Raw genomic sequence first — 71,768 nt, forward strand, 5'->3', positions numbered from 1 at the left:
GTCTGTAGTATTCTGTTCTAGAAGCCCAAATGGACTAAGGCTGACAGTGACCAAAATTGTGATGATAATAAAAGGGAGTTGTGTAGCCCCAACTCTAACTCCAGCCCTGGCCGGACCTTCTGTGGTGTAGTCAGGGAGGCCTCTTGGGAATGGGGACAAATGAGCTGAGATCTGCACACCCCGAAGAAGCCAGTGAAGGGCCCATCTTGGGGAAGATCACTGTATGCAGAGGGAATGAGACCAGAGGTTTCTGAGGTGGCAGCAAGCTTGTTGTGTTTGAGGAAAAGCAAGGAGCACAGGATGACTAGGGGGTAATGAGTGAGCTGGAGTAGCAGGTGAGGAGCTCAGACACACAGGAACACAGGAAGGATCTACCTCCTACACTCGTTGTAGTGTGGAGAATGGATGACCTGGGAAGAAGCATGGAAGCAGGGAGCTCAGAGGGGCCTCATGTAGTATGGGCAAGAGGTGACGGTCTCTCCGACTGGGATGGTGTCAATGGAAGGAGAGAGTAGTGGGTGAATTAGATACCGATATATTGAAGTGAGACAATATAAAGCATTGATCTACTGGATAGGAAGAGTAAGGCAAATTGACTCAAACATGACACAGGTTTTTGGCTTGAGCACATGAGTAGAAGGTGGTGCCATTGGCTGAGAGAGGATGGTGGGGGTAGACACTGATGTATTCTTTTGTTATCAGAGCAGGAAATCAAAAATTCTGTTTTGGGTTTATTAATTTTGAGATGTCTTTTAGAGATGCCCAGCCAAGTGGAGATGCAAAGTAGGGAGGTGTTAGATCCATGAGTCTGGAAGAGAGCATTTAGAGCCAAAGATACCATTTGGGAGTCACCAGTGTGAAAATGGCATTTAAAACTTTGAAAGAGGGTGATGCCACCAAAGAAGAGAGTGTTGTTGGAGAAAGGGCAGGCACACCCCCACAAGCCCTCAACCTTAAGTCCCAAACTGACCAATGGTCATATACCATAACACGAGAGTTTCACCCCTCCAATTGTATTAACTCAAGCAAACATTTACTGTCTCTCCCATATGAAACGTGTTACCCTGGGGGCCACGAAGATAGGTGACTAAAGCATGATGCTATCTCTCAACCTGGTCACAAGCTGGCAATGAAAGAATAACTATAACATAAAAGGAAGGCTAGTGTATTTCTAAGGGGGCGAAAGGGTCCTCAAATGATAAACTTGGGAAGACAGATGCTGAGCAGATCCTGGAGGGTCAAGAAATTGCATTTGTTTTCTGCTTCATTCCTAGGACACCTTCAAAGATTCCTGAGTTCCGTGATCAGATTAACCCACGTCTTTCGCATCCATGACTTCTTCGCCCTTCTGTGTCTAGCTCAAATCTCCCCCCAACCACACATATTGCCCATCCTCTGCTACCACTGACTTTTCATCTTTAGCTCTTCTGCACTTACTATCTAGTGCTAATCTATTTAGCACTTTCAGGTGGCTTACTGCCGAAACATCTTACCTTTTCCACAGATGCCTGTAGGATGCCCTGCAAATTCCTTCTAAGTGCGATCCATGACTTAAATCCATAGTTCCTTGCTCAGGGATAGGAACATAATACGCCCTCAAGCTGTGCCTATTGCTTCAAGTGTTCCTTCTTCAGGGAATTCTTCCCTGGCCTCTGATGAGATTAGGCTTCTTTGTTCTTGGCTCTCACTGAATCGTTTTCTAGCGCACGTCTCAGTTTTTAATTACATACGTTCTATGTAACTATCTGAATAGGCTCTGTCTCCCCATAGGCTGTGAGTTCCCAAGAGCAGAGATCACCTCTGATTTCGCTTGTGGTAGCATCCCTAGTTTGCGGGCAAGAAACATTGGCTGAAAAATTGAAAAGGCATGGCCTGTGGTGCTCAAGGGGTCAAGGGGGCTGAGTGGAGTAGCCTCAGGCATGGTCCAACTGTCTGCCGGTGGTTTCTGAAAGAGCAATGAAATTCACATGGCAAAACTACCGCACAGAGAGAGTTTTTACTGATGAACTTCCCTTCTGCTTGGGGACAAACTATTTCCCAGGGGGTGGCTCTTCCATCAGAAGGAGGCCCCTCGAAGGCTGATTTATCACCACTCAGGGCACTCGAGTCCTCCCTTTCGCACAGCTGAGCAGGAGGCAAAGCAGAGTTCCCAACTGTTGGGAAGAACAAGCACGCTGGCGTAGCCACAGATCTTCCAGGCAGATGGAGGGACATATGTATATTTACATATATATTTCCTAATCAATAGGTTCCAGCAAAAACATGAAAACTCAAGAACATGATTGGAATTTAAGGAACTCTGAAGGAGTTTAATTCCTTAAAGGAAATTAGCACAATTGTTTCTTTAGCTGCAGACAACTTCAGGACAAAATAGTGCTATTGAATGATCAAACTTTCCTCCCTAAGTATGTAAATCCCCTCTTTCAAATTAGGTACTTTTAGGATTTCTTCATTAAAAAAATGCATTTCTGGGGCCAGCCAAAACAAGCTTTAAAATCCTTTTTTTTTTTTTTAATTTATTTGACACAGAGAGAGAGAGAGAGATCACAAGTAGGCAGAAAGGCAGGCAGAGAGAGAGAGGGAAGCAGACTCCTACTGGGCAGAGAGCCCGATGTAGGGCTCAATCCCAGGACTCCGAGATCATGACCTGAGCTGAAGGCAGAGGCTTAACCCACTGAGCCACCCAGGTGCCCCAGGTTTAAAGTCTTTTAACTGTATTTCTGGTCCCTGCCTGCTTCTCCTTCTCACCTCACCAGCCATGCAGGCCTATTTCTACTCTTTCTCTCTAACAGGCCAAACTTGATCTTTAGGAGCTTTGTCACTGCTCATTCCTTTGCCTGGAATGCCCCTTCCTCTAACCTTTGAATGTCCAGGCCCTCATAAGTTGGGTCTCAGCCTGCTTTGGAGAGGGTTCTCTGACCCTGATTAAAGATACCACCCGCCAGTCACTACCACTGTGGAGTACCTGGCCCATGGGAGCACCTGGCATATAGTAGGTGGTCAGTCCACATCTGTTAATGAACTAGATTAAGATGAGACAATGATGCCCCAGGAGAATCCTATTATCTATTTGAGCCCTGCGTATTGGAGACAACGTGACAACGTAAGTGATGGCTTGAAGATTAAGACTCAAGATTTTGTTTCTGATTCTTGTTTTGCTGATGCATGTGAATATCTTCAAGGAACATGGCTTGCAACTTTATCCCCTACAGAACCCTATTTTGCTCCTGTTAATTCATGTGAGGATGACCTTGTTGCATATTACAAGTTGCCTACAACTTATGTTCTATCCCTACTTCCTTCATAATAGAACCCTTTAAGGAACATGCCCAGTTAAAAAGATACACATTTCCTCTTCCTGGGCTTTCTTACAGTGACAGCAGGTAGCCATGTAATCCAGCTCTGGCAGTGACTGACAGGAGTCAGGTGAGACTTCAGGAAAGCGCTCTTCTTGATAAAAAAAGTAGACTCAGCTGCTATGTGTCTTTGCCCTTTGACCCTCTACCTTTCCTCCTGCCTGGAATGTAGACATGATGCTGAAGGTGCAGTTGTCTCGTGTAGCGGGTGTTGTCAGTGTTCCGCCCATGACCCCGACGCTCATCATTCCTATATTCAACACAGCCTTCCCTCCTGAAAGCTCCTGTAACTCCTAGGGCTTTTGTTGGTTATAGAATGATGCTGGCCTATGTGTGGCAGGTTGAAAGTGTCAGAGTTAGTGAACCTGGGGGCAGCCCTCAATGAGAGATGGGAGTTGGTGCATAAATATCTGAGCTCTTTGGCCTTCAGGTGAGATCTTTTGAGGCATGAGCTACATATACTGAGAGCAGACAGAGCTCCCTGAGGTCCCCAATGGGACTGAATGAACAGCAGTGGCCCAAAACAGTAACCCAGTCATTAACACACCCTGGATTTGGTTTTCTTTTCTGTTTCACTTCCCTACTCTATCTTGGGATCACCTTCCAAATCAACTACTTACAGATGAATCCTTGTCACAGGCACTCCTGGAGGAGCCCAATCTAGGACATTTTGTGACCATGTGGATGAAAGCCACATCCTAAGGGTGGAGAGGAATCTAGAAGCAGCCTGAGTCCTTAATGCTGGACTTGAGCCCTGTACCAGCCTAGGACTGGCTTCCTCTGGACTTCTTGTTATTTGAGAAAAATAAATGTCTTATTTAGGTAAGCCACCACAACTGGCATTCTGTGGCATGCAGCCAAATGTAACTATAACTGAGAGAGATCTGGAGGAAGTTTTAGTTGACTCCAAACACAACCAGTCATGGCTGCTAACAAAGCTGATGCTCCGAATGCACGATTATTGACCCCTTGCCCTCTATTGGCATGACACAGCTAGCACAGTGTTTGCTGATGTGTTACTTTGTTGAACGCCCATGTTAATTTTGTGAGGTAGGTATCATCACCTCCATTCTCAAGTCCAAAGAGGCCAAGTCACATTTATACATGGCTAGCGGTGGAATCGTGACTCCAAAGTCCAGTGATCTTTCGCCATAGGGACAAAGAAACTAGGTTTTCATTCTAAGAATGAAAGATCCGTGGTTTTTAGGTGATGAGTTGTAGCATTACCTGTTCCCTTTGCCTGTCTCCTGAGTGCCTAGGCTTTTCCATCATCGCCCTTCACTCCCATGGCACTGCCAGCCACTCCCATGGCACTGCCGGCCTTTGCTCATACCTCAGGTACCGCTCCTACATGCCAAATCTCATCAGACTTTATATACTAATTGTTTTTTCCAAAACATGTGCTAAATCCTCTTTAGGCCTTTGCCAGGAATGCTCTACCTCAGAAGTGAAAACCTGATGCACTTGGGCCTGCTTACTGCCTCCTCATGGTAACTGTGGGCAAGACATCCATCTCAGTACGGCCCATAGCACCAAAAACATACGGATGCTCGCTAATTATCTACAAAATAAAAATGCGCAGCCATGGAAGAATCCAAGTTGAATTCAAATTTACTCCTGTTTGAAATCGTTAACATAAAATTCCATCACACATAAAAATGAATATATACTCAGTAGATTTCAGACAAATGAAATAATAGTCCACTGAACATTCGATAAATATATTCAAGCATGACTTTTTTTTAAAAGAAAGGACAAAATCATAATGAAAGTGTTCATTAGAATGGTGACCATTTAAATGTCACCTGAACCATACCAAATAACACTCACTTTTATGAAATGTGTTGGGAACCTATGAGTCTATGTATAAAGCTGAGCATTTTCAAAATTCCTGGGCTAGATAAGACAAGGTTGTGTTCTCTTACCGGTGACTCAGGAGATACATACTTGTGTTGTAAGTGCTGGTGTGTGGAGACAGGGCTAGCACCCATGACTGGCTGTGCTCTGGAAAACAAGCATGCCATGCTCCCATGCTATTCTGGGACCCGGGAGACAGAGTCTGATCTGGGGTAAAACTACATGCAGGATGTGGAGAGGAATGCACCAAGGGGTTCATGAGGCTGGAGGACCAAACAGAAAGCAGCGTGCTTTGACTTCAAAATGCATGTCAAGTGAGGCGAAGAAGCCAGGAACCTTCTCACAACTATTTCAGATCAGCAACTCCTAAGGTATTTATACCAGGGTAGTTAGGAGAAACACAAATGCTCACTGGTCCTGAATCAAGAATTTAACTATCAGAACAGATGCGACTTTGAGGATAGGCTTATTAAACTACCTAAAACTCAAGTCAGGTATCAGCTCAAAAGATGCCTGTCCTGGTATCAGCTGGCAAGGAATCTATAAAAATGTTTACATATGTATTTTTGGTAAATTTATTTCACAAAGCCACCATTTCATTTCATAAGGACAATAAGGCTCATTAAGTTACAATACAAAATTTATAAATGCGATGACAGGACTATTGAAACACATTTGCTGAGTAAAGGCATTTTTACTAACTATAAAACCCAGTGAAACAGAAGATTAATTACACCACAGTTATTGTCAAAAGACTTTTAGACTGTAGGTTAAGTTCAAAAGGTTAAGGATTTTATAAAAATGATAACATGAAACTATTAATTATATATGAAAAGTATTTGATTAGATACAGAAAATAATAATGTGTGGTTTTCTTCCTCTTGGAAACTAGTTTCAGAAAGTAACACCATCTCCAATTAAATTTTGACTACTGTAATTCTTTATCAGTGGCACCTTAAACTGGAAAATTAAAAATAATCCAGTTATTTTGGCCTCCAAATTAAGTCACCATTATGTTTCTGAAGTAATTCAACCAGGACACACTGGAGTAGCCTATAGTTACACAGTATCATGCAAGCTTAGATTTTTTTCATTAGTTCTTCTATTTTTCTGAAATCCCATTTCCAAGGACTCTGACCTTTCAATATGTTTACCTAAGGTTCCAAACACTCATGTCCATTGTGAGAATGTGGGATAAATCCATTTTCTTTAATGTGAGAAGCTACATTCCAAGAAATGACCCCGAACTCACTACACTGGGACAGGGTTGGAACTACTATCTAAAGATCTGAGGGATCGTCAGGGAACAGACCTCAGACAAGAGATTTTTAGCATTTTTAATTTTTTAAGAGAAACAGCCTGGGAAGAGAAAAAGTGTTCTGTAATCTAGGGTATGGTGAAGAGCCCTTGCTCTCATAGCTAACCGTATGAAAACATTATTCCTTGAAGACACACAGGTCTACGAGCCAAGGCAAGCTTTGGTTAAATGATTGGTAGCTTTTGTTTGGCTCTGGAGGTTTCCATGGAAACAGCCTGAGAGACAGAAAAGGCAGCATTATCATCTTTATCCATAATGCCATCTGATAAAACTGCACACTGATTCATGCATGCTCTCCAGAAGAGATGTATTACTTGCGATAAGCCTGGACAAAGGGAGGTGTGAGCTCTACCTGGTTACGTTCTCTATTTCCTTGCCTTCCTCTATTTGAAACCTTAAATTATAATCCTCATAAAACCACTTCTGAGCATTTCCCTCAGGAACCTCTAGTTCAAGTAAGGCTTCAATAATCAGAAGCCAAATGAAGAAACATCAAGCACCAAATGGAGCTCCACTGCCAACTTCTTAAAAATCATATGACACCAAGCTTCCTGTAGCTGAAGAAATTATTCTGAAGAATATTTACAATTCTATTATATATCAGGCCTCAGCCAGGCAAGAAATACTGTCTTAAGTGTTCATTATTCATAGTTGACTCAGGTGGCATCATCCATAATTTTTCTCCCTCTCTATATCTAGAACATTTGTGTGTGAATATAAACCTATGTACTGGTACCTATCTCTATGCCTATATATTTAATATATTCATATATACCACACACCATTACCTAATCTCAGTTCAGGTTAGTGCGTTTAAGAGAGACCACAAAAGCAGCCCTAGCTCAGAATTCTATATCTGAAGTACACAGAAATAAAAACCTTAACAACAAAATATAAACAAAATAAACCAGTTAATGAGGCATGCAGCCTTTAGCACCATATTAACGATCAAGGAGGCCAAGAGTATTGACAGAAGTCTAAAGATGAACCCAGCTCTGAGTTTTCCCCCTGGAATAGGATCCCAAACACAGAAACCTCTTATGAAGTCCAGTACTTTCAAAAATGGAAAGCCTGAGAAATTCTATTAACAGAAATGTCAAAAATCCATGATTTTCCAGAGATAGATGATTTGACATTGTTTCTTATTCTAGAAGCACTGAAGACATTATTCCTTAAGAACAAACTGCTCACTTTTGGAGATCAGTTGGGAAATCAATGCCAGTTCAATGAACTAAATGGTACTTCAGTAAGTTAAAAAGACATGATATATCCCCCCAAAGGACCAATTTATTCATGGAAAATAGTTTATTAATGAGCAGTTAGCTCCCTGATTAACTGTGTAACAACATAGACACTGGCTACACTAAAGAGACCCACCCTAGCACATATAATTGCACACTCCACATGGCAAAATATCTGAAAACCACGCATACCTCTATGCACTATGGCACTGGTGTGGGAACCTAAATCACAAAATAAAGTCTCAGCTTGATCCTTTCCATAAGAAGGGACTTAAAGCCCAAGAAAGGGTTTACTTCAAGATGTGCTGATGATTCTGGCGTTTAACGGGGACAGGTAAGAAGTTACAGGGCTAGAAATGACTTATCATCTAATGCAAATCCCTTCTCTTACTGGTGGGAAAACTGAGGCCTCCAGGTAAGTGGCAGCCCTAAGCACTGGAAGAACCATGACCAGAAGAGAAGCCATGGAACTGTTAGTGTGGTACTTTGTTCATTATGTTTCTCTCTCAAGCTTCTTTAAATCTTAATGTATGTCATTTAATCAAGCTCGAGGAAAATGACTGAGAAATATCAGATATGAAAAACACTGAATTTTTACAAAGATTTTGGCAATAATTCACATTCTGATGTGCTTAATATTAATGAGGGGGAAACCCCAGTTATCTTTTGGTAAAGATGTTATTTCCTGCATGAAACAGGTTCCTTTTGTGAGAGCTGTTTTTGTAGGTACTGGCAGAGCTCACAACTGATGGCTTTCATATGTCCCATCTTTGGAGTAAGAGTTTGATTCAGCAGATCCTATGTCATCAGGTGGGCTGAAATGATTGCTGTCTTGAGAATCTGTATCAATACTTTTGGTTTCCGACTGAAGGTGGACAGAAACCTGAACTGCTATCTCCTGGCCTTGTTCATTCAGAGAACCATCATCCGAATCTCCTCCTGGTGAATTACTCCGGCCCATCCCCGGGTTAATGACATAGATGCCACCTTGAGCATTCAAGGCAGGTCTCTCTTTAATTCTTTCTCCCATGTCATCAGGGTCATCCATTCGCACAGCCTCAAACATCTCCTCAACGAAGGCCCGACAGTTTAGAATAAGGGGTGGAAGAGGGACGCTTCTTGCCAGTTCTTCAATGTAACGGGCAAACTCCATGGTCTTAAACTGTGTGACTTTGGCGAGCTCCAGAGTCTTGGCTGAGGTGATGATGGGGATGCGCTTTGCGATCTCAAAAGCCTTCTGAAGCTTCTCAGCTCCTTCAGTCCTGAAGAATTCATTGATAGCCTTCTCGGTCTTACGAAGATGGCTGCTCATCATGCAGAGCCGTGTGACATTCAAGATGAGGGTGATTGTAAAGGCAATCAGGCACACAATCATGTAGTAGACACTCATGTCTCCCGAGGTGAAGATAACACGCAGGGTGACAGAGTAGGAGGCACGAATTGGAGACGTGATGAAACATGTATAGAGCCCTCGGTCATCAAAGACCACACTGGTGATATTCAGGAAGTTATCAGAAACCAACCATTTTCCACCTGATAACCCAACAGAAATAAAAAAATTACAGCATAAAGAATACTATTACTGAATAAGCCAACTGCCTTACCGTAAATATGCCACCTCTTCGTGAGAGTACTTTAACTCATCTCTTAGCTTCTTCTACTTGTTTGCATCATGGAAGAAAGGGCAGACTTTTATGTCCAGAGTAGGAATTTAAACAGTCTGGACATTAAAAGGAAATATTCTTCTCTGACATGAACCATAGCTACATTTCATGGCTAGACATAACAAGCTTTTCAGGGAGATAGGTATGTCTATATGATGCTAAGTGGCCAATCTTTAAAAAAAAAAAAAAAGTGTGTGTATTTGTGTGTGTGTACACACTACAACTCTGACCTATAAATTTTCATATCTTAGAAGGAAATGCCTTAGAAATACCAAATAAGGGTTTTTTCTGGGGTAATGGGTTGAGTGATTTATGTTTTCTTATTTAACTGTATTTGTTTACTTTTGATAACAAGAGACAAAAATGAACAGAACAAAACAAACAACCCTACCAATTTAGTTGAATTTAGTTCAACTACTAACTGGTTCATCTGGCATGGGTTGCACATTTAATTTGTTTTCTTAGAAAAGGTCTGTTGATGTTATATTGATTTTCTGGCAAGAGTAACAAAAGCACAAGCCAAAAGGTATGTGTCACAAGTCAGGGCAAACAAGCTGCCCGGCAAAGAGAATAAAGTTGCCCTTAAGATGCCTAAAGGATCTCTGGATTCTGTTTTAAAACTAAGACATGCTGCCTGTCTTCCTTATACAAAGGTACCTGCACTCAGGGAACATGTACACAAGAGTATGAAAAGCAAAGCCTATGCACCACCCACCTTGATTCAACACCCTTTAGTAACTTGGGTCTGCCCACGCAATTCTGTTTGTGGTCAATTCTCAGTATATCCTGTACTTTAACTACAAAAGTCATTCAGAGATGGGATGGACAGGCTAACCTGGGATACAGGCAGAGTCCCAATGACTAGAGGTGTTGTCCTGGAGGAAGCTGGGGGACTGCTTGTTAAGCACCACCTGAGCGCCTAATCTTAAGAAGCTGAAGTTAAGAAATCTTCAAGATCTCTTTCATCCCTGAGATTCTATGGTTCTGGATAATTTTAATGGTACACCCATGAGTAAAGCATTCTGGATTGTGTCCATTTTTACTGTCATCAAAATTTATCTGAATTCTATAGTTACATTTAAGAGCCATCTCTTCACTAATATAAAAACAAAGAGGAAAATATATAGTTATGGAATATATTCATTATTCCACAAGCTTCTGTTCTATGAATTTGGAGCTACGGAAAGGCTATCCTATGAATCCAAGGTATGATGAAGTACATACACTCCATTCATCAACCACTGTACTACCACCGCAATGTAAACTCTCTAGCTTACTTGCTGCTAATAGCTCAAGATTTATGAACCTTATACTAGACTGAAAGGCTCTTTAAACTCCTCTCACTGGAGACTCATAAAATTTAATGCACTTTTCTAGAGCTGCTACTGAAAGCATCATTGATAGATGTTAGTGGTTTTCAAATTAAAAGGCAAAAAGGAAGATGAAACTGCCATTCCACTCGGTTGGTCTCATCCTAACCAAGGCTTTGTTGATGTGGTCTGTAATGATCACACCGACTAAATAATTCAAATCTCAGATATGTTTGGTCAGGATCCTAGAGCCCAAACGAAGTAAGAATTGAGATCATTGAGTCCAAATGTGAAACCCCAAGTCACATTCAAAATAAATATTCTGGGCACTACTCTAGAGATTCTGACTCAAAAGATCCATATTCTTAAGAAGCTGATTAAAAATATTCTGTTCTAACAACTTAAACTCTTAAAACCCCTGGTGGCCAGTTAACTCAGTTTATACAAAGTTAAAACGTTTAGCATATACTTTAGAAGAAAACACCATCTGTCTCCTTTTCTGTTTTCCATTCTAATATGAATAACCAAATATGCTTTGTATTCTAAGAGGTTAGACTATCTTTCTAGCAAAAAGGGCAAGAAGGGCCTTTCCTGAAAGTGTAGCTTAGGAGTATACCAGAATTGAATCTTTATCCCATTGATTTTTCACGGTGATTTCTTTTTGAGGTACTTTAATACAAGTAGTCTTTAAAATTTTCTAGCAGAATATTAGTTATGGAAATAATGTTCTGATTAGGATGTGTTCACAGGTTCACAAACAGCAAAATCAAATAAAGGCCTGTCAAAAAGGAGACCTTGGTGCATTATTATGTTTGGGTGATTTTTAAGACTGAGAGGCAAAGGTATAAGAGAAGCTCTCCTGTTTTCAAGTTAATTAAGGTATAGCATAGAAAAAAAAAAAAATTGTGCTGGAAGCGTTTAAAGAGCTCCTTCTCAGTGCCCTTCTAATTCTCAGATGGACTTAAAGTTTTATGCACAGAGATAAAATCTTTTAAAAACCATCCTGGGGAAAAACAAAACAAAACACATCCTGGATTTCCTCTAAAATTTTTAGTGACTCATTTCCAAACAAAATTTTAAAATTTATGAGAAATTTACTTAAGTCTAGCCACAACCCTTCCTCCTGTGTTCACAAAGGGCCATCACACTGTATTATTCACATTATAGCCTAGGTGAATGGGGTTGTGCAGTACACAGCCTGCACAGCTGTCTGCAGCAGTCCTGACGGAGTCTACCTTCAATGAAGAAGGAAACCAGCTCACTAGCAGGAGAGACAATAGCTTTCTGTCATCATGTGAACACCTTTTAAATTTATAACTATTCTATTTCTTTCTTCTTCTGGTTAAGTAATTACAATTATTTTGCTTTTTCTCATAGTTATAACATTCCAGGCTTTTCAAAATTTTTAACCATCCTCTGGCACATCATCATTGAGATTCCTTGTTGCATATGCCATCAAACCAAGGAGACAGAAGTAATAGGAAACGAGTAACCTTGATTAATTATACCCTGGCATAGTTACCTCTGCCTCTGCCATCCAGCTGCTGTCCTTTTGAGTTGTACCAATGGACATCTTCATAGTGGTTGACTGTGAGAAGACACTCGAGTGAAACACTAGTTCCCTCTTTGGCTATGATGACATCATCCCCTGAGTGGGAACCTGCTGAGAGCTCAAAGCTTGGAGGAAATGATGAATTGAAGGAACTACGATTTGTTCCCCGGGGGTCTATTTGGTTGAAGCTTACATCTTCCAAAACAAAAGCTGCTGGGAAAGTAACACTCAACACTAAAGTGAACAGATAACAATGTGGCTTCATGGAAAAATGGGAGGAAATTTTGTTTAGGTTTGGAGAACTCAAAAGCTTGTATTCTATAACAGGAGCACGGTGGGTAATTTATTGCTTGATACTGGGAGTTTTCCAAAAAAGTGAGAGATTCAGGCGTATTCTGAAATCTTCAAGATTAAAAGATGTGAGTGGAGACCAACCTAAAAGAAAGCCAGATATAAAGTTTAACCAACAAAGACTCATAATGGGGTGAAACTTTTATGTTCTAGAAATGAACAGATGTGAAATTGATTAGAATAATTGGTGCTGACATCAGGGAGCAAAAGAAAAAGAACGCCACCTAAAAATCTCACAAAGAGAAAGTAGAAAGAGCACTGAATTAGGAAACGGCAGACAGACCTAGATTCTCCCAGCTGTGCTACTATCAAGTTTTAAGACCTTGGCAAGTAGCATTCTCCCTTGGCCGTTTTCTCATCTGTCAAATGAGAGACTAGATGAGACCTCTCTAAAGACTCTTCTAGTTCTGAAAGACTATGATTCTATTTTATTCTGACAAATCTTATGCAACAGGGATTCAATGAAGGTTAAAATATTTAGCTTAACGATCTTTTATTTCAACCTGCACCATTACCATCTGTTATTATATCAATAATGTAAATCAACTTATACATCATGATCATAACCACGGAGCTCAAAATTTGAGCAATCCAAGTACATAATGTATTAGCTTTAAATAATGCAGGGATACTTGAGGTAGTTTTCTGTTTGTCTTATTATCAGAAAGAAAACTGCACTACTATATACACATGAACAGTTATTGACTTCTGAGGCTTTAGAACCCCCCTCTTGAAGAAGGCTGTTGGACAAAAGCATTTTCCGTTAACACTTTCTTCAGTATCAAGAGACAAAATACAGTATTTTTAAGTTTGTGAGAACACCAAATTTTAGCTCAAAGTCTGCCCAGGGAGGAACTGACATCTTCTATGTCTAGTTGGTAGAAATGCAAATATAAACCACAGGGAAAGAGTGCCAGACAGATAAAATACCACGAAAAAAGAACAAAATATCCCAGCATAAGAGTTTATGTGATTATGATCATCTTCCTGGTAATTTGATTCCTCTTTTAAATCACTGACTCTCAAAGAAAAATTTCAAGTTCTATTTCTGTAAAAGATAGGATGAAATGCCTAGCTTTATTTCCTATAATGGCCCCAAATAATTAGTTTTGGAAATGACTCGCCTTTGTACTTACATGAAGGCTGCTTGATCACAGAACATAAAAAGCAGTGGATCATTGTATTTAGCCATTAAATCCCTCAAAGTCTGAATCACAGTAAGCTGTAAATGTCATTTAATTTTCATTAGCCCTTGAAAGGATGGTTGAATGATAATAATAATCTTCTTTATCTTGCTATATCTTTAAAATAAAAGAGTGGACTATTTAGAGTAAACAAAAGACTTCAGACTTTGTTATACATAGTTGATTGAATACATGTGTTTATTTCTGTTTCCTCCCCAAACCCAACTAAAATGACACTAAAGGAAACAAAGAACTTGGGCATTGGCGGGGATTTCAGAAATGATCTAACTCATTCACTTTACAGTGACTTGCTCCTTTTAATTATACTGTATGTTAGTAGGGAATCCTGGCCTCTATTGGGCCAGAGTGGCGAGTGGAAACAACGGAAAGAAAACTTAGTAAATAAATGACTGTCATAAGCCAGGCACCATGCTTGGAGCTTGACACATATAAGCTCCTAAGTTCTTTTTCAGTACAATATATATAGTTTGTGGACAAAACTTTTGTCCTTTATTCTAGACTGCTGCTTCCCAAGTGTGAGAGGACATGACCGTGCTGAAAAGTGCTCTAGGTCTTCCCTAGAATTTCGATAATAAGTTCCTGTAGCTGTATCCAAGTCAGTATTTTCCCAGTTTCATTCATTTCTTCTATTGGCATGATTTTTTTTTTTGTTGCTTTTTATTAAGTCAACTCATTATTTTACTTTAATACATTTATTTCAAAAGGGAAGTCTATATTACATCTGTAAATATAAGTAACTGTACACAGAAATACGATGAAAACAAAGCAATGTCATTAACTGCTGTCTGCTAAAGGCTCTGAGCTGGGGGCCTCCTCTCTGTCAGGAAAACAAAAATAAAACAAATAAACCACCCACAACTCTACTTTATTCTAATACTACCTCATTTCTTTTTCTTTTTTTTTAAGATTTTATTTATTTATTTGACAGACAGAGATCACAAGTAGGCAGAGAGGCAGGCAGAGAGAGAGAGAAGGAAGCAGGCTCCCTGCTGAGCAGAGAGCCCGATGCGGGGCTCGATTCCAGGACTCTGGGATCATGACCTGAGCCGAAGGCAGAGGCTTTAACCCACTGAGCCACCCAGGCGCCCCATACTACCTCATTTCTTAACCTACCCCATCACCCTCTTCTTCCCTACCTATTCCACCACTGGAATACTACAGTATAGTATTCCAGTGGTGGAATAGGTAGGAAAGTGCAACTATACTGTTGCTCTACTTCAAAACTGTGGTTTTGACCACAGTTTTATTATTTCAATTCATTTCATTTCATTTCATTTCAGAGAGGGAGTGTGCACGTGAGCAGGGAAGGCGCAGAGGGAGAGGGAGAGAGAATCTCAAGCAGGCTCCACACTCAGCTGGAAGCCCTAAGCAGGGCTCAATCTTATGACCCTGAGATCATGACCGGAGCCGAAATCAAGACCTGGACGCTTGGGGCGCCTGGGTGGCTCAGTGGGTTAAAGCCTCTGCCTTGGGCTCAGGTCGTGATCCCAGGGTCCTGGGATCGAGCGCCACATCGGGCTCTCTGCTCAGCGGGGAGCCTGCTTCCCTTCCTCTCTCTGCCTGCCTCTCTGCCTACTTGTGATCTCTGTCAAATAAATTTAAAAAAATCTAAAAAAAAAAACAAAACAAAACTTGGACGCTTAACTTACTGAGCCACCCAGGAGCCCCAGAACAACAATTTTAGACTAGCAGTTATACATTTTCATTTATACTATACTGAGCACTTTCTATCTGCCAACCTATTGTATGAGGACACTGTCTCTGCCTTCATGGAGCTAAGTCTGGCAGAGGACACAGACACTAACTAAAAACACATGCAAAATATGGTAACTGCTGCCTGAAGTAAAGTACAGGACACTACGGTAGTGCTAAATATCGGGAGCAGCCTGTGTCACAGATAGCCGCCTTGAGAAAGTGAAGTTGCAACAGTACTTGAGGGATAAATAGGAATCGAGAATGGAAGAGAAGTGTCCTAGTAAGGGGACAGAGGAAAAAGCAGAGGGATCACTGGTTAGGAGGTGTTCAGGAAAAAAAAGCTACAAGTCTGGTAATGAGAAGGGGTGGCCAGAGCACTGGGAATGATTCCGCATCTGGAGGGGAGCAGTCTGGGCCAACAGCACATCTGGAGGTGGACTTTGGAAGTGGAGTGGGAGGCAGAAGTGAGTGAAGGAGATAGCTGTGCAACAAGAAGAGGTCAAAGAATGTGGAGGCTCAAGAGTCGGAATGGGAATGCCCACCAAGATCAAGGCAGCTAGAGAAGACATCAGAAATAGAAAAAATGGACTTTCTCTCCCTGCTGAGATGCAGGAGCTTTGGAAGAATAAACAGCCTCCATATGAGAGGGCTGTGGGGCAAGTGGGGTCCTGGCAATGTTGCTGCTGTGTGGAATTCCCTCGTGCAGCTTCCCAGAGTCTCCTCTCAAGTCCTGGCTCTGCCTCCCACGCGGTCCAGAGGATACCTGGACGCTGGCTGCCTTTTCCCCACACTTCCGGTAGCTGTCACCATTACACTACTCACCAGCTCTGGGATGTGCTGCTCCGTACTGCTCGGAGGTCCACCCCATCTCACCTAGGAGTTCCTAAAGCATAGGGGCTATATTTTTCGTTGCTATACTTCAAAACTAGCACATGTTCAATAAATATTTACTCATGGAAATTAGTTTAAATCTGATAAAGCATGTGATATACCTTTGTAAAGTGAAGAATGTTATGCAGTAGGGATTATAATTATTCAAACTGACATGCATTTACTAGTGCTTATTATATTGGGACAGGCAGTGCTAACGATCTCCGGAGAACTTTAGAGGCATAATGCCTAAAGGCAGTCCTTGAGTCAACCCCAACTCCCAAAATCTTCATTCACCATCTTGTCCTAGAAAATAATAGTGGGGATAAATGATTACCAAGCCCAGGTTGACTACTAATACCCAGGGAGCTTGTTAAAAATATACATTCCTGTGATCCACACTAGCCCTAGTGAATAAGAATCTCTGGACTTGGACTTCAGAATTTATGGTGTTAATTAGCTCCTTGGATGATTCTGAGGCCGAGGGTCCATGGATTGGCACCCAGAGACTCTGACTATCTATACTTCCTTATTTCCTCTCCAATAGCACTGCAGACTGTCTGAACACTTCCAAGAAGAGAGAACTATCACTCACATTCCATTCTGGACTTAGATTACTCTGGATCAGGGGAATTGTAGGCCTCTGAGAAAGGCAGGGTAGCAGAGAAGTTCAAGGTACAATCCTTAGGGCCAGATTTCCTGGATTTGAATCTGATGGACTTTAATCAGCCTTGCAACTTTTATAAATGACTTAATCTTTCTGTGCCTCAGTCCCCTCATCTTTAAAATAGGGCAAATAATAGTACCTGTTCTATAGGACTGTTGTGAGGTTTGAAGGAAACTGTATAAAACACAGGGTCTGGCAGCAGTAATCACTGAATAACCTTTACTTATTATTGTTGATTGTCCTTTTAGACACTTTAAAAATCTACATCTGACAATAAAACCATTATTTACGATAAACAGAACACCTCTACTGAGAATACTATGCAACCACTTAAAAATCTTTGAGGGGAGAAATTATTAATTTCAATCTGTAATTTTAAATTTTATATTTTTCTTTTGCTCATTGCAAATAAGTAATAATATGGATCAAACAGGCACTGTAAACTGAAGTAGGGAGTCCAACCATGATATATTACATTGTTTGTGTGAATTCTGAGTTCATGGTAAATAATCTTTGTTGTGATGTGCCTAACTTACCTTTCCCTTTTTTGAGATCTACCTCTATGTTCTGGGGCCCAGGTGGAAGTCAACCGTTTGCCAACTGAACTAATCAGAAGCTTTGATATTGTAATTTGGATTTGCGACACAGTGGGTTAGGGCCATTTGAGAAAGAGAAGGAGCTGAGGCGGTCAGGTTCGGGCCACATATAAAGAGAAGCAGAGACATGGGACCACAGGGATGCAGAAGGGAAAGAGAGGGTGAAAAGAAGAGAGGGGAATGGAAAGTAGAAGGAGGGAGTGGGAGGGGAGCAGAGGGGAGGAGAGAGAGACTCACTAAAGTGCTGCTCTGGCTCTTCATAGAATTCTACTTCCTCCCTCCAATACGACTTATCTTTTCTTTTCTTTTTTAAAGAAATAAACATCTTTATACAATTTCATTAAAAATTAAAACCACAAAAATTAAGACAATGTAAAAACAAGAAAGGAAATGGAATAATGGTTAGGTAGGAGAAAAAAGATTAGGTTTGCAAAAGTGACTAAATTGTGGCTGTTACTACCAGGCAATCCTCATCATGGATTTCCACTTCCTCTCCTCCTTACCCACCAGAGTGCGGTGCACAAACTACCCAAGGGGTCAAGATTTGCGGTTCCTATTCTGTAGAGACACAACCATTTGCCTCTACTAGAAGTTTAAAGGAGTCTACAAGACAGGGTTTAGAAAAATACTATGAACACTTTTAAACTGCTCTTAGGTCAAAGGTGGCAGAAGTAGCCTGGTACACTGATTTTATGCCAGAAGGACAACAGGTCTTATATTATCCTCCAGTCAATAAAAGGAAGGCTCAGCCTGGGCACTTTGTACTCATACCGTGGACATCCCAAACACAAAAGACTTCTAGTCTGAGCTCCTGAAACACAATCCACTTGCAAGTAAGAGACTGGTAAGCAACTGGGAGAGAAAACAGTGGTGAAGGTATGGGTCCGAGAAGGTGACAAAGTGACAGAAAACTGAGTGAAGGAACAAATCACCTTTGGAATCAGAATAGGTCTTCCTAGTCTTCCTAAATTTATTCTTCCTAAATTTCCTTGTGTCAGGATCAGTTTGCTACTTTCAACAAAAATTACATTGACTATATCCATTCTGTTCAGGCTGGTGTAATAATTTCCAAACAGCTCAGCTAAATCAGGGGCCCATCATGCTGAAGATGAAGTAATGGGTGCTGCAAGGGATGCCCAAGGTATTAGGATACTGTTTCATACCTCAGGAATTTACACACTAGTTTTGGGGCTTTCCATAATAGTATCATGCCTCTTAATTTTTTTTTTTTTTTTTTTAAAGTAGGCTCCACGTTCAATGTGGAGCTTGAACTCACGACCCTGAGATCAACAGCTGTGAGCTCTACCAACTGAGACAGCTATTTCTTAATGCTGCAGCTGACATCTGAGGCTAAAAGGAAGGAGTTCAAAAAGGAAAATCAAAGTGTGACCTTATAAACAGTTAAAAAGGGCTATGCTAAACTTGTGGGTGAAGTTACTTGGTAGAATGTTTTATTACCTTTCTTCAGCATTAATAAGAATAACAGAAAAGTGATATTCAAATTTAATCCAACTCCTTTTTCATCTTTTAGGTACAATAAAACACAAGCTCTTCTAGGATCATGAATAATCAGAAATGTAGATGATTTTACCCGATAGAACCATTCTAAATATTGGCTATATCATAAGAAAAATAAAGAATGAAACAAAGAACAAAGAAAAGCCCCTAAGCTGTCATCCCTAACAGATTGCCTTGTTGCTGTTCCTGCCAACTTTAGAGAGAAGAAATATTTCCATTCGGCTCCAATTCTCAACAGAAGTAAATAAGGAAGTAATGTAGCTGATTTCCGTGCTCATGGCTCAATGTTAAGTTGGCTGAGGAAACTGCTGTTTGCAGAAATAGTTCTGGGATAATACAAAGTGGGGAAAAACACGGATACCCAGATGGTACTGGTTTCAAGTATACTGGGATATTAATGCTTTATTCCCCATAATTAAATGTGTTCTAGGTTGTATTTACAGCTCATCTACTTTTCTCTGCCTGCACTGTTATACTTGGAAAATGGAGAAGATCCCTCATGGCTGGCACACAAATGTACCAAAGTGGCATTCCAACTTGGCAAGGGGGAGAAAAAGCAAATGAAGAGCAGATTGTTACTACTCCTCCATTCTTTGCAAAGAACAAACATAAAACTCTTCTGGTTATACTCAAGCATTATTATAGAGATCTGAACCATAAAAAGGTTAGTAATACCCCAAAAGACATCACCATTTTGAGGATCATTTTCTGAAAAGTTCCTAATTAAAATAGCCCTTACACTCCCAGTAGTATCTTAGAACCATCACACACTTCATATCTCGCATATGGGTGCTGAGCTCAAACTTCAACGTATTTTCTGAAAAACACCTTTTTCTGTATTTACTGGAGCTTTGTTTTAAACTCAGGATCATTTCCTAGAACTGTGCCTTATACCCTTTTGCCATAAGCATTTACTGCAGCTACTGAATGCAAATGATAAAAATACCTACTTGATATAGGATGTAATGGGTCTAGATTTATGATCTCCTTACCCACTTTTTTTCCCTCTATAGTCTAAAAAATTAAACTCAGTATAACTAAAACAGAACTTCTCATCCTCACCTTCAGATCTATTTGTCTAGTATATACGTATCTTGGATGATAGCAACACATATAGTTCCTTAGTTTTAAGATCAAAGTTACAGGATCATCAAGGCTTCTTGGTCAGAAGCATGGAGTGAAGTGCCTGATCCTATTCCTGGATGAAGCCGTGGGTTTGTGAGGCCTTAGTTTGCACATCTACTGAATAAGGTTATTAGCAGGAATGACCTCATAGGCTAGTTATAAGCATTAGATGAACTAATGTGGGTACATTATAAATACATGCTATTGTTATTATTATTCTACTTCCTAGATGCTTTTCAATTAAATCATACCGTGTCCCCACCCTAGTCACAGTCCTTTTACATTACCTGCGCACCACACTATTCTTCTAATTTCTAAATGGGTCTCACTAACTCCAACTATACCCCAACACCACTCCTCTAATAACTGGTCCTAAACACAAATCCAATAAAGTCATTATGATTTAAAGATCTATTGATTTTCCACTGCCCAAGAGATAAGCTTCAAATTTTGGTCAGGCATCATAATTTCCAGGAAGGTTCAACTGGTAGAACAGAAATAGCCGGAGGAAGCCCAGTGGTGTCTGTGTGCAGAATAATTGCTTGTTGAATTGAAGGAAGGAATGGATCTAGAAGTTTAGTCTTCAGTTACACCTGTCACCAATTAGCTATGATCCATTTCTTCATCTAGAGGCTGATTATCATTATCATTCCCGTCTTTGCTTAAATCTTACAATCTTCCCAGTTTTCTGTCATGGCTCAAAGCCTTAACTACACTTGTTTTACTGTAATCTCTCCAAATGACTTTTTACTTTAAAGTTCTGGTTCTAATTGTCCCTTTTGTTAGAAACTTCCTGCTCCTCGCCACAAATCTTCCTGTGGAAATTCCACCCTCTCTAGAGTATCGAACTCAAATTTCACTTTATTCAAGAGTCTAAAAACTTTTTCAGTCTTTGGCATAGGACTGGATTAAATGATCTGAATTCAGATGCTCATCAACCTGGCCATTAGAAAGGTACTTGCCACAAACTTCTTGCTGACTTTCCAGAGTCTCAGTCTCTGGAAAGTGTTAATGGAAACTTTTGAAGATATGGAAATATAGCTTTTATGTATAAAATTTCAGTGGGGAAAACACTCTAGAGTGAATATGACCTTTAACTGGCTTTCTCAAATCGCAATTTTTGAAAACATACCAAATTAAACTGTGGTGCTTGTTAAAGATGAATATTTCTTGGTCCCATGTAGGCTTACTGATGTGGCATCTCTAAGGGAAAGTCCTGGGCATTGGCTTTTTAATGTGCATATAGTTTTAATGACTTACAAATCAAACCCGTATTTCCTTCGATTGTCCTAACAATATTGAAATCCAGTGATTCTCAAAATGTGGTACAGAGGCCCCTAAGGTCTTTGAGACTTTTTCAAAATGATTTTCATAATAATACCAGAATCTTATTTTCCTTTACACTCTCATTCTCACACAATGTGGTGCAATCTTCCAGATGCTATGGATGAGTGCTATCACAAGAGAATGAACGCAGGAGATATGAGAATCTAGCTATCTTCTATTAAACCAGATATTAAAAAGACTTATAAAAATGTCATTCTTTATCTTTTTTATTTTGGGGGGAGGGAGGGGGGATGGGGAGAGAAAGAGAAAAAGAAAAAGTTGGGGGGGTGGTTGGGGAAGGGCAGAAGGAAATGGAGAGAATCTTAAGTCGACTCCATGCCTAGCACCGAGCCTGAAGTGGGCTGAGATCACGACCTGAGCGGAAATCAAGAGTCAGACTCTTAACTGACTGAGCCACGTATGTGCCCCAAACAATGCCATTCTTAATGATTATTTTTGTTTTGGGAAATATTCTTCATAGAAATGCTACCCATGTTAACACGTAATGAATTTATTATCATATGTAAATTTTTGAAAGTTGTTTTGATACCTAAAATGGTAAACACTGATAGATATAAGTCACACGCACTAACTCCCTGGTGTTCTCAGTACGTTTCAAAAGGGTAATGAGATCCTGAGACCAAAATGTTTGAAAACTGCTGCTATAATTATTATCAACAGCATTTTAAATATAAGATTAAGACACAGTTAAGTGACTTACCAGAGATTCCATATTTAAGCCCCAAATTCTATGCAAGTTCCATTAGCACAGAATACCAGAGGAAACTACCTATTTTATAATTATACAGGGTTTTTAACAAGCTACCAGATGACAGTGATGCCCTTAGGTGTGGAGAAGCGCCATGAAAAGCAAAGAAAACTATCTGAAGGGTTTTAGGAAGTGACAATTATTACATATGAACATTAAGAAGATAATCCTGAAGGCAACAGATGGAGTTGGCATACCTGGGTTCTTAAAATACCAAATCCCTGGGGCACCAGTGTGGCTCAGTCGTTAGGCGTCTGCCTTCTGCTCGGGTGGTGGTCCTGGGGTCCTGTAATCGAGCCACTCTGCTGGGAGGGAAGCCTGCTTCTCTCTCTCCCACACTTCCTGGTTGTATTCCTTCTCCCGCTGTCTCTCTGTCAAATAAATAAATAAAATCTTTAAAAGAAAAAAAAAGACCAAATCCCTTTACTTCTCTGGGACTTAGTTTTTCACAACTGTACAGTGAAGGTATCTCTAATGTCTCTTTCTGGCTTTCAATCCGGGTTTCATGCATTCTCATTGCTCAAAGACAACTTAAGAGATGCATCTTTCTGATGGTCAGTTTTAATCTTAAAATCATAAATAAGAGCACACCACTCTTCCCCATAGAAACCTTCAATGGTTTCCCATTGTTCTCCAAATAGAAGTCCAGCTCCTTGTCCTGCTCATAGACACTGCAAGATTTGGCCCATTGAAGCCTCTGGTCTCATCCTCCTTCCTCTTTTTGCACCAGTAATAGTGGCCTTTTTTCTTTCCCTTGACCTTGCTAAGTTTCTTACCACTGTTAAGGCCCGGTTATTCCTTCTGCCTGGAATGCTCTCCTCAAGATTTTCCTAAGGATTAGTCCCTCACTTCGTTCCATTACTTTATGCTGTTTAATTTTCTTTAAAGTACTCACTAACATCTCCCCGCCCCCCCCCCGCTATTTTGTTTATTGTTTCTTTTTATTTTTTAAAAAAGGTTTTATTTATTTGTCAGAGAGAAAGAGCGCGAGAGAATGAGCGAGCACTAGCAAGGGGGGAAGGGGCAGAGAGAGAGGGAGAAGCAGGCTCCCCGCTGAGCAGGGAGCCCGATGTGGGGCTGCATCCCCACACACTGGGATCATGACCTGAGCCCTGCGCACAGGCTTAACAGACTGAGCCACTCAGGCCTTCCCCGCCCCCTCCTCCCCCAGCTACTATTTCAGATAATAGTGTTTGCTTGTTGACTTGTTTACAGTCTGCCGCGACCCAGAATGTCAAGTACCTGGGAGCAGGGCCAGGGGTGGCTTGTAAGTCGGTGTGTCCCAGGGCCCCCAGGGAAATGTCTAGCAAGTAGCCGATGCTCAGGAAACCGACGATGGGTGAACTGCAGCTCAAGCCTGGCCTTCAAAAACGGCCGGGGGTATCCTAGCTCCCTTCATGTTGGCCCCCGACCCATCGGCTCAAACCCATGTCTTGGCACCCCGAGTACGTTCGCGCACGACCCCAACAGAATCCTCACTTACCAGACTGGCAGCTCAGTTCCTTCTGGCCCGAGGGGGGCTTGACCCGGAAGTGCGCTCGAGTAGGCGGGACCGCCTCGCACGGAAGGAGTACTTCCGGGGCATTAGGAGCGGCTCCTCGGCGACTGTGGCGGCGGTGAGGGTGGCGGTGGGCTAGGTGCGGGGCTTCCTGCGAGGAGGCTGGGGAGGTGCGGGGGCTCGGGACTCGGGGCCGGCGGGTCCAGGAGGCTGGGGAGGAGGAGGAGGCGGTCTAGGGCTGGGCGGCCGACAACTCCCGGCTGGACGTGGAGGCTGGAAAGCGCTTTGGTTATTGAAGTGTTACGTTTGTGTGAGGAATTGTAGTTGTCAGCGTTGGAGAAGTTGGGAGCTCTTCCTGACCTCTGGTGTCCCGTTTGAGACCTGGTCTTGTATGTGGAAAGAAGTGAGAGCGCCTGTTTGTTCGCCTAGAGCCGTACTAATAACGACAGTAATGACACGACCACCTCCTCCGTCCTAAAGCCCCTGTTACCTCTTTGAGGCTGTGTGCCAGCCTCCGTTCCCAGCCCCTCGCGTACCTCAGGTGCTGGAATCCTTGTAGGAACCCTGCCAGGCGGGCGTGCTAGCCCCGTGTTACAGCTGAGGAAGCGGGGAAGCAGCTAGGGGAACCGACTTCCTCGCAGTTACGGCCGTCAGGAAAAGTTGGAAGAAAGTCCGATTCCGGAGCCCGTGTTCTTAGCTGCTACACTAACCCCCCTGCATTTTGGTAACTGTGTGGCTGGAAGTTCCCAAGGAAAATGGGGGAGGGAGTATATGTACATATAAATGTGTGCGTTTTTATTTTTAAGAAACAGGACTCAGCCGTTTAATTTTGTGTCAGTTCCTGGAGTCTTTCCACTCCAACGAAAATAACATACACTCACTACAGGATACTTGGAAAACTTACAAAAACCTTAAATACTGCGATTCCGTATACCTGAAATTTATTCCTTTTTTGTTGTTGCTTTTCCTGTTAGAGAATGAATCCGTTGAGAACAGCCATTATAATAATGAAAGTGACGGTAATGATAATAGGAACAGCCACCACCTTTCCACCTACCCTAATGTCTAGCGCATTCTAGATGCTCATTAAATCTTTGGTGCACAAATGAAGGAATAGACGCAGTGCTTAATATTTTGGAATATGCCCTTCCAGTCTTTTATAAAATCATATTAATTATTTATGGATATGTATGTTATATATATTACACAGTAGTTGCCCCTTATTTATGGGTGATATGTTCCAAGATGTGAGATGATAAAATGCCGATGAGGTGAGATGAGGTGAATGATATAGACACTGTGATGTAGCATTAGGCTGCTATTGACCTTCTGACAACACCTCAGAAAGAGGATCATTTGTTTCCAGACTCTGGATGACCACATGTACCCGAAACCTTAGATAAGGGGGACTGCTGTATATAGTATACTACTTATAAAATATATATTATTATGTTGTAATTTAGGAAGAGCATATAAGGAAAGTGAAATGATAGTGTAAAAAAAGTACATATTTATTTAGCCACACAAAACATTGATTGAACTTTACGCAAGAACTGTGTAGTCTTTTCTCTTAGGTTCTTGGAGTAAATGGGGCAGAAATTGTCATAAATTTATTTTTAATCTCCAAAACTTGGGTACATAGTAGGTATTCAAAAAATGTTTGCAAATGAATGAATGTTTCAAAGTTGGTGTGTATATGTGTGGGTAGTTTCATCTGAATTTTTTTTCTGTGTGTTTTGGTAATGTATAATGTATGTATGTCATATACCCATATGATCTAGGCTCCGTGGTGCTGTGTAAATCTATCTTTCTAGGCTTATGGCTTTTCATTATTCTCCCTGCTATATTAACTACTGTTATTTGTTGATATTCCATGTCTGTCCATTCCATTCACACTTCTTCCCATGTGTCGTTTCCACACTTTTGAATTTTCTCATTGGCACCTTCACCTGCCAAAATCCCAAGTGCCCTTCAAGACAGGTGTTGCAAGCTCACATGTATACTTGGGCTAATCAGGTAACAAATGAGCCAAGTAGGTTTAGGTGGAGATTACAGAGAACTAGAGAACATTTTCCTGTCTAAAAAGGCCCAGCAACTCTTTGGTTTGAGCTGATTATTACCATTTTATTTTATTTTATTTATTTTTTTTTTAAAGATTTTATTTATTTATTTGACAGACAGAGATCACAAGTAGGCAGAGAGGCAGGCAGAGAGAGAGAGAGAGAGGGAAGCAGGCTCCCCGCGGAGCAGAGAGCCCAACGCGGGGCTCGATCCCAGGACCCTGAGATCATGACCCGAGCCGAAGGCAGCTGCTCAATCCACTGAGCCATCCAGGCGCCCCGATTATTACCATTTTAAAAGTGGGCGCAGTGTTACCAGATATTTCAATTTTACTAGAGAAGTTGAAAATCTGTATTTATGTAGGAAGTCTGATTTTTAAAAATATTTTTTTTTCAGGATTTTATCTATTTGAGAGAGAGAGACAGAGAAAGCATGAGTGGAGAGTGGGGTAGAGGGAGAAGGAGAAGCAGACTTCCACGGAGCCGGGAGCCAGATGCGGTGCTTGATCCCAGGACTCTGAGATCATGACCTGAGCTGAAGGCAGTTGCTCAACCGACTGAGCCATCCAGTCTCCCCTGAAGTCTGATTTTTAAATGTTAGCAAATAATATAAAAGTTTGAACACTGCGCAGGCCAAATAACATTTAAAGGCTAGATTAGGCAGTCACATTCTGAGTTTATGGCCATTATTTTTTTGCTATTTCAGATACTTTGTGCGTGAATCCTATTCTCTGATTCCAGCAGACTTCTTTTCTGTTCTTTTAGCATTTTATATATACCTCACTTATAATACTGTTTCCAAGGTGCCTTTTGTTTTTGTTTTGTTTTGTTTTGAGAGGGAGAGAAGGAGGGGGAGAGGCAGAGGTAGGGGTGGGAGAGAGAGAATCTTAAGCAGGTTCCATACCCAGCATGGAATCTGACTCGGGGCTTGGTCTCACAACCCTGAGATCATGACCTGAGTGGACATCAAGAGTCAGATGCTTAATGACTGAGCTACCTCAGTGCACCTGTTGACCTGCCTTAGTTCCTTTTTGTTTTCTTTTTTAGCTGCCTTAGTTATAGGCTGGGATAAAATGTTTGCAAACCATGTATCTGACAAAGGACTTGAATCTAGAATTTATAAAGAGCTCCCAAAACAAAAGAAAAAAAAAAAACCAACAAAGAAAATGAACAAAACATTCAAATAGGTATTTCACTGAAAGGGATATACAGGTGGCAAGCACATGAGAAGATGTTATATATCAAAAGCCATTATAAAAATACAGTTTAAAGCCACAGCGAGATTATTACAGAATCGCTCAAAAAAAGGAAAAAAAAAGAACCACCAGATGGTGGTGAGAATGCTGAGAAACTTGATCACTCATACTTCACTGATGGTGATGTAAAATGGAAAGGGTAGCAGTTCTTAAAAAACTGACTAAGTACTTAACATGATCCAGAAGCTACACTCTTGGTCATTTATTTCAGAGAAATGAAAGCTTATGTTTCAACAAAAACCCATACATTAATGTTCATAGCCATTTTATTTGTAATAGTTCCAAACTGGGAATAGCCGAGATGTCCTTCAGTGTGTAAGTGGTAAAACAAATCCATCCATACCAAGGGCTACCGCTCAGCAAAAAAGGGAAGAAACTGTTGATCAAACAACTTGGATGGATCTTGAGGCACTTATGCTGAGTGAAAACAGTTGATCTCAAAAGGTTACATACTGTATGAATCCATTTATATAACATCTTGCATGGAGATGGAGAGCAGATTAGTGGTTGCTGTGTGGTGGTAGTGGGAGGTGGGTGGGGAGATACGGCTGAAAAAGGACAACACAAGGGATCCTTCTGATTGAACTCTTCTGTCTCCTGAGTGTGGTGATGGTCACACAAATCTATACGTATGATAAAATTTCATAGAGCTAAATACCCACACCTGAGCACCTGTAAAACTAATGAAATCTGAAGAGGCTAATGGGTTGTATCAATTTCCTGGTTGTCATATTACACAGTGGTTACAGTGGTCATTGCCCTTGGAGGAACCTGGGTGGAAGATACACAGATCTGTCTGTATTTCTTACACCTGCATGTGACTCTAGGATAATCTCAAAAAGCATAAACAAATAACCTGCACCAAAAAAGCCTATAAGATTAATTTTTTCTTTGACTTTTATTTTACAGGCAATGATCTAATCATGTCAGAGAAAGATGATACTGAGACTCCAGTGATAACTGAAGCATCCTCCACCCTTGAAGATGGGAACTGTGAGCCAGTCAAGAATTCTGAGTCTGTTGACCAAAGTGCCAAGCCAGAGAATAAATCAGAACCTGTAGCTATCACTCGGAAAAGACCAGAGTCCAAACCTTCCAGTGACCTTGAGACTTCAGAAGTTCTCCCTGTTGAGGCATCACAGGCTGTAGGCAAAGTAGAGTATCTGTTAAAACACTGGGATTAAAAGTTAAGGTTAAAAGGCATTTGGAACCAAAACCAATTTAAGATTGTATCTATTTGTTTCCTTTAAAAGCTGTAAAAATTTTTCTCAGTTTTATAAACGACTTTATGAGTAGTTGCCTTTGCTATATGGTACTTAAATGCAGGTAACATAACATATGTCAGTCAAGCAATACAATTCTTTAGCTTAATGATATGTATTTCTTCACCTGTACTTGGGGCTAATAATTAAGATACCTTGTCTGTACACTCTCTTACTCTCTACTTTTCCTCTTTTCTGTTGCCTTTTGTTTTTCTTCCTACGGGGAATAATAGGAGACTGTTTCCAAAGATGTACCTCAGACTGGATGGGGATATTGGGGCAGCTGGGGCAAGTCCTTACTTTCTTCAGCCTCAGCTACTGTAGCCACAGTAGGTAAGATCATTTGTCATTTTATTAATTTTTGTGTGGATGTTGCAACACATCTGTGTTAAAAATGACTTTGTTAATAATTCTTCTTCCATGTTTACTTAAGGGCTTTATAGTTTGAGAATTCATTAGGAATGATGGACTGATTTATAGTATACCTGGAGTTTGCAGCATTTTCTCATTAGCATTTCTCATTAACGAGAAAATGAGAAATTGTTAATATAAAACTATTGTTTGGTGGTAAAGCAAGTTTATTGTGTTTTTTTTTGTTTGTTTTATTTTTTGGTAAGATTACACTCCCAAACATTAGGTATGTATGGTCAGAATAACATGTCTGTAACCATAGTGATTTTAAAAATCTACAGGATTGTTTTGGTTTGTTTCTTCAGTTTAGGTGGCTAATAGTAATACTCAAATGTAAAAATGTAACCATTTTTCTCATCAGGACAAGGTATTTCAAATGTTATTGAGAAGGCAGAGACTTCTCTTGGAATTCCTAGTCCCAGTGAAATTTCAACCGAAGTCCAGTATGCAGCAGGTCAGTATGTGGAAACATTAAGATCTAGAATTTTGGGTCAAAATGGAACAGTTCAGCTCATTTTTCAGTATATATTTAATGAGTGTCTGATATTCAGGGCATCATGGCACTGGTGAGAAAGGAATTTGGAATCTTTGACTAACAGAGGTCTGTGTCCTTTAGCCACTTTAGTCATCTATGAAGTGGGATGATCTATGTCAAAATACTGTTACAAACATTAAATAAGGCTATGAATGTAGAATATAACAATCTCCTAGCTTTGTGTTTGGTACAAATGAGTAACAACCCAAGAAAAATTAACTAAATTTGACTCCATTGTGACACGAAAAAATATTCTAACATGTTTAGTTTTGGGGGTTTATTTTTTTTGTGTGTTTGGATTTTTATAAGATGGAATTTAATTTAATTTAATTTTTTTTCTTTATTTATTTATTTATTTATTTGACAGAGAGCGAGAGAGATCATAAGTAGGCCAAGAGGTAGGCAGAGAGAGGGGGGAAGCAGGCTCCCCGCTGAGCAGAGAGCCCGACACAGGGCTCGATCTTAGGACTCTGAGATCATGACCTGAGCCAAAAACAGAGGCTTAACCCACTGAGCCACCAGGCATCCCAAAATTTAATTTAGATACCTGCTTTGATTAGTGTGCTCTTACTTAAGCCACAGAAGACAGAATTATAACCAGGAATCAAGGTGGCCTGGGACCAGAAAACAGGAAACTTTTCAGGCCCTGATTTTGCTTTCTCTATCACTCAGGGGCTTTATTGTCTCTCACTCTTGTTTCTCTTTGATCGTCTTATTTTTTTCTCCAATAAGCATAATTTTCTAGGATAAAATTTTAAATAGGCCATATTTTAAAAAGTCAGATTTATTGATTTTATAATTTGTATGTATAATTGAATGTAATATATATGTAAATATATAATTTATATACAGTAATGCTTATTCTTTTTAGGTGTACAGTTCATGTGTTTCAACGAGCATACAGTCTTGTTTACACAGTAGAATCACAGTCCATTGTGATTATACAGTATAGAATATATCCTATATGTGTATTGATAATCAAAATACAACGATATTTTTATCACCCCCCGAAAGACTCCTCATGCCCCTCTGAGGTCACTCCCATCACTTAACTCTCAGTTTTTGGCAACTGTTAATCTATTTTCTGCTTCAATTTGACTTAAATTTGACAGAAGATCACATACATGGAAACATACAGTATAAAATGTATTGTTACAGATATCAGTAGTTTGTTCAAACAACTGGATTTCATTTTTGAAATGAAAATGAAAAAAGCTATGTTTTGGGTAAATAGTTTAAAATAATAAAACAAAAAGGGCTAAGGTTACCCTGTGTATTGGAAGCAGGGTCTAGTTTCTAATATTTCACATAGATGCTGATAAAGCAATACTATTTATGGACCATTCCTTCATGTTTACACATCCCTTTCCTCCTGTAGGAGAGACAAACGCCAAAGAGAATGCAAACTCCTTCCCATTGACTGGGCCATTTGGTGTATTCTCAACCATCTCTACTGCTGTTCAGACCACAGTGAGTAAAATGCACAGTGGACTGTACACCTCTGTGAATATAGTGTTTTTTGTTTCATCTCTTCCTTTTTTTCTTGAAAAGCCATGAGGACTGATTACTATTATGGGAGTCCAAATTGCTGGATAGATCACTTTGACCTTAGTGGAAGAGTGAGAGCTCCTTGAAAACTTTCTTAAAAGAAGTAGAGAGCAGAATATGAAGAGTAACAGAGAGGCAATGTACATAATAATTTATGGAATATGAATTCTGAGTTTGGTGGCCTAGAAAATGTCCCTACTTTACAAAATATTTTCCCCATAATTGCATAACTATAGATGATTAGAAACATTTTTAAAGGATTTTATAGGAAACATAATGTCTGTCTTAATGAGAATAGATAACTAGTACTACTTAATTTTAATATCTTGAAGTAAAACATATATACAGAAAAGTGAAGTTCTAAGTATTCAGTTTGAATTTTTACAGTGTGAACACACTCAGACTAAAATTCAAACATGATGGTACATCATAGGTTTTCCACCTGTGCCCTCTTCCAGCCATCCGCTTCTTCCTTTTGCCCATCAAAATAACCACAATCCTGACTTCTACCATCATAGAGTAATTTTGCCTACTTTTAAACTTGACATAAATGGAATCATACAGTAAGGTACCTTATTGTGTTTGGCTTCTTTTACTCAACATTATGTTTGTATGATTTCTCTTTGTGTAGTGTGTGTGGTATATTCCATTTTCTTTGCCATATTCCATTATATGACTATGTAACATTTATTTATTCCATGGTTGGTGAGTACTGGAGTTGTTTCCACTTTTTAACTTTTACAACTAGGAATGCCATGAACATTTTGTATATCTTTTGATGAGCCTCCGTATGCAACCATGTATAGAGTTGTTGGTTCATAAGGATATTCATATGGTTAGTGGTAGTAGATACTGACATACAGTTCTCCGGAGTGTTTGAACCTGTTTATAGTCCTAAAAGCAGTGGATGATTGTTTTAATTGCTCCACATTCTTGCCATTGCTTGGTGTTGTAAGCCACTATTTTATATAATCAAAACATGAATATGTCTTTTTTCAGTATTACTGTAATGAATTTAATTACTGAATGTAATTATTGCATGTGTTTCCTAGGGAAAGAGCGTGATCAGTGGGGGTTTGGATGCCTTAGAATTCATTGGGAAAAAGACAATGGATGTAATAGCTGAAGGGGATCCTGGATTTAAAAGAACCAAGGGTCTGATGAACCGGAATTCTACATTGTCTCAGGTACTATTTGTCTTTATCCATTTACTTCATGTTTCTGTTTTGATCTGTATTTTTGCCTGTAGTAGACCTTGTTAATAATGCCTTTTGAAAAATTTTCCATGATATTTTTATTAAGGCTTTTTTGGGGTGGGAATGTGACTGATGAGAGCTTTAGTGTTTAGAAAAATGCCCAGTTCTTTTTTTCCTCCTCTTTCTTTTCTGTAAGAGGCTCCTATCAGTACAACAGAAGGCAACAAGCCCTTTCAGAGTTGTTGAGTACATTAATGTTTAAAGCACTCTCCATCCGGTTCCTTGGGTGTTATTTATTCTGTCCAAGATTGAATTATGTGTGACCATTTTTTCCCAGCAGTTCCTTAGCCTATCAGATTTGAATTGCCATGCCAGGAATGAAAGGGCACTGCTCTGTCCTGTTACCATCTCAGCTTTGCTTCCTTCAGCTCTCAGAACTCACCCTTGAGCTCCCATTACTTGCTGCAGGGTAAGCCTCCACCTTTTTTTCAGGTTTTACGAGAGGCAAAGGAGAAAGAAGAGCTATGGACCTCCAATGATGTTGCCTTGGAAACGGACAAGAAAACTCATTATGGGCTCCTCTTTGATGAATTTCAAGGCCTTTCGCATCTGGAAGCTCTGGAGATGCTTTCCCGAGAAAGTGAAATAAAGGTAATTCCAAATCAGCAATTTCAACTGGATGGTCTCCAAACAAAGGAGCGCTGCATAGTTTCTTCTGTTTGTACAGTTGGAAGATGAAATGTATTTCACATGGAGGCTTGAGACTCTTGGAAAATACTACACCACAATAAACAAATGTTTGAACTAATTACTAGAAATAGAATGAGTCAGGTGTTATTTATTTTAATTTAAATAAAAAAGGATAGGGAACCAAGAGATCTTAATAGCACATCTGTGTTTTCCCTTTGCCTTGGTCTTTTTTTTTTTTTTTTTGATAGTCTCTCTGGCTTAAGCTGCTAGTCTGGATACAATTACCTGTTAGTTTTTAATTGATTCAAGACTGTTTAACTTCCCCCTAATTTCTTAGCCATTGTTAAACAGAAATAATTCCTGGATGTTTCTTGTTTTTATTTTTATTTTTATTTTTTTAAAGATTTTATTTATTTATTTGACAGACAGAGATCACAAGTAGGCATAGAGGCAGGCAGAGAGAGAGGAGGAAGCAGGCTTCCTGCCGAGCAGAGAGCCCGATGCAGGGCTCCATTCCAGGACCATGAGATCATGACGTTAGCCGAAGGCAGAGGCTTTAACCCACTGAGCCACCCAGGCGCCCCTGTTTCTGGTTTTTAATTTTTTCTTTTTAAGTATAAATTCTCCCTATCTTCCTATAATGACTGATCTCTTGTATTAAGATATTTAAAGAATAGTTTGTATTGACTGGTGAGCTCATAATTTTATTTTAATTTCGTCTGTAGCCTCTTCTCCATTTGAAAATGTTTTTTTCTTTTGTACTCTCACAACTTTTTATTATTTTATATCCATTCAGGTGAAATCTATTCTTAATTCTCTAAGTGGAGAAGAATTAGAGACTCTAAAACTTGAATTGGAGCAACTCAAGGAAGCATTTTCCCTAGCAGAGTTCTGTGAAGAAGAGGAAGAAGAGAAAAAAGGTAATATGAAAATCCAGTATTTGAGTGGAAGGGATGTTAAATGTTTATATGCAGTGTATTGCCCTGGAAACTAATTATTTTCTCTTTAATTAACTAGTCTGATTTTATTTTTTGCTGTCTTGCCCCTGACTAGGTATTTGTATGAGTAGTTGGTCTTAAGTGCATATCTTTGCCCCACTTCTCCCTTCTGCCCCACAAACTGTGACTTCTCCAGGTCTCATCTTCAACTCACAAAACTGCCTGCTTTTTTTGCTTAGAGAATCGCCCTTGTTAGATTCCTGCCTCAGTCTGGCTTGTCATCCCTGTGAGCTTTTATATCCCTAGATACTGCTCCTCTGCCTCTCTGACTCCTATGATCCCTGTCCTCATCTTGAATTCAGGCATGCAGGGTGGCAGTTATCCAAAATGTAGGTGATGATTTGTTTTTGTATTTTCCAAAGCTTTTTTTTAATGCCATATTCTTAGTATCTGCATACTCCTAAAAATATTAGTAATTATCAGGAAACAAGGTCATTTACATAAGGCATAATTTCTAGTCAACTGAATCTTAAGGTTTCGAGAGTTGTTTTATTTTAAAGTTTAGCTGGAAATATTTCTAATATGCATTATACACTAACTTTTTTTAGTAGAATCTAAGGAGTACAGTTTTTTTGCCTTTTTTTTTTAATGAAATGATCAGTTACAAACATTAAAAGTAAAAATAAAAAACAAAACCAACATTAAAAATGACTAGAAAAATTCTTTCAGGGTCCATCAAGACGTATGAGTCAATCACCCATATGGTAGATTAAGTTAGTGGTTTGAAAAGTGTGGTCTGCAGATTCTTGGGTTCCCAGGATCTTTGCAGGGAATCCATGAGTCAAAACTCTGCATCATAATACCAAAATGTCTTTTTCTTTTTAAAAAATGTGTTTGTTATTTTGACATTCACGCTGATGGTGCAAAAGCAGTGGTGAGTAGAATTACTGGTGTCTTAACACAGATAATACAATGATACCAAATTGTGCTAATACTTTATTTTCACTCCCATGCATTCATAGTAAATACATAAATAAATAAAATATTTTTAAGGTGCCAGTTTCATTTAAGCTTGTCCTCATGAAACAGTAACAGTGATATATCTCACTGAGTCTTGACCCTTGAGTACACTTATTTTTCGTATTTGTGTGATGCATACTGAAGTTGTCTCAAGGAAAAGCACTGTTATTTCAGCTGTAAGTGCAAGTACCTGTTTTTTCATGGGACACTATTTTTATTTAAAAAGATTGCAGTCACACAGACTCTTCAGAGCAGGCTATTTGGTAAACATTTTCTTGAAAATGAATGAAATGAGCCTTCACTTGAAGGAAAAATATTTGTGAATAGTAAAATTTAAATTAACTTAAAGTTAGAATTTTGTAAAACTTACGTTTGTTGCTGTGGTGAGCTTGACAGCTTCCCAGTGCTTACAGATTTTTTTGATGAAATTTGTGGTCGTAGTAACAAATTTGATCTCCTAGGCGTATTTAAATGTGATGGCATTTAGAAGATTTGCATAATTCAGAGAATCAGTATTTTCCAGATGACTAATGAGTGGTGTTGCAAAGTCATATCTGGGCAAAAAATAGACCAGTAGATTTTAATTTAATGTAACTGAATTTAAAATTTCATTGTGCGATTCCAGGCTCTACATTATAACTAGCCTTTAAGACTATTTGTTGAGTTTTGGTGTGGTATTAAAGAATATCCACAATTATCTGCAAAGGCAATTAAAGTTGTTCTCCTCTTTCCAATTATGTGAGCTTGAATACACCATGTACTTAAAACAACATATCACAACAAAGTGAAGGTAAAAGCAGATAAAAGAATCCAGCTGTCTCTAAGCTAGGCATTAAAGAGATTTGCAGAGATATAAAACAGTGGCATTCATCTCACTAAAATTTTTCTTTTCTGGAAAATATAGTTGTTTTTCTTAAAAATTATGCCAAATGTATTTAAGGAATTCAAACATTTCAGTTTTAATTTTTAATATGATAAGTGTTGACAGATATGTAACTTACATTAAAAAAGAACTTTTTGAGAACCTCTTGGGGGTTCTCAAAAAGTTTTACGAATGTAAAGGAGTCCTGAGATCAGAGTGTTTTTGAGAGCTGCTATATTAAATTATCCTAAACTGCTATGCTTTTAGAGATGTTTCTGTTATTTTTCAGAATTGTGCATCTTTATGTCCTGTGCATTTATCTGTCCATCTTTTAATTCTCTTCACTTTCAGTGAGATTGCTTCTAATACCCTCTGAATCTCATTTTCTATCTTTAATCAGCTTTGGGTGGAAAACCAGTTAACCTACTCTTACTCAAGTTGTATATTAAAAGGACCGTCTGACTGAGAGTCTTAAGGCCTTTCTTTGAGAGAAGGAGGTGAAGTAGAATGTATGGATATTATACTGAGAGATACTTCCTCTTTTTTGTTCCCATCTGTGTTTTGTACTGCTTTCTAAGAGGTCGCATTGGCTGGTTATATAACACCTTGCTATATATTCTATGTAAAGATACTGGTCCTGATATAAAAGGCGCTTGAATAAAAGTTTTTAAGCTTACCTGAAGTATTGAATAGATAGTATAGCTTAGTGGATGAAAGGATGGGTTTTGGAGTTAGACCTGAGTTCAAAATCAAGATCTGCTGTTTCCTAAGTCATATGACCTTGGATAATTAACACTGAAATTCTGTTTTCTCATCTTTAAGAAGAAGATGCTAATCCCTCTCAGGTTGGTATAAGGACTAAATAAAATATTTAAGGTCTGATACATGGTAAGCACTTAACAGATGGTGGCTGCTATTTTCATTATCAGGGTAGCATAAGTAAATAAAGATCTGTGCTTAGCAGGAAATCCATAAATTAATTTTTATTTACTTAAGTTGCTCCATTGTTCCTAACTAAACCCAAGTGTGGCAGTCCCCAGTTATTTATAAACTTAATTTATTTGTACATAATACCATTAACAGTATTTGTTCAATTTAGTCAACATCTGGCTTTGCATAGTAATCAGAAATCCTGATCTTTAAGTACCATTCTGAGGACTCTAAGGCGTTTCTGAAAAGAAGGATTTGTGTCTCTGATATTTTTCTCCACTACCTGTTTGCCAGAGATAGAGGGCTCTGAAAAGAGAGCACTACAGTGCTGCACACTACCCTCCCCAACAGTTTTCCCCAGGGATTTTGGGTGAAAATGCAACACTGACCTTGGTATTACATTTCAGTGAAAATGTAAAAAAAAAAAAAAAAAAAAAAGAAAGGCTGTGGTATCAAAGGGGAGAGGAAACCACAGAAGATGGAGACCCCAGCCTTTTCTAAGTCCCACCAAAGCTCTAGCCATGCCTCCTTTCCATCCTCACACTTTTTCCCCCCTCTTTTCAAAAAAGATTTTATTTATTTATTTGTAAGAACGAGGTGGGGAGGGGGGGGCACACAAGCATAAGCAGGGGGTGTGGCAGGCAGAGGGAGAAGCAGACTCCCTGCTGAGCAGGGAGCCCCGATGCTGGACTTAATCCCAGAACCCTGGGATCATGACCTGAGCCAAAGACAGACATTCAACCTACTGAGCCACCCAGGCATCCCTCATCCTCACACTTTTATCTTAACACAGCAACTACTTTTTATACTTAGGCATACATGACAGGCTCTCCAAACATTTTTTGATCAACCTTAGCAGTAAAAGTTTTTTTGAGTACTTAGATTTAGTGTATGTACATTTGATGTTTATAAATTATATATATGTACTGCTATAATAATATATTACATATGTTCTAAAGTATACCCTAAAATAGAAGTTTTTAAAAGGAGAAGACAACTGTCTACAAATAAAATGTTCTGTTTTTCCCCTGATACTTTATTGGATTATTTTGTGAGCCCCTTGAGGTACATGGATCCCAGTATAGATTCAGATACTCCCTTGCTCCCAGATAATTTAGAAGCTTTGCTAGGAAAACAAAATGCCTGTTAGATTTTAGATTTTTAGGCAGTAGAATTTAATTAGGTGTTGCTAAGAGGAGTGATATAGGTTACAGCTATAGTATTTAGAAGACCAACTTTTCCCAACCCTTTTATAATGAGGGTCACCAAACTATTTGAATTCTGTCTTGAACACCAAGAGAGAAGGGAAAAGGGATAGCAAATGGAGAGGGAAGAAAAGATGGAATTTTTTTCCTAAGGGTTTTGGGGAGAAAATAGGTATGAAGAAGTAATCATTTGCCCTGGTAAACCATAAACCGGTGATTAAGAAGTACTTGTATAGATTATAAGTGCTAGAAGATTTCTATATACAAGAGTTCTTGCTACATTGTACAGTTAAGAGAAGCTTTGGTCTGAGGAAATTAAGTAAAATTTAGATGAGTAGAAAGGAAAACAGCATTTCTTGCCATTTGTTTGGATGTGGGTTTTTTTTTTTTTAAAATTGACTCACCTATTTGCCTGTATGTTTCAAATATAAGCATTATATGTTTCCCATCATCTCTTAGGCTTCTTAACCCATAGCTTTATTACCATTCTTCCAACATTGTGGAATCCCTTTTTCTTTTCCGTTCTTCTTATCCATCATTATCTCCTGCCTGGATCCTCAGCCTTCTGCTCCCCTTCTTGTTCCCAATTAAGTTCATCTCCACCCAGGAGCCAGAGTGGATCTTTCTAAAATTTCAATTGGACATACCTGTCTCTCTTTAAAATCATTCAGTGTCTCCTCACTCCCTTAATAAAAAGCTTGGATTCCTCACCATTGGTTTTTAAGGACATCTTTTACCTGGATCCTACTTAATGTTCTAGCTCCGTTCTTACCTCTCTTCTCTCCCTTACATTAAGACACTTCCAAACATATTAAACTTGTTGCCGTGCTTTCTTTCACCTTGGTATCTTTTACTTGTTTTCACTGTCTCTTTTTTTTCTCCTGGCTAAGTTATACTCACTTTTTATATCCTGACTTAAATTCCGCTTTCTTAGAAGAACAGACATAGTACCTGCTTAGTACTCTGCCTTCACCAGTTCTCATTCCTACATCTGGAATATAATATAAAGAGCACAGGATTTGGACTGGAGTGGAAAGGCCAAGGTTTGACTCCTAATCTTTGCTATGCAATTTTGTGGAAATAACCCCTTCAAGCCCTAGTTCATCTCTAAAATGGGATAATGATACTTTTTTGCAAGCGTATTGAAAGAATTCATTGGCATATATAGAAGGATTCTGTAAGCACTAACGCACCATGCTCATTTAAATTGCTGTTACTATTAGTGCTGCTGCTCCTGCCATGCCTCTCTTCTTCTTCTTACTGCCCACCACCCCCATCCCTATCAGTCTTTCTGCAGTGTCTTAAATAGGACTTGGGTTTTGTTTTTGTTTTTGTTTCTGTTTTTTTGTTTAAATATTTTATCTATATATTTTCAAGAGAGAGCACGAACATGCATAAGCTGGGGGAGAGGCAGAGGAAGAGAGAGAAGCAGGCTCCCCAATGAGCAGGGAGCAGATATGGGGCTTGATCCCAGGACCCTGGAACCAAGACCTGCACCCAAGGCAGATGCTAAACTGACTGAGCCACCCAGGTGCCCCTGTTTGTTTTTTTTTTTTTCAGGGGACGAAGACTTTACCAAAGAGATAACAGATCTATTTTCCCAGCTGCATGTCTCCTCCAAACCCGAGAAACTTGCCAGGGTAAGTTATTACTTGGTGATTTTCTTTCTTTCTTTTTTTTTTTTTTTTTTTTTTACTTGTGTTGATTTAGTAGATAAAGAATATAAGATTCTAACTTCGTGGCAAGGGTGTCAACAAACTGGGGGTATATTCTGAGTTCCGTATCTTCTACCTGCCTTCTGCTATGACAGGTTAGCATGCAGATCTCACATCTGCCCTGCCTGCCCCACACTTCTGCCACCCTCACCTGTTTTCATTTGGAATGCTGCTTATCTGAAAGCTCTTATTAGGCCACAGGGTTGGCAGCCTTTATGAGACCAGTGGGCTTGCCTCACTTGAGGTCTTCCTCTTCTCAGGGCTCTGAGTAATTCAAAGATGATGGAATGTGGCCCCAGCCCTTATGGACTGGATGGAGATTATCATTTCCCGCAGCACAGTGACCCTTTAGCTTGTGCAAATGAGAGTCCCTTGGCCTAAGCCTTGGTCTTTGATGGTGGTGTCTGAGCTATCCTTACACATTTGGAACATGGAAGGGCTTTAGTCAAAGTCAGTAGGGAGGGTCTATTTTCAGAGCAATACTCACCTCGCATATATGCCAGTGCCAGCTCATGGGACACTATCCACTGGGTCTTGAGCTGCTTGCTGCCTCTTCGTCATCCTCTCCCAGTCTCTGGAAACATCTCTGGACCAGTTAATGGCAGGCATACATTGCTGCCTGGCCAGGATAGCCATTATAGTCACTTGCATACCACAGGGCAAGGAATGTGATGCTTGATTTGCTAGCCCACTTTGTCATGCCCAGTGAAAATGCTACATTCCCCAGGAAAATTTTCAGGTCATCCCCAGGCAGCTCATCTTCCTTGTCTCACCTGTAGCACTTGACCTCAGCACTTCTAGCTTGTATCATGGTAGTGTTTTTTGAGTTGGAAATAATATCAAATTTAGAGAAAAGTTGCACAAATAAAGCAAATACAATTCAATATCTTTTATGCAGATACACCCTTTGTTAACAGTTAACTCCATACATTTAATCATTTGTGTTTGAGCATTTGTTCTCTCATTACATGTCCTATCCCTTCCCTCGCTTTCCCCTTCTTCCCTTTCTCCCCTGTACAGCACCACACACGTACACATGCACGCATGCATGTTGTTATTATTGGGACTGTAATTGTAAACATGATAGCCCTTTATTCATAAATATTTTAATATGTACCTACTAAGAATACAGATATTTCCTTATGTCACCACAGTAGTTCTCACTTGCTCTAAACTTAACATTGACACCATATATATTTTTTTTAACAGATTTATTAGAGAGAGAGCAAGAGCGTGAGCAGGGGAAGGGCCAGAGGGAAAGCGAGAAGCAGACTCCCCACTGAGTAGGGAGCCTGACTCAGGGCTCGATCCCAGGACCCAGAGATCATGACCTGAACCGTAGACAGAGGCTTAATGGACTGAGCCACCCAGGCATCCCTGATACCATATTTTTATTTAATCTCTTGTCCACTTGTCCACATTCTGATTTTGGCAGTTGGCCCAAAAATGTCCTTTGTATCATATTTTTTCTTCTAACATTGGAGCTAGTACATAATCATGAATTATGTTTAGTTGTCAAGTACTTTTATTCTCTTTTAATATGGAGTAGTTCCTCATCTTTCCTTGTCTTTTATGATGAGAAATAACAAACTCCTTTCCCCCTATATAAATATAGAGTATTCCTCATTTGGGGTTTGTCTTGTGTTTTCTCATGACTAAAGTCAGGTTATGCCTTCCCAAGCAAGACACTTCATAAGTGACATCGTATCCTTCCCAGGCTATCACACCTACAGCACATGATGTCCATCTGCCCCTTATTGTGATGTGTTGCCTGATTTCTCACTGTATTGTTACAATTTTTCCCCTGTGGTACTAATAAACTTTCTGTGGGAGACATTTTAAGACCAACAAATACCCTGATTCTCCTAATTTCCCTCTTAGATTTGGCATCTATGCATGGTTCTTGCTGCATCAGTGTTTACTGTGATGATGTATTCTAACCCCAGCATTTGCTCCACACTTATCAGTTAGCTTTGGCATTCTACTATAGTTATGAGCTCTCCCTTCTCCTGTTTCTTTATTTATTATCTGTTATTTAATATGATCTCACAGGTTTCTGTTTTTTTCCTTTGGTTTGTGATTCATTACTGTTTTAGTTAGTTTGATATTCAGATTGTCCTTCAAATGGACTCCTGTGTGACATGCACTTATCGTTGTTTGGAATATTTCCTTATTTTCTGTCATAACATGATACCCTGGACTCACTTTGTACCTTCCATATGCCTTCCCTGGAATCAGCCATTTCTTCAAGGAGCCATAGTTCCTTTTTAATAGTCCAGGCTAAGATATGGGTAGTGGATGTGCTCTTCTTCACTGCTCTGGTGTCTTTGCTTCTAGGCCTTGTGGGCAGAGCTAGGAAATGTACTCAGGTACACACACCCCTGTATTTGTACATGTACATACATACATATGTTAGAGATCATGAGTTCATCCTGACAACTCCCAATTTCAGTCCATCCCAGCAGGGTTCTTCCTGCCTTGCCTTTCCTCATGACACGTTTGTGTCTCTCTTCTTTCACAGAAAGAACCCCATCTCCCAACTTTAGCACATGTCCTTATTTCCTCAGTTCCATAATGCATCTGAGATAGTTTCATTGCTTTGCCCATTCTACTATAAAAACAACCTATGGAAGGAATATATGATTTATTTGCTATCTCCGTGTTAATTTAATTTTTGAATATATAGAGTATTATCATGTTTCTGAAAGTCAAAACTGTATAATTCCCATCCATTCCATTTGCCCTTCCCCTTTTAGATATTAAACTTTCTTGCTTTTTGGCATGTCCTTCTTGTGTTTCTTTTTTTAGATAAGTAGATGTATTTTAAAGATAAGGAGATATATTTTCTTTTTATACAAAAGTTTAACATGCTTTGTACTTTAGCATTTTGCTTTATTCTCTTAACCTTATGCATATGTATTTTTATAAATGTGTCATAAGTTGTTTTTATTTGTTTTTTTAAATGTGTATACCTTACCTCCCATCCTAAATCCTTTTTTTTTTTTTTTAAAGATTTTATTTATTTATTTGACAGGCAGAGATCACAAGTAGGCAGAGAGGCAGGCAGAGAGAGAGGAGGAAGCAGGCTCCCTGCTGAGCAGAGAGCCCGATGTGGGGCTCGATCCCAGGACCCTGGGATCATGACCTGAGCTGAAGGCAGAGGCTTTAACCCACTGAGCCACCCAGGTGCCTCCTTTTTTTTTTTTAAAGACTTACTGATTTGAGGGATAGAGAGAAAGAACATGACCCGAGCTGAAATCAAGAGTCGAATGCTTAACTGACTGAGCTACCTGGGTACCCCACCTTCCATCCTAAATCTTAAATTTCTTCAAGGTTAGATCTTTGCTTTATTGGTTCTTAAAATCCCAAATGTACTATTTCTTACTTTGTGGTATTGAGTAAGTTGTTTATCCTCTTTATAAGAAAGGGATGATACAGAGTTCTTGTGAAGAATTAATGTGTTAGTTAATACACACAAAACTTTTATGGAGTCCCTGACTCATTGTAAATGCTCACCATTAATTGTCCTATGTATGGAAGCTAGCCTCATGTATTATACATTCAATTATTTGATAAATACACATATGTCAAGTAACTTTATTTTGCTAGGTGCTAGAGAAATACTAATTAAAAAAACATAATTTGTGTACTCAAGGAGATCATAATAAGTTATTTTAAAAAAGCAAGTAACCCCTTAGCTGTTTGGTACTACTAGTCATTCTCTGGAAGCAGTCTTCACATTGTTTACATTTTGGATGTCGAGTCATAAGAGGTAGAATAGTTAAAGATCAGGGCCTGATTTTCCCCAAGGGTTTATATGGGATACTGTGTCATAAAGGGGAAAAGCAATGAAGCAGGAGTCTGAGAACACAGTTCTGATTCTTTTTCTGATACTTGTGATGTGGGCAAATCCCATTTCTTTTCCTTTTTTTTTTTTTTAAATTCTTAAAATTTATTTATTTATTTATTTATTTATTTGACAGAGAGATCACAGTAGATGGAGAGGCAGGCAGAGAGAAGGGAGAAGCAGGCCCCCTGCCGAGCAGAGAGCCCGATGTGGGGCTCGATCCCAGGACCCTGAGATCATGACCTGAGCTTAAGGCAGAGGCTTAACCCACTGAGCCACCCAGGCCCCCCAAATCCCATTTCTTTTCTAAGCCTCATTTTTTTTTTCTAACTGATAAAAAAACAAGTTGGTTGTAGAAGCTAAGCTCCAAGGTGCCTTTTTTTTTTTTTTTTAAGATTTTATTTATTTATTTGACAAACAGAGATCACAAATAGGCAGAGAGGTAGGCAGAGAGAGAGAGAAGGAAACAGGTTCCCTGGCGAGCAGAGAGCCCAATGTGGGGCTCGATCCCAAGACCCTGGGATCATGACCTGAGCTGAAGGCAGAGGCATTAACCCACTGAGTCACCCAGGTGCCCCTCCAAGGTGCCTTTTAATTCTAAGTCTCCAGGCCTCTCCAGTGGGAAGGTCTAGACTGAATTCTGGGTGTGAGGCCTGGGTAGTATTGCTGATTTTCAAAAGGTATGATAAATTACCTTGATTTGGCACCGTAGTTCATAATGACTTCAAGAGCAGTCATTCTGAGTATGTACTGTGCCTACTTAAACATCTCCTTCAAGTGTACTACATTTATGATACCAGTTTTCTTCTTTTGTGTGGCCTTATCTTCATTTTTCTTTCTTCTTTTAATCTGACACAAATCAATCCCTGGTTTTTCTCTCATTTTATCTCTTCAAAGGAATTGCAGAATATTTCACATACTATTTAGACTGTTAGTCATCTGTTAGGATTCTTTCCAGCCTCATCTCTCACTGTTCCTCTTTTCTCAAAATCTCACCACTCCAACCTCATCTTCTACCATGCTTCTCCCATATTGGTCTTCCTTCTGTTCCTTCAGTACACCCACCTGATTTTCCTCTGCTTATAGCTCTCATTGTCTAAATATTTGCATGGCTGACTCCTTTTAGACTTCAGATTTTGGCTCAAATTTCACTCCTCGAGACCCTCCTGACCACCCAAGCCAAGTCTGCCTTCTCTTCCAGTCCATCTTTCCATCTCTCCGTTTTATTTTCTTTGCTAATTTGTTCGTTTGTTAATTGTCTTTCTGCACTAGAGTAGAGAAGAACAGGACCATGGTTTCTATTAGTTGCCACTGTACTCCCAGCACCTAGAACAGTGTGTAGTAAATATTTATAATGGATGAACTAATTAATAAAGGCCCCATCTGCGCTGGTCTTACTAGTTGCTTCACAGTTTTTGAGTTTTCTTGTTTCCAATCTTTTATATAGTTATTATTATTTTTAATTTGAGAGGTTAATGCAAGTTAATGCAAGTTCTGATCTGAACTTATAGATCAGAGCCAGATTGTTCTTGAGGGTTTTTATGGGAGTTCCTGTGTCATAGGAGAAAGAACCTTTCAATGAATATCTGGGTACATGGGTTCTGCTCTAGGTCATTCATGATTTAGCATTGGGTGTAGCCCCATCTGTTGATTTTAAAGGCTCAACCTCAGTGCTGTATGTTTAATAAAACCTGTGATTTTCATTTCTCAGCTGGAATGACTCTTACAGTCTTCTTTGGATTCCTAGTTACAGCTCTGAGTGCATTCTGTCTGTATAAAGTTCCTCAAGTGGATGCCTTCATTTAATGACAATAAACCTTTTCTTAGAATCTAGGACACTCTCAGTTGCAAATGACAGAAACTGTAGTCAGACTGGCTTAAGAAAAAAGGGGCATTCATTGTCTCAAGAAACTAGAAAATCAAGGGGCAAGACTGACTTCAGGCATGGCTCTCTACCCAGGAACTCTACACCAGTCCTCACACCAATCTCTTGACTCTGCTTTCTTCTGTTTTGGCTTTATTCTTAGAGAATCTTTTCCACATGCTGGTAGGATAACCACTGGTAACTTCAGGCTGACTTTTTTCCAACAGAAGGGGGGCTTCTCTTCCCCAGTAATTTTATCAGATGTCTTGAAACTGATGCTCATTGACCTCGGTTAGGGTCACTTTTCCATCCCTGGATGGGTGTATGAACAGGGGGTTAATATTCTTGGTAACTAAACCTGAATTATTTGCCAACCCTTAGAGCTAGAGGGTGGGAGCAACCCTACCCAAATCACATGAGCTGAGAAAAATCTGGAACCTCCTACCAAAAGAAAGGAGATATGAATGCTGGCTAGGTAAAAACAGTAGGTATCCTCAGTAGTGTGCAGGCACTGGGCGTGTAAATTTAATTCACAGTTTGTAACCATCCTATAGCAATGTTGTTTATGTAGGAGATATGCACATTTAATTTCAGTGTCTTTTGGTAAGTACTAAGTTGAAGGGGTGTTCAGGGGACTGTGGACATAGAACAGGGTTGTTTAGGTGCCCAGTCTCCTGGAAGGTTTTTGAAGGTTTCCTGGAAAAGAACAATGTCTGGTTGGAGGACTGAAAGAAAACTAAGAGCTGCCTTTATTTAGAGAAAAGAAAAGGGTGAGGAAGGGCATTCTAACCTAAGGGAATAGCATGAACAAAGAATGGGCACATTATAGGTCATTATTATCAGATCTTAAAAATGGAAAGTGGTCAGAGATGAAGCTGGAGAAGTAGGTAGGGTCTAGGTCATGGGTACTTCTTTAGTCATGCGTAAGAACATGATCTGGTTGATGGGGAGCCATTGAAGGGAAGAGGAATGATCAGCCTATAACATATCCTAATATATATGTCCAGCAGACAGTTGGAATATGTCATTTCATAAGAGGTCAGTGCTGGAAATAAGGATTTAGGAGTTTGCAGCAGGTAGGGCATACTTAAAATTATAGAATCAGGATGGGTTGAGGGAAAAGGAATAGGGTGAGACAAGTAGAGGGCTAGGCTAGAACTCCAGGTGATGCTGTGTTTAAGGGGCTGAAAAAGAAGGATCAGTACATACAAGAGCCTAAGGAGGAATGCTTGTAAGGGTGGGGGCAGAACTGGAAGATGGTGGTATTAGAAAAGTCAAAGAAAACTGGAAACAACTCAAGACCCATCATCAGGAGAATGGCAAATTATGGTATATGTATAAAATGAACTACCACACAACAAGAAGAAAGAATCAGCAACTGATACTTGGAATAACACGGATAAGTCTAACAGACAGTATGTTAGGTATAAGAAGCCAAACACAAATTAGAAAGGATTTAAGATCTCATTTGTATGCATTTTAAAGACAGGTGAAATTAATTTACGGTGAGACAGAAGAACCATTACCTTTGGGCAAGGGGAACAGTGACTTGGTTTGAGCAGTATTTTTTTTTTAAGATTTTATTTATTTATTTGACACAGAGAGAGAGATCACAAGTAGGCAGAGAGGCAGGCAGAGAGAAGGGGAAGCAGACTCCCCGCAAAGCATAGAGCCTGACATGGGGCTCAATCACAGGACCCTGAGATCATGACTTGAGCTGAAGGCAGAGGCTTGACCCACTGAGTCACCCAGGTGCCCCTGGTTTAAGCAGTATTGACTTGGAAGGGGCATGAGGGGACCTTTTAAATGGGTGATGGGAATATTCCAGATCTTGATCTAGGTTGCAGTTACAAAGGCATATACACATGTGAACATTTCTTGAATTGTGCTCTGAAGATTTGTGCACTTTACGTAAGTTATACCTCAGTTTTCAAGAAGGCCAAAGGATTAGAGAATTTCAAGAAGGAATGAGTGGACCGTAGTGTTAGGTGGTGTTAAGAGAAGTACTAAGGTAAATAGATAGGTGTATGATAAATGTATGTTTGGGTGAGAACAATAGTGCTGACTTACATGATGCTAACATATTTCTGGTAGGTGCACAATGTATATAGTTACCTTCTGGTGAGCTGAATTGAATTGTTGATGGGCAGTAATCTTTTTCTTATTTAGGCAAGAAATACTGCCTATGAATGGATCAATACATCTCTGGCCAAGCCATTAGAAGAGAAGGAAGAAGGAGAGAAACAGTTGGAAACAGAAAAAACTGACCAAATCAATAAAAATTCAATAGAGGTACCAAAGCAACTAAACCTTTTTTCTTTTTTAATGGTGTGGAGATGTTGGTATCACGATCAGGGACGTAGGCACCTTCTGTTTTGTTGCATCACTACTCATCATTTCGACCTTGTAATCCAAGATTGTAGCAGTCTTGTTCCAGACTGTAGAATGAAAGAAGGAGTGAAGAAAAAGAGACCAAGGGTTTGTGTGTGTTGTATGTATCATGAGGAAAGTTCCCAGAAGCTGCTATAAGCCCCTTTTTATCTAAATCTTTTGGCCAAAACTTAGTCACGTGGTCACATCTGACTTCAGGGGAGCTTCTGTTTTTGTAGTTATGAGCCCAGCTTGTAAAATTACATCCCTGCCCTGGTAGAAGAGGAGGTTTACTGAAGAGCAGCTATTGGTCTCTGCTGCTTTCAAGATACTGAATCCTCCTGTATGAGAGAAGCAATCTGACAGCATTTCCTCTGGGCTAAAAACAAAACAAAATAAAACCCAATGCCTTGTTTTGTTTTTCTGTTCAGGATATTCATGCATTTGCAATCCGGAGCCTAGCAGAACTGACTGCCTGCTCAATTGAACTGTTTCACAAAACAGCAGCTCTGGTTCTGCATGGCCAGAAGCAGGAAGTGACTGCCATAGAAAGGAGCAGAGCTCTTTCCCAGTAAGTATAAAGGGTATTCCTGTAAGGGGTGCAAATTGATCAGAGTTTTCTCAGCTTCCTTCCAAAGTTCTAAGAAACTTTCCGCTCGACAAGATGCTATTCTCAGGTTAGAGATTTGTTCATTTTGGGTTTTAGTTATTAAGTAGCCGAAGGGGTTATTTCTTTTCATTGACCCATAAGTCTACATTATAAATGTTTTTATTAACTGGTTGTTTTAGTAATTATTTTTTATTGTTGATAATCTGAAACTAGTTCTCAGATATTGGTTTTAATAAACATAAAATTTTACATAAATAAAAACAGTAGTTCTTTTTAAATTTTTTTTTAAGATTTTATTTATTTATTTGATAGAGGGGGAGAGAGCTAGTGCATAAACAGGGGGAGCGTGAGGCAGAGGGAGAGGGAGAAGCAGGCTCCGCACTTAATAGAGAGCCTGATATGGGGCATGATCCCAGGACCCTGGGATCATGACCTGAGCCAAAGGCAGAGGCTTAACAGACCAAGCCACCCAGGTGCCCCAAAACAGAGAATAGTTCTAAGAACCTGAATTCTTAATAATGGTTATATTCACTATTGAGAGCTAATTATGTGCTAGGCACTATGCTAAGGGACTTAGGTGTATCATTTCTAATTTTTACAGTAATTCTAAAGGTAAATGATTAGTCCCGCTTTAAAGAAAATAAGGAAACACTCTCAAGAAAAATGAAATAATCTGCCCAGTTTCTGCAGACAGGAATTTAATCCCAGGCTAGGCTAAGTCCCTAAGCCCCCTTTCCCACCATATTGCTGATTTTGAATAAAAATTTCAAAAATAATAGAAAATAGATAGTCACAAGAGAAAAAAATACATCTGCTGCTTTCTAAATAAATCTAATTAAATAATGAGAATTTTCATTGGAAAAAGAATTTTTGAGAATGTTTAGTGTGTTAGGATTGGGAGGGACCCTTGATGTTTTCCAGACCTATACTTCACTGTTCTCTGACATCCCACAACAGAGGGCTGGTTTTGTCTTCAACATACTTAGGATGAGGGACTCGACTTCATGGTGTCCTGTTCTTTTGAAAAGTGGCTATTTCTACTTGTCCACCTATATATCTGTGTTTATATGTACACACACATATATATGTGTACAGTAGGTGTATTTGTGTATAAACACACACACATATGTATAGTCTCCCCATTAATCATCAAATAAGTTAGAATCCATGGAGGGGCGCCTGGGTGGCTCTGCATTCGGCTCAGGTCATGATCTCGGGATCCTGGGATTGAGCCTCCAGTGGGGCTCTCTGCTCAGCGGGGAGCCTGCTTCCTCCCTCTCTCTCTGCCTGCCTCTCTGCCTACTTGTGATCTCTGACTGTCAAATAAATAAATAAAATCTTAAAAAAAAAAAAAGAAAAGAAAAGAATCCATGGAAACTGGGCCTTTGCTTGTTTACTGATAAATTGCCAAAGCTTAGTTGGTATATAGAAGACTTCCAGTAAATATTTCTTGAATGAATGCATGCATATTTATTTTAACTACATTTGTGAATGGAATGTAAGATCTTTTAAGTACTGTCTTATCTCCTTAAAATGTATGTTCATTATTTCCTTTCACTTAACTTGAAAATCTAGTACTTTCTAGAGGATTATGAAGAAAAAATGATTTTCCAAGGACTGAGACTCCTCTTCCTGTAGCATGAATGCCTGCTCACATGGGTCCCCAGATACACTAGGTAGCTGATGAAGGCATATTTACTGCCTTTTAAAAAAGCTTGCTTCTTTGACATTTACTACCAGGGGTGATTTGTTTTCTTATAGTTGTTAAATATGCTTATTTAAAAAAAAGAGAGAGAAAGAAAAACAAAAAGAGGAGCCTTCCTGACTTTGCTCACTTCTTTCCTAGGATGACAGTTTTGTTGTGTAAAGAGTTGTCTTCTCTGTCCAAAGAGTTTACTACCTGCCTAACAACTGCTGGGGTAAGAATATTATTGCCTTTTATTGGGCTAATGTCTGTTCTGTGGGCTTTTTAAAAACAGCTCTATTAATATAAAATTTTCGTACCATAAAATGTTCCCATTTCAAGTGTACCATTCAGTGGTTATTAGTATATCTACAGAGTTGTGCAACCATGACCATAATCTAATTTTAGACGGTTTTCATCATCCCATAGAAAACCTTATACCATTAGCAGTTGCTCCCATTCCCTTCCCCTCCACACTTTACTGGTGCTAAACATCACTAATCTGCTTTCCATCTATAGACTTGCCTGTTCTGGACATTTTATATATATGGTATCATACAACATGTGGTATTTTGTGGCTGATTTCTTTCAGTTACCCTAACGTTTTTAAGGTTCATCCACATTGTAGCATGTATCAGTACTTACTTTAATAACCAAATAATCTTTTTGAACATATACCACATTTTTCTGTTCATCAATTCATAGACATTTAGATTGTTTCCATTTTTCAGCTATATGAGTAATATTGCTACAGACATGCATGTGTGCTTTCCTTTCTCTTGGATAGGTAGGAGTGGGATTGCTGGGTCATGTGGGTGGTATGGGCCAGTGAATAACTGCCAAACTGTTCTACAAAGCGGCTGTACCATTTTACTTTCTTGCAAGCAATGTATGAAAGTTCCAATTTCTCCACATCTTCGTCAACACTTGCTGTTGTCCATTGTTTTTTATTTTTATTTTGTTTTTAAATTTTAGCTATCCTAGTAGGTATCAAGTGGTATCTCATTGCAGCTTTTATTTGCATTTCCCTAATCGCTAATGATGTTGAACTTCTTTTCATGTACTTGTTGGCCATTTGTATGTCTTCTTTAGAGAATGTCTTTTCTAGTTTTGCCTACTTTCAAATTTGTTTTTTTTAAAGTTATTTTATAAATTGGGTTATTTATTTCATTATTTATCTTTCTGTCATTTATTATTTTAATTATTTGTCTTTTTATTACTTACCATTGTTGAGTTGTAAAAATGCTTTATATATTTTGGGCATAGGTTTGTTTTCAGATACATGATATACATGTATTTTCTCCCAGGCCATGGGTTGTTTCTTTTTTTTTTTTTTTTCTTTCTTGGTAGTGTCTTTGCACAAAAGTTTTTAATATGTCTAGTTTGTCATTGTTCTCTTTTATCACTGTTCAGTACTTTGGGTATATTGTATCTAAAGAATCTTTGCCTAACCAAGATCATGAAGATTTACTCCTGTGTTTTCTTCTAAGAGTTTTATTGTAGCTCTTACTTGTACGTCTATAATCCATTTTGAGTTAATTTTTTATGTAGGGTACGAGGTGGGGGTGCACTTTCATTCTTTTGCGTTTGGATTTTTAGTCATCTCAGCACTATTTGGTGAAAAGCATTTCCATATTGAATTGTCTTGGCCCTTTTGTCAAAAATAATTAATCATAGATATACAGGTTTATTTCTGGACTCTCATTTTTGTTTTACTGGTTTTATGTGTGTGTATCCATATGCCAGTACCATTTTGTCTTGATTACTGTAGCTTTATGGTAAGTTTTGAAATCAAGATTGTAAATCTTCCAACTTTTTCAAGATCTTTTTTCAAGATCTTTTATTTTTGGGGGGCCCATGCATTTTCATGTGAATTTTAGGATCACCTTGTCTTTGTTTAGCTGATCCTTGCGACTTATTTTTGTTTTCTCCTTTTATGAAATTTGCAGTGTATTTTGTGCTACTCTTTGATTCCTGTACTGGAAATGTAGACCTTGATAAAATAAAAACCTCAATGTTTGGCTCTAGGTTTTTGGTGTTTTTTTTTTTTTCTTAAGATTTTGTTTATTTATTTGATACAGAGAGAGAGATCTCAAGGAGGCAGAGCAGCAGGCAGAGAGCGGGAGTGGGGGGGAAGCAGGCTCCCCACTGAGCAGAGAGCCCAATGTGGGGCTCGATGCAGCACTCGATCCCAGGACCCTAAGTTCATGACCTGAGCCGAAGGCAGTGGCTTAACCCACTGAACAACCCAGGTGCCCCCGTTTGGCTCTAGTTTTAAGGAGCGGTCCCTTACTTAGACTATGACGATCCTTATACTTTGCAGTTGCCAACCAGGAGTAGAGTTGTAATTAAAACAACTAACTTTTTTTCTTTCTTTTTAAAGGAATTGTAAAAATTTACTGAAGGTGTGTAAACTATAGAACATGATCAGAAATCAGTAACCACAAATTAGGATAAAATCAGGGTATTTTAAATGAGCAGATAAAAATCATTTTGTGGTAAAACCAGATTCATAGATACAAAGAACAGATTGGTTGTTGCCAGCAGTAGAGGAGTAAAGGGTGGCCTAAATAGGTGACGGGGATTAAAAGGTCTAAACTTGCAGTTATAAAAAAAGGTATGGGGTATAGTGTACAGCATAGTGAGTATAGTTAATAATTCTGTATTGCATATTCAAAAGTTGCTCAGAGAATAGGTCTTGAAACTTCTCATCACAAGAAAAATATTTTGTAGATATGTATGGTGACACATGTTAACTAGACTTATTGTGGTGATCATTTTACGGTTTACGTAGATACCAAATCTTGTACATCTGAAACTAATATGGTGTTGTCCATCAGTTATACCTCAATTTTTAAAAAATCACTTTGTGATAATTATGTAAGTGTCAGTGTGGCAGCAGATTCTGGGCCTTCCAACTCATTTAAGAACGTAGTCCAAATTAATTTTTCTTTATGATTTTAGATTATTCCTGTAAGGGATAGTCCTGGGATATCTCTTTTCCCCTTAATATTGTCTTTAAAAGAGATTCTGGGATTCTTGAAGTTAATCTTCTGAGGCCAAATCTTTTCATGTTTCATAAAGATACTTTAAACCTGCAAGTGAGCTATAAAGTGCTAACACATAATAAGTTTCCATGATGTATTTCCATGTTTTTCAAATAGCCCATCTTAAAAACCATTGAGTATTTTGAGCACATGTTCCGTATCTGCATATTCTGTTTTAAAATTGTTCTGATGTTTCTGATCATATGTATCATTTCTACCTTCTCTTCCAAAATGAAGATACTTTTTAAAGTCAATTAAAAAACTACAAAGGAATACACCATCAATTGGACAGCACAGGAAGATAAAAAGAAGGAAATTTAAAGCACTTTTGGAGATGATGTTTTGCTCTTTCTCAGTCCAGAATTCTTCTGTGCTTAAATTATGTATGCGTGTGTGTGTGTTTGTGTGTGTGTGTGTGTGTGTGTTTCCAAATGGGATCACACTTTGCCTCCTGGTGCTTACTTAACAGTGTGTCTTCTGTCCTAGGTCAAAGAAAAGGCAGACATCCTTAATCCCCTCATCACTGCAGTATTTCTAGAGGTCAGTAGTTAATTTTAAGTCTAACTTTTAGGGTATTATGTATTATTAATGAGCTCTTTTTCAGTCTTTAGTTTCTGCCTTTTTTTTTTTATCAGATTGGTAATTTGGCCATACTGATGCAGTTATGACCAAAATGGTGTGTAGTTGATGCAAATTCCCTGTTGATTATAACAGAGCATAATGATGAAGCTGCTGCGTGAAGTGCAAACCGGCAGTAGGCTGTCGGTAGTCAGTCCTGCCCACTGGCTGCTGGTGGATGATCCTTAGTCATGAAACACCTTCTAGAGACCAGGGGTAAACCTGAAGGGCTGAAAATTACAAACAGGCAAATGCTGCTTCTGAAAGGAGTAAAGTTTATACAGGGAAGACTTTTTACAAAACAAGACAAAACATTCCTTGCTAAGAAATTTGCTTTGTTTTGTCTAAGGTGCTTGTGTTTACAGAATCCTCATCAGTCCATTAGATCTAAGGAAGGGGGTGGGTTAAGTCCTTGGGAAAGGGGGATGTAAGAGGATCACATGATGGATTATATTGCCTTCTTTTTTTTTTTTTTTAAAGATTTTTATTTATTTATCTGATAGACAGAGATCACAAGTAGGCAGAGAGGCAGGCAGAGAGAGAGGGGGAAGCAGGCTCCCCGCTGAGCAGAGAGCCGGATGTGGGGCTCAATCCCAGGACCCTGAGATCATGACCTGAGCTGAAGGCAGAGGCTTAAACCACTGAGCCACCCATGCGCCCCATTATATTGCCTTCTTGTGCAACCCTTTCTGTATTCCAAATTTTAAAAACTCTGTCTTATCAGTTGTGCAAACAATTTAGATGTTTGATATTCCGTTTAAAATATATTTATGTAAGTCAGGGGAGATAATTGGTTAGGTTTTAAGTAGGAATTGAAAAAAGTTTTTTAACTATTGGACTATTACTTCTTTAGTTTTAAATTCTTTTAAAATTATCACCAAGGAATTGCTTTTAAGTCCTTAATTGCACAGTTTCCCTTGAATATCAGGATAATTATTCTGATAATTAACACTTAGTGTTTTTGAAAATTTGTGATTTAGTAGGTGGCAGAGTAGTAGTATAGGTGAGAAGTTCGCAAACCAGGAGTCTAGTCCTGTCCTGGGCCTCCCCTGATTTGACCCTGGACCACGCATTTACCTTCTTGACAATCTCATTATCTTTATATGCAATATAAGAGATCTAACCAGATGATCTCTGAGACCTCTTTTGGTTAGAAAATTTGGCAGCAAATGTCACATTAAAGTTTAAATAGGAGTACATGCTATTGATAAATCCCAAAACGGTAAAAACAATTAATAGGTTTTCCTTATTGCTGTTTTGATTTGGTTGTTCTTGATTACATATCTGAAACACTCTTGTCCTTTTAATTGTACATTTTTATCTTAATGTAATGAACGCTCTATTATTCTCCTGGAAGATTAGAACTTGTTAGATATTAATGAAGTCTGGAAAACTCTGAGCATGGTAATTCCATGATGCTTCTCGTAAATATGTCTGTTATACCACATAGAAATTTATCTATACTTATCATCTGAAAGCAGTTTTCCTTGTTCGTATTTGTAGTCTCTGTCTTGTATTCACTAATTTTATTGAGTCCATGGAAGAAGAGCTGTCATAGTCGACTGAAAATCCTGTTCGTGTAAGAGTCATAGCCTTCTAAAGTCCTTTGAGTAATTGACTAAAAGGTTGTGACAGAACCTACCCATTTAGTAGGGGAATAAATAAGCTTCAAATGCCAAATTCAAGCAGGATGTCAAAGAACAGCTACCATTTCCGATGGGCAAGTTGGACAAAAATGCTGATATTCTTTTTTGGTACTGTCATATCTTTTTTTTTTTTAACCTTTTTTTTTTTCTTTTTTTTTTTATGTTACGTTAGTCACCATACAGTACATCATTAGTTTCTGATATAGTGTTCCATGATTCATGTTTGCATATAACACTCAGTGCTGCATGCAGTACTTGGCCTCCTTAATGGCCCAGTGATGGGTACTTCATATCTTAAGAGCTAGATCGTTCTTTCCTCTCTAACTAACTTGAGTTTATGCTTTTGTTTCCCAGGTTACAGATTCAGTTAGATTGTACAAACTAATCTGGTTTTTTGTTGTCTTTTTAGTATATTTTCTCTTTTAAGTGACTGTGATATTTTCTTTTTTTCAATCTTGACAGGCCTCAAACAGTGCTTCCTATATTCAAGATGCCTTTCAGCTGCTCTTACCTGTACTGGAGATCTCTCTCATTGAGAACAAAACTGAATTACCAGAGGAATGAGCTGCAGGCCCAGGGTCTTTGTCAGAACATTGAAGAACAGAGAAGATTCAACCCAAAACTTGTGACAGCCAAGAAATGTCACTTTCTTTTGGGTACCTCTGAAGAATTGAAGGAGAAAGGATTATTTTAGTGTATAAAATTTAGGCAGGAGAGCAGGTTTAAAGGAGGTTTGTTGCCTTCACTGCTTGGCTAAAATATTCAGATCTTCATACTGCCCTTCCAAGTTGTTAGAATTACTAAATTATTTGAGAAGAAACTTTTATGGGAAGTTCAAGAATAATAGCTCTAGGTAAAAGGTTAATGGGGTACTCGGGCAAAAATATTGGTCTTTCTTGGACATGATGCAAAACACTAACAGTTATGTTATGGTTCTGTGTGATTTAGCAGCCCACTGATAGAATTGTTTGTGAAGCAAGAGAGAAACAACTTAATTTAGTATTCTAGAATTCCTGTGCTTGATCTCTTGATGCCATTACCTTTCTCCTTTCTGTAATAAAATATGTGGCTTTAGGAAAACAGTATATAGAAATTGTAATGATTACCTAAATTCTTTGGACTTGGTTAGAAAGTACTCTTCATGTACTCTTTAATTCTAGTAGTTGTTATGGCATGGAGGAGAAACATCTGAAGTATACACGAAGCCACATGAATTAACTACGGCAAAGTGCCCTTTGGCTTCAAATTGTTTTCCTGTCCTAAGGTGACAAGCTTCAAGTTGTAGTTGAACCCACTCAACTGGGTTCCAGACAGACAAGTGCAACTTAAAGAACCATTTCATGGTTTGCGGGTATTCTGAGTCTCTCCAGGGTGTCTTTCATGCATACCTTATGTGCAGGGTAAATTCTGTAACAGCCAGCTCCAAAGGAGTATTGAAGCTCTTTTAGTAATGGGGTTTTGTTATTTGAATATTGTTGAAGGGGATTATAGAGTCCCATAGAAATCATTTGGAACAGGATTTAACCTGTAAGACACAATATGTTTCTCCTTATTCTTTTTTGTTTTGGTTTAATGTATTTCTTAGCATGTTTATAAATATAACTTTTATCCTTTAAATCTTAAGCCTGCCTTTGCTCTCTTCAACAATGTAAGAGGCCACTAAGGTGTTATCTTCCTAAAAGTTATTTGGTATCCACTCTATCCACTCTTTTTAAAAAATTCTCCCAACTTTATGGTTGGAGGTAAATATTGTGAGCTCTACTGCTCATCTTCTAAAATCTTTAAATAAAATGTAATAATTATGTTAATTGATCTTTTACTTACTTACTTTACTTACTTTTCCAAATATAAGCCCCAGTATTTTTTTAGACCACAGAAATAGCAAAACAAGTCTCTGACATTGACTGATCTCAACACTATTTCTGTGTAATTGCCTTCTTTGGGGGAAGGGAGCAGTTTGTAAGCAAGTAGGAAATAAATAGATTTGGGCTAAAAAGATACTCCATTAGCACTAAAATGTTACTCTGTTTATATTCTGTTCTATATGATCCAAAAACTTTTGGAACAGTTCTTTTTAAGATAAATCTCACCCTTCCCAAAGTAATTAATTCTGAAATTTCAGAAAAAAACAGTTGCCTATGGTTACTAAAGCTGGTGTCCCCAGTCCTGATTTGTTGCCTCAAGCCCAGTTTCTATGTCTGAATCTGGTTTCGAAGCTGCTCACACCACTGACCACCTGTTCAGATGCTTGTACAGTTGTGGCTTGCAGTTTTTACTTTTCAATCTAGAAACATAGCTAAGGTTTTTCTTTCAAGGAGAGGGATATCGATATGGGGACAGATCAGTGACTCTTCTTATGCACCTATCCAGATACGCACCTGAATATGACCAGTTTTAGGTTAGATCATGCAAAAGGCAGATGTGAATCACTGCCTCTTTTTTCTTACTTATCCCTCTGGTCAGCTTCCCCCACCCACCCAAATGTCCTTTTAAGGATTTAGGAGACCATCAGTGAAACGATGAAAGGACCAATTAATTCTGAATAACAATTGCCGACCTTTAACCTGAATATAATTAAAAAGAATGAAAGTTCCTTGATTGAGTAGAGAGAAGAATAAGAGCATAAGGATTCTTTGGCAGGCAAAAAGGTAAATTCAGGGGATGCTTTGAAACTTACTGGATTATGGCAAGGAGTTTTGGATGGTGCATGCTTCATTCTGTTTGGGGTAGATACAAGATGTAGTTTCCTGATGATACCTCGTCTTTTGGTGCTATTTCTTTTAAATTTTCTCTTGTCTTTTACTGCTATGTCCTAATGTGTGCTACAACACCCCCGTTTTGCAATTCACTTAACACCTTATTGGTAAAATGTTATTACTGGGTTAAGATGCTTTTCTTCCTACTATTGGGATCTATTGGGAACTTTAAAGGCTGTGATTAAAAGAGACTTCATTAATTCGGTGTAAAAGAAATAGAAACATCTACAAACTAATTCTTGTTTTTTCTTTTTATAATGCCTTGCAGGTGTGTTAAGGACAAGCTATATTTACCTTACTTGCTTTTGATAGTTTTTTTTTTTTTAAGGGCATAGACGCCTAAATTGACAGGTTTATGAAACGTGAATCTACAGTCCATGTGGCTGGCTGTTGGGTCCCCCAAAATTGGGTACCCCAATAATGGGTCCGTGATTAAAGGAGCGAGACTGATACAAAATAAAGGTCAAGTAAAGCTTTATTTCGCGCCAAGCATCAGGAATCATACCGACCGTCAAACAGACGGGTTGGGGCCTCCCTGCTTTCCAGACTGACTTTTATAGAGCAAAGGCCATGTGGTTGGGCCTGGCCACACACAGGTGGCCAATAAGATTGTAACACACCCAGAAAACTCCACAGTGATGCTAGGCGACCAACTGAATTACAATTTACCCTAGTAGACATTTGAACCAGCCTATTTAGGATTGGTGCCAAAAGGCTCCCAAAGGGCGGGGCCCATACTCCTTGGTAGCTAGGAGACAGTATGCGCCCCCTACTGATTGAATACCTCCACCTGGCCTGATCCACCCTTGTACTTGGACTTTGTTACCTGGGACTGGTTTCCTGGACTTGCTGTTAAATAAGGTCAATTTAAGTTTTAGAACAAAATGGCAGGTCAACTGGAGTGGGGCTGCTCTGGCTGAATAGGCCCCTACACTGGCATTCATAGGAATCTGAAATGAGTGTGATGCACGAATGTGGATTTTCTAGGCCTATAATTAGGAAACAAGGCCTTGTCAGTCCTACCCCGAATGAGGACCTTCTCTTTCTTACTTGTTTTTATCTAAAGACCTACTTAAAGGAGAGGTGTTTATAAGTAGCTGTTGATGTCATCATTTGAGAAATAGACCTCTTTTTTTCTAGATGTATTCTGAGTTTTAAAGGTGGGAATATTCTTCCAGTTGGAAAAACCCAGATTAAAACTGTACTAACAGGGGTCCCTCAACAAGCATGATATTTCACAAATGTCAGAGATTGAAATCTTTTGCTCCTTACCAATATAATGTGATGTTCATTTTCATATAAGACTTAAAATGAAGCATTTGAGAAATGAGGAAGTTCTAAAAATAACAAACCTTAATTAATGTGTCATCAAGGTCTCTGGCTGATATACGAGGAGAATTCTGAAACCTCACTCAATAGTATCACTTTCCAGCTGCACCCTGATATTCCACAAGCACCATGCACTCATTTCCCCGTTTCACTTGCAGCCCATGTTACGACATCCGTGCTTGTGATTACATCATGTGGCCAAACCCCAAAGTTCCTTCATGTCTAACATCAGTTCCCCATCAACTTTTTTTTTTTTTTTCACAATGCAACAGAAAGTGATTTTATTGCTGTGAACAAAATACAACAAAGCTTAGCAGAAGCCCAATCAACTCTTTAGGAAATTTTTTATAAACAATTGAAATATTCTCTGAACTCATTTGTCCTGTAAGCCTCACATTGGTGCCGCTGAGCAATCTCTGCCATAAGCTGCAGAGCTCTCCAAGAAAGGAAGTGGGGCAGATGCTCTGTTCGATGAATTGTGGCTGGGTTGGATGGACGTGTCTCAGATCCCATTGTCATTGTTGGGTCAGTCCAGCTTAGCAAACGTTTGCCAGATGCATCCGTCAAAACTCTCAAATCACTACTTTTGGTGGCTTGTGTCTCGAGAGACCAGTTTTTGCCATTTACATCAAACACAGAAAGATGATCTATTGTTCAACTACCAGTTGTTAAAAAGAGGAAACTGACCTGTGTAGAGAGCAGCTTGAGTACCAGGTACCGTAGAACACACTTTTTGTAATCCTCACAACTGTGCGGGGCAGGGCAATGGCACCTTAGCGTGTGGGCCTGCAGGATGGCATAGAAGTGAGGTGCAAAGACAGGCTCAAAAGTGGACCTCAGCTCCCTCCTATTCCAGCCTTGTGATCATGAGCAGGTGACTTAATCCCTTAAATTGCAGTTTTGACATCTGTGAAATCGGTCTTGAAACAACGCTTGTATTATAAAGTCACTGATAGGATTAAATAAAATTATATGTATGAAGTGCTTAGAAGAGTGCCTGCCACATGGCACTCTGTGCTTACTGGCCAGACACTGCTCTGATCGTTTTACGTGGACTAATTTAATCCTCACGACAGCTCCATGAGATAGGCACTAGTAGCATGCCCATTTACAGAACAGAAATCTGAGGCACAGAGGTTAAATAACTTGCCTGACACACAGTCAAGTAGTAGAGTCAGGAGGCAAACCCAGGCAGCTTGTTACCTGTGTTCTGTTTTCAACTAGGACATCACACTGCCACCGTAACAACTATTAAGCTACTTTGTTACAATGGTTATGAAACAGTCTCAGAGGGTTCAGTGATTTCCCCCGCATTTCACAACTCTAAATGACAGAGCTCCCGCAGTGTGAGCCCAAGTTGTCTGGCTCCCAAACTCACGTTTGTTCTGTTTTATTTTTTCAAGGGGAAAGGCGTGGTGGTTCCTGTCTAGTGATAAATACCTATAGGGGAGCATCTGGGCGCATTATCCGAAGCCACTAGAAGTTGGCATAGAAAGGATGGTGTGGTGACAAGGCATGTTTGCCACAGCGGGAAAAAAGATCTCCGTGAAGTAAGAGCATCTGTATCAATTAGTGATCAAAAAGGAGAGAGGAGTACACAAATGTTCACAGCAGCCTCATTTGTAACAGCCCCAAACTGGAAACTATGCAGATACCCTTCAGTGGGTGAATGCTTAAACAGACAGTGGTACATCCACACCTGGATAACTACTCAGAAATTAAAAGGAATAAACTATTGATCCATGCAGGAACTTGGATGAATCTCAAAGGAATTACACTGAATAAAAAAATCCCCAAATGTTACATACTGTATATTCCATTCGTATAACATTGAAATGACCAATTTATGGAAATGGAGACCAGTTAACTGTTGCCGGGGGTCAGGAATGGGGATGTGGGAGGAGAGAGGTAAGTGTGGCTTTCAAAGGGCAATAGGGGAGATCCTTGTGACGGAGAACCTTAACTGTGGTGGACACACAGACCTACTCATGTACAGAATTTTAAATGTACAGAATTTTCAATGTACACACAGACACACGCACACGGGTACAAGAAAAATGGAGGAATCTGAATGAAATAGGTGGATTGTATCATTGTCAATATCCTGGTTATAAAATTTTAGTTTTGCAAGATGTTACCTTTGGGGGAAACTGGGTTAACGATATACAGGATCTCTCTGTTATAATTGCATGTAAATCTTCAATTATCTCAATAACTATTACAATTAAAAATAGAGGGAGGGGTTCCTGGGTGGCTTAGTCAGTTAAGCTTCTGACTCTTGGTTTCACCTCAGGTTGTGATCTCAGGGTCCTGGGATCCAGCCCTGTGTCAGGCTCTGTGCTCAGCATGGAGTTTACTTAGGATTCTCCCTCCCTTCTCCCACTGCCCCCCCCCCAAATAAATCGATAAATTTTGGTGGGGGGAAGGAAGGAGAGAGCTTTGGGCCAGGGGAGCCAAAGAGTCCAAAAATGTTGTCCACTCTCCGGATTTAACAAATCCAGTTTTAACAAATTAAGGGGCCTCTTATGTGAGAGTCCCTATCACAGACAGTTGGAAGCCAGGATGGTGGCAAATGTGGCTCTGTCAGCCTCTTCTCCATAAGCAGGCACTTTGGTAGCAGGTGTTAGGCTAAAGGCCAAAGTGGAAGAGAAATACCAAGATCCCAAGTAAGCGGAGAGAGAATACACAGTGGCAACGAGCAATCGCAAATAAGTACTGCTGAGGTTTGGAGGTTTTTTTTCTTCTGCATTTCCTAAGTCTTCAGGATCAGAGGAGGAGACCTTTGAGGTGGTTCTTGGTTCTCCTATATCGTCAGGGTTTGTTTGCATGGCTTAAAAACGGGCCTGCTCAAATGGAGTTGGGATGAGGGAACATCGCCACCTAGTGTTGGTGGGCCCCTCAATTGCCAGTGGCCGTTCACAAGCCCCTCAGCTTGTCATTCTTTCCCGGCTCATTTCCCCTGATAAGGCAGAGCAGCAAAATGTTTACGAGCAAAGGTGAAGCTAGACGGCCTCAGTTCATATCCCTTCTCCACCTCTTCCTGGCTGGAGGACGTGGTCAACCTCTCTGTACGTTGGTTTCATCATCTGTCCAATGGGGACGACAGCAGCCTCACAGTTGGAGAAAGTCGCGTACACATGTGCTGGGCACAGAGCCTGGCCGCAGCAGTCACAGGGAGCAGATGCCAGACTGATACCGCGGCAATCACTCCATACGTGTTAGTTCGATGACTATGACTCTGAGATGTCGGGCTCCAAAAGCTTCTTCATATTCTGCAAGCCAGAGTATCTGTCTTCTTCCCTCCCTCCTCCCTCCTCCCTCCTCTCCTCCCTCCCTCCCTTCATTCTTTCCTTCCTTTCTTCCTGGGGGAGGGGGAGGTAGGGCGGGCAGGGGGCTAGAGGGAGGGGCAGAGGGAGAGGGAGAAGACTCCATGTGCAACAGGGGGCTCGGTGTCACGACCCTGAGATCACAACCCCAGCCGAAATCAGGACTTGGATGCTCAGCCAACTCAGGCGTCCCAAGCCAGATTTGGTTCTGTCTTCACGGTGAGCCTCTTGGAGGCTGAGAGCAGAGAAACTGGGCTTCTTTGTCTTAGTCCTTTGGCATTTCTTTGGATCTCTGTTTTCTCACCCATAAAACGGGAATAATAACATCTGCCTGTGTTTGCCTTACGGCCTCTTGTACACGTGTTAAGATAATGTATGTGAGAGCACTTTAAGAAGAAGAGGCCCCCATAAGGCCTAGGATCTTAAAAGATAGTGTAAAGGAAGTAGTGTCACGTAAGTCACATCCAGCCCCCAGAGCGCGGATTGCTGTGGAACACGGTATCAGTCTGGCATCTGCTCCCTGTCTACCAGTACCCCTCCCCCTGCACCTCCCAGGGCTGTCCCCACCACGGTCACGTGTCCTAGTCACAGAATCCTAAGTGTCTGGTTTGGGAGTGTGAGACCCGAGAGCAGGAGTGGAGTGACGTGGGGCGAGGTAAACCCATGACCAGCTTCGCCCTAGCCACCCTACCAGTTCGAACCCGCTAGATTCTGCTCATTTCCTTCATCCTGGAGTCAAGTTAATGGGTTGGGCTTCATTTCCCCAACACACCCCTGAGCACTTTGTGACTAATGAGCTCCTCTTAGAGAGTTACTTTGGAGCATGGCAGGAAGGGGTCTGGATCCTGAACATCTGGAGCATCTCGAGGCCCAGCAATATTCCTCTGCATGCTGGTTTTCTCTTAGGGCTTTTTCTTGATACTCCGCCACCAAGGCAAGATTGCTCACGCTTCCAGTGACCAGTGCCTGTCATGTCCCTGACCATGCTTTTGCATGGACAAGTCATCTACACAGTAAAAGTAGCCAACGTCTGGCCAGTCCTTGCCAATCAATGTAGGTAAAGTCAGATGGTGGCTGCTGAGAACCGTGCCACCTTCTGTGTGTGAAGAACTTCCACGTAAGTATTTTCACTCCCATTTTAAGATGGGGCATTTAAGGTCTGAGGGAGTCAAGAGGAGTGTCCAGAGTCAATCAACTTGTAGGTGGCTCTGCTGAAACGTGCTCCCTACGGGTCTCCTCTGGAGCTCGCTCAGGTTCCGGGAAAGAGTGGGCGCACACAGTCAGACAAAAGCCTCCTACTGGGTCATGCAGGCACCTCCCAGCGGATAGAAAAGAGACTCAGAGGTGTGAGTGCTTTCCTAATGCCCTGGCAGGTTCTCGCTAGGCAGGAGAGAGGCTGACGCTGGTGTGAGTCGCGATGGCCTCTATCGGGGCTGGAGAGCGTCGGGGGCCGCTGCCCTGGAGGGATGCCCCGCTTGTGCGTCCCCTGACTCCCTGTAGCATGGTGTTGAGGCCTCAGACTGGGTCAAATCACTCCGGGTTCAAATTCTGCCTAAGGTATTTACAGCTGTGCCAGGTGATGTACCTTCTAAACCTAACTTCCTTGCCTGTAAAAAAGGAGTAAAATCAGCACATTCCTTGTTAGGGATGTTTTGGGTTTACTCAGGGCTGGCTACTTAATTTGCAAAATGAAAATGCAGAGCTCCTTGTTCAAAAGGCAAGAATAAAGCTTTTCCCCTTCTTCCACAGTCCCTCCCTTGGCCTGTGGTGGTGGTGGTTATTTGCTAGTAAAAGGCATGTTTCCTCAGGCACAGTAGTCCTTTCTGGGTGAGTGCAGACCCTTGCTGGTGCATGGGGTCCCACCCGGAGACTTAAGTGTTCTGGGCTGTGTGTAAACCAAGGCTCCAAGCCCCCAGCACATAGTTCACTATCCTATTAGCCTTTACTTACTAAAGCTAAATTCAAGATAAAATTATTGAACATTTTAAGATGGTGACCACAGAGCACTCAACCCCCAAATGTAACCCCTTCTGAGTATGGGACTTATGTGACTGCCTTGGTGGCCTGCCCCCACACCTGGCCCTGAACTTGCTTATAAGCAGTTAGCATAGTCTCGAGCCCATAATAAGAACTCACCAGGTGCTCAGTAGAAAAAGCCACAGCTTTGCTCCCCGGTCCCATCAGGAATCCCATGGCTCAAGCCCTCACTGGAGCTTTGCATCTGCAACCTAGCTCCTGGGAGAAGTCAGGGAAGGTGTGATGATCACCTTTGTAGAAATGGGGAAACTGAGGCCCAGAGAGGAGATAAGACTTGGTGTTGCTTACCCTCTAGTAAGTTTCAGAGTCAGAAGCCAGTGGTAATCTCTAGATGCTGGGCCAGGGCTGAGCATCTCAAGTTCAGCATCCACTCCGGGCCTCCTGACATTACCCGGGCATCATGAGTGGTGATATCCCACCCAGCTCCTGTGGGGAGAACAATTTCTGCCCTCCGCCTTCCATAGCTTTCTGAAACTGCTCAATACCAAGCTTTTCCAGAAAGCCTTCCCTGCCAAGGAACTCCCCATAAGACTTTTTCTTGCATGTGCTCATTCACCCAAAATTCAATTGTATGGAATATAGTTTATTGCTTGTGCCTTTAATATTAACTAACTTTATGAGCATGTTTCTGGCTTACTAAATATTTTTTAACCTTATTTATAATAGCTCCATAATATTTCATTTTAGGGAAGCTCCATAATTTATTTGACTAATCCCCAGTTATTAGACACTCAGGGTGTTTCTAATGATTTGTTAGTTACTGAAAGGCGATGTATAAAGTTCTAAACTGGGGATAATCATCGTACCTGGCTCATAGGCCCTTGTGAAGATTAAATAAATACAGGAATAGCATTTAAGAAGTGAAACAGATAAGTACTATGCATGTGTTAATAATATTATTCTGTTAGCTTTGTTACTTTGATAATGCTACTGTTGATACTATTTTACACACATCCTTGAACATGTAAGTGATAATTTCCTAGAAGTTGCATTACTGAGTCTGAGGGGAGGGTGTAGTGCGTCCAAGATTTATGGAGGGTATGGCCTGCAGCTAGCAGGGAGACCAGGGGGCAAAGGGGGGGCTAGGATTGAGCCCCAGGCTTTGGCTGGAAACATTTGTTATCATCTGTGATGCCTGAGGACATTTAGACAACCCGTCTGTCCACTTCAGGGCTGAAAACAGGAAGATATGGGAAGTATAAACCCATTGGGAAGGACCCAGAAAAGCTCTGATAGCCCAGCATAGACAGAGGACTTTGCCCTCCAGTTCCAGAACATAAAGTGGACATCTTTCTGTGTTCTCTTCCTTGGTTCCCGCTACGACTCTGGAATTTGGGCCTTGGATGTAAGGTGGTGGAGATGAAATTGGATGGGTCGTTGAGTCTTATTTATTTATTTATTTGACAGATCACAAGTAGGCAGAGAGGCAGGCAGAGAGGGAGAGGAGGAAGCAGGCTCCCCGCTTAGCAGAGAGCCCGATGTGGGGTCCAATCCCAGGACCCTGGGATCATGACCCAAGCCAAAGGCAGAGGCTTAACCCACTGAGCCACCCAGGCACCCCTGGTTGTGAAGTCTTAAACAGGCATCTGTGATATTCGGCTGTCACGTCAGGTCCGCACTGGGTAGAGGAGCAAGGGAGGATTAACAGCTATCTTGGTGGTCTGCCTGCCCCCAGATAACTCCTGTCAACTGTCTTCTGTCACGGGTTTCTGGCTTTGTAACTCTAAAGTAGGTGTCTTTAGGATGCCCCTTGTACAACACTGTTACCTAGGGAAGAGGGTAGATGGAATGGAATGGTAGAATCAGAGGATTTCAGAGATGAAAGAGAATGAATCCTGTCTAGTATTCTCGTTTGCGAGTCAGAATCCTATATCAGAATCCCTGGGATTCTGATCAGAGTTTAATACAGTGAGGCTTGAGTGGAATATGCCCCTTTAAGGTCATTCATGCTGATGTAGGGGAGCTACCCTTTGAGGAACTCTGTTCTATAATATCCCAGGTAAGTTGGTTGCTTCTAGTGTTGGGGAGCTCACCACCTCAGGAGACACCCTATTCCATTTTAGAGTAGATCCAAGTATAAGAAAGATCCGCTATGTGGAGCTAGAATTCACCTTGGTATAAATTCCAGTCACTGGACCATGCCCCAGGGCCATGCAGAGAGGGTGCAATCCCTCTAGCCTTCGATGGGCAGGTGGACTTGATAGTTCTGCCACCATGAGGGTCTGTGAGTCAAGGTCCTATTGGCAGAGAGCACCTACGAATCTCAGTTGGCTGGCCTTTGAGAAACTCATTTCCCCTTCTTACTGGGGTGGATGCCTCCTTCCAAATCCAGGAGTGGCTTTCAAAACAGAGAGCAGAATCCCTGGGATCGGGGGGAGGGCATCATTGAGCAAGTCAGGGCTGTGAAAGCAATTCCTGAGGTTGGGTTTGCAGGGCAGGGGTGCTGAGCAAGGGCCTGGCCAGTTCCAGGACCTGGCCGCTGCCCGGCTCCGCCTCTAACCCTCCAGTGGATTCTGAGCAAATCCTGTCCCCTCCCTCCCCCATCCCTCCAGGGTGGGGGGGGGCGGGGAGGCACAATTTTCACATCTGCACAACAGCCCCTTCCAGTCTTCCCATTCTGAGATCCCAATCTCAAAACCTGGCTTGCCCCCATCCTACCTCCTCTTTGCTACTCTGGCTGGTTTTTGGGGGGTGGGGGGCAGCAGGGGGAGCACAGTTCATGTTCTTAGGAGAGAATCACAAGGCCAAGGCCGAGAAGGGTCACTTCAGGCTCATGCAGCAGCCTGGCTCTTGTAGGGGCTGGGCCCAGCTGGGGGCATGAAGCATGGAGTGGTGGGCCTCAGTGGTGGGTGTTCCTGCTCTGCTACAGGTGTCGAGGGCTGTGGGTCCCCAGAGCCAGTGCTGTGGGCCTCAGGGAAGGCCTATGGACTGTCAAAGGGTCCCTCTTCTGCACACATCCCGGGTCTTCACCTGACCCCATTTCCTTCTTTAGTCAGGAGTGATCTGAGGGTTGAGGCAAAGCGAACTCCATGCCTGCGAGCACGAACCCTCTGTGCATTCTTGGGACATCATTCTCACTTCCCCTGGCCTCTGTTTCCTCATCTGTCCAGGGGGCTAACAGTGCTGACCTTTCAGGGCTGATGTGCTCATCCTAGAAGACAATGTCTCTCACCACCCTCCGTAAACTGTTACATGCTGGGAACAGGCTGGCTATTGTTACTCTGTTTGTTCTCAGGTTGGCGTGAGAGAAGCAAGAGATCTCCATCAAGATGGCTTCTGTGCCAAAATGTGAGTTCCTGGCCTTCTGCTTTCTTGCGATTTTTTTCTCTGTATCCTAGTCACTTGGTTAGGGAGGCCGTGACTTGGGGTGTGACAGGAAAAGGGGCTAGCTGAGCAGGAAACTCTTCCCAGAGTTGCCAGAGTTCTGACTAGTCTTTACGGAGAAAGGAAACATCTCTCAGGAAACCTGGAGGCACAGACCAGCAGGACTGGGGTGAGGCTACACCAGCTATGTATCTCCTACAGGGACACTCCATTGTCATTACGCACACCAGCCACCATGCGTCCCTTCCCACAGCCCATGTGAGCGCCAAAGGCTGACCCTACCCACTGCAGTGCCTAGTAGAGGCTCCAGGTCTTTCCTGGGGAAGTGCTTACATAGAGGGCCACTGGCCAGTGTGATGGGGGAGCTGGCAGAGTTCCTCCATTGATAGTCAGGCCCTACTTGGTTGGGGAAGGACCTTGGACCAGGAGGAAGCAATCTGGGAGTCTACCCCCACCATGGCACCAACTGCCTCACATCTTTGTAGGGATGCCCTTTCCTTCTCTGGATCTCAGTGTCCTTCCCTACACAATAGGTCCATAACCCCTTCCCCACCCAGTTCTGAGGATGGCAGCAGGGTTCAAGTAGAAGAATGCATGCGAACGTGCCTTGAGAAAGCTGAACACACTGAGTGTGGAAAGGGATAGGACATGAGGAGAAGCAGACTTGGACACGTTCAGGTCATACCAGCAAGCTAGCCTCCCTGTGAGCCCGGTTTCTCTACACCATCCCCTCCAGAGTTGGCAAAGACACTGACAAAGGGGCAGTAGAAGGAGAAGGGGACTCTGTAGAGCAAGCCACGTGAGGGGCAGCAGTGGAAGGTAGAACAGGATGGTGAGGCCTGGGAACCCTCACTGGGTCAGAGTCGTCGGAAAAGAGCTTGCCCGGGGCACAGCCACCAGACCATGGGGGAGACCCTCTCTGGGGGGACTATGCTTCCAGATTTAAGCTGCTCCTGGCAATCACATGTCAGAACTTGGGATGAGGAGAGGCTGGCTCTGCTCAGGGATAAGAGAACCTGGGGAGGAAGCTGTTGACCAACTTTAGTGCTGTGTGAATGGACCAATCACCATCCAGGGGCTCTATGCATGGATTCAAAACCCACCTATATACTGACTGAGCGGGGCTGAGAGGCCTGGGGAAAGGGACTGTGGGCTTCATAGGGGGACGGTGATTATGAGGACATTGTTCCTGTCCCCGGAAGGAGCAACTCTGTCCTGATTCCACTCCAGCCTCACTTTAGCTGGTCAGGGAAGCAAAGTCATTTGTCCAAGTCCTGTGTCTAAATTCTGCATCTGAGCAGCAGCATCCCCATTCAATATCCTCCTTTTCCCCTGAAACTGACCTTCTGAAATGAATTTCTTTTTGAAGTTGGTGAAGAAGAGGTAAATTGATATAGCTGCCTTCTGCCTCGGGCATCTCTTGGAAAAGTCATAAAGCAGGAAAAGATGCTAAACCATCATTTCTCTGCTTCTTCTCTCCCCTCCGCCTGTAGTCTCTCAGTGCCTGGGGATCTTTCCCTTTCCCCTTACCATGCTTACCTGAAAGAATCCAATAGCAGCTGTTTATAGTTTAAGGTCAGAGACTTTTAGAAACTCATGTCAGAATTTGGACAAAAATCTACGTCTCCCCATTGCGATGTCCACTTTGCTGGTCTTTGCTGCACTGGGTTGAATTTGTTTACTGTCCTGGCTCCCCAGCGCCGCACCTGACTCATCTTGTTTGGCACCTGCGCATATTCCACACTTAGCCGAGGGTCTGGAGGAGGGGGAGGTCCTCTGAGGGCAATGAGGGCTGCAGACACTGTGGGACACCTCGCCCAGCTGCAGGACCTCCACATTGACGTCGGGTCTCCATGGCAGGAGGACAGAGGCAGTAAGCGTGATGGCAGCAGCAGTGATGAGGACCCCACACAGAATGCCTGTGAGAGGCACCAACCAGACTGTCTTCTTGGACTCAAGCACCCAAAGCCCCAGGGAAACTGGAAGGGACTTGCCAGAGGTCACACCGAGAGTCAGAGAGAGCAGGGTTGGTCCTCAGGGCTGCTAAATCCCAGGACAGAAATGAACCCACTGGGAAGGTTCTGGCTGAGGACTGATGTCACCTCAGAGTGTCAGAGAGGGTGCCCAATGTCGGAGAGGTGTCAGAGCAGGGCCAGACCTGGGACAGGGGATCTGGACTCCTAGCACAGTGCTCCCTCTACTGACCTAAGTTGCCCGAGTTCCGGGCCTTGAGCCCCAGACATTATTCAGAAGACAAGGAAAGAAAGTGCCCCCTCTACTTCCAGAAGGAAGCTTCAGGTCTCTCTGTGAGCAGAAGCCATAGAATCTTGCAGGAGGGGGCGCCTGGGTGGCTCAGTCAGTTAAGCGGCTGCCTTCAGCTGGCGTCATGATCTTGGGGTCCTGGGGTCGAGCCCCATGTTGGCTCCTTGCTCAGTGGGGAGTCTGCTTTACCCTCTCCCTCTGTCCCTGCCCCCAACTCGTGTTCTCTCTCTCTCAGATAAATAAACAAAACAAAAAAAGAATCCTTCGTGAGAAGGCAGGGATTAACATGCGCTGTGAGATGGGTAGCTCTCTATTTGAGTCCTGAATTATCTGCAAGAGAGAGACACACAGGCATGGAGGGATGAGGGTGTTTCACGTGGAGTGCAGAGGAAAGTGGAAACAGGGATTAGCAATTGAATTCTGGAGAAATTCAAGGTGTGAAAGAAGCAGGATCTAAGGCCAAGGCTGGGACCCCCATGACCTGCCTGGGAGTTCCCACATGCTCCGGCCACACAGCCCCTGTCACTTCCCTTCTGTGTCGTCTCCTTGGCCAGTCTGACTTGTCTCCTCCTGTCACACAGAACCAGGAAGGGATCACCATGAAAAAGAAGAAATGTGTCAATTAACTACAGGAACTGGCCAACAGGGGAGCCAGATCTGGAGCCCAAGAGAGGTGGGAGCAAGGGCAGTGAAGGAGGAGGAATGTCACAGAATGATATTGTCCACTTAGACCAGGAAAGCCTTTCGTGTTCCTTGTCATTTCATTTGGATCATTTTTTTCCCCCATAAATGCCCTTACAGCAATAAAATCCTAAAACTTATTTAGCCCCTATCATACCAGAGTCCTGGTGCTCGGTGCTCTTCTCAATGATTTACTGTAATCCTCCAAACAACCAAATAGGTCTGTCGCATCATCATTCTAAATTCCTGACGGGGACCCAGGTCTAGCGAATTTAAAAATCTTGCCCAGAATCAACATAGCTGTGGGGTGGGTGGCGCGGGAGGAGGGGTTCACATGCAAGCCTTTGACAATCGCGACTATCCACAGGTGAAACACACGAAAGGCCGACCTCCTCCACTTAAAGGCGCCCTGCATCCCCCGCAGGTGCTCTGCAGCCCCATCAGCCTAACACGGAGGAGCCCTAACTAGATGTAAGCGTCTGGACCAGAATGCTGAGGCATAAGCAGGGAGGAGAGTGAGATAGAAGGATCCTTGCCGGCCCCGGCAGCAGGAGTCGGGGATTGGTTCCCAGCCTGGACTCGGAGCAGGTGGGAGACCTTGAGCACGTTGCTTACCACCTCTCTGGTTTAGCTTCTACACCTGTAACCCCAGAAATAAAAACTCAGGCAATAAAACCTTTTCGGTTTCCAGGGCGTTTGGCTCCATCTTCTGGTCAGTTCTTACCACTGCAGCTTTTTGCAGGGTTGTGATCCGCCCTGGGCAGCAGGTAATTTTGGAAGCTTCTGGGAAACTTCGGGTCACTGTGGGGGCTGAGGGCGGA

General features: G+C 40.9%; 2 protein-coding genes across 8 annotated transcripts; one reads left to right on the forward strand and one right to left on the reverse strand.

Moving 5' to 3' along the window:
* Positions 1 to 4,949: 4,949 nt before the first annotated feature.
* Positions 4,950 to 24,097, reverse strand: MFAP3 (microfibril associated protein 3). Of its 2 annotated transcripts, XM_032337239.1 has the most exons (4): positions 23,904 to 24,097; positions 22,618 to 22,791; positions 12,269 to 12,733; positions 4,950 to 9,305 (listed from the first exon to the last, which is right to left on the reverse strand). In XM_032337239.1, the coding sequence occupies exons 3-4, from the start codon at positions 12,561 to 12,563 to the stop codon at positions 8,512 to 8,514; spliced, it is 1,089 nt and encodes a 362-aa protein (XP_032193130.1). In that variant the 5' UTR covers positions 12,564 to 12,733; positions 22,618 to 22,791; positions 23,904 to 24,097; the 3' UTR covers positions 4,950 to 8,511. The 2 variants fall into 2 exon arrangements, with proteins under 2 accessions (XP_032193130.1, XP_032193131.1); XM_032337240.1 differs by lacking the exon at positions 22,618 to 22,791.
* Positions 23,972 to 58,224, forward strand: FAM114A2 (family with sequence similarity 114 member A2). Of its 6 annotated transcripts, none has more exons than XM_032337232.1 (14): positions 23,972 to 24,036; positions 28,144 to 28,388; positions 28,730 to 28,829; positions 29,269 to 29,361; positions 30,821 to 30,912; positions 32,043 to 32,177; positions 32,679 to 32,837; positions 33,673 to 33,796; positions 39,392 to 39,471; positions 47,427 to 47,549; positions 48,059 to 48,198; positions 50,084 to 50,156; positions 53,455 to 53,508; positions 55,695 to 58,224. In XM_032337232.1, the coding sequence occupies exons 2-14, from the start codon at positions 28,158 to 28,160 to the stop codon at positions 55,794 to 55,796; spliced, it is 1,506 nt and encodes a 501-aa protein (XP_032193123.1). In that variant the 5' UTR covers positions 23,972 to 24,036; positions 28,144 to 28,157; the 3' UTR covers positions 55,797 to 58,224. The 6 variants fall into 6 exon arrangements, with proteins under 6 accessions (XP_032193123.1, XP_032193122.1, XP_032193129.1 ...); XM_032337231.1 differs by having other exon boundaries at positions 23,976 to 24,057; XM_032337238.1 differs by having other exon boundaries at positions 23,976 to 24,057; positions 28,144 to 28,379.
* Positions 58,225 to 71,768: the final 13,544 nt, after the last annotated feature.

The sequence above is a fragment of the Mustela erminea genome, chromosome 3 (genome assembly GCF_009829155.1).
Source record: "Mustela erminea isolate mMusErm1 chromosome 3, mMusErm1.Pri, whole genome shotgun sequence".
Taxonomy (NCBI): domain Eukaryota; kingdom Metazoa; phylum Chordata; class Mammalia; order Carnivora; family Mustelidae; genus Mustela; species Mustela erminea.

What these genes read in the sequence shown, in the direction of transcription:
- MFAP3 (XM_032337240.1), bottom strand. Translation starts at nt 12,563, where the DNA reads ATGAAGCCACATTGTTATCTGTTCACTTTAGTGTTGAGTGTTACTTTC. An exon ending in GCTGGATGGCAGAGGCAGAG is followed by an intron (nt 9,306 to 12,268) that starts GTAACTATGCCA and finishes TTGGGTTATCAG; the next exon opens with GTGGAAAATGGTTGGTTTCT.
- FAM114A2 (XM_032337232.1), top strand. Translation starts at nt 28,158, where the DNA reads ATGTCAGAGAAAGATGATACTGAGACTCCAGTGATAACTGAAGCATCC. An exon ending in AGCTACTGTAGCCACAGTAG is followed by an intron (nt 28,830 to 29,268) that starts GTAAGATCATTT and finishes TTTTCTCATCAG; the next exon opens with GACAAGGTATTTCAAATGTT. An exon ending in AACCCGAGAAACTTGCCAGG is followed by an intron (nt 39,472 to 47,426) that starts GTAAGTTATTAC and finishes TTTCTTATTTAG; the next exon opens with GCAAGAAATACTGCCTATGA.